The sequence below is a fragment of the Anas acuta genome, chromosome Z, assembly GCF_963932015.1.
Source record: "Anas acuta chromosome Z, bAnaAcu1.1, whole genome shotgun sequence".
Taxonomy (NCBI): domain Eukaryota; kingdom Metazoa; phylum Chordata; class Aves; order Anseriformes; family Anatidae; genus Anas; species Anas acuta.
Genome location: NC_089017.1, coordinates 43,843,817 through 43,915,905, shown reverse-complemented (window position 1 = coordinate 43,915,905; position 72,089 = coordinate 43,843,817). Strand labels below are relative to the sequence as shown.

The following is a 72,089-nucleotide window of genomic DNA, read 5'->3' as shown; positions in this document are numbered from 1 at the left end:
CTTCTCATTTGAGAGATACTGCCATGCACATCATTTGTGTTACTAGCTAAACGTACTCAGGCAGACAAATTCTGCATGTAACCTCTGGGTTATTTTTATGATGATCAATTTTAAAGTAAAAGTTGTTGAGTGATTCCTGTGCTGAGGAAGAGAGCTAGCATTTATATGATGACAAGAAGAAGAGGATAAAATGAAAAAAAGTGGAAATTACATGTCTGGGATTACTGCTGCTCAGGATAAGACTAGAAATGAGGTTCACAAAGGGTTTCAATCATCTACATGGACCAGATCTAATCTTTCTGAAAAAGTTGCCAAAGTGTCAAGATGCCTAATTCATATGTGTGAGTACTATTTTACATCAGCTTATTTTTATATTCAGCTGTAAAGGAGGGAAATGTCAAAGTTATCTGAAAAATAATAATTGGAGAAATAAAGTAGGGTCAGCATCACACTGGGAAGTTTAAAGCAGCTGGGCAATTACAAGGATGGCTTTTGCCTAATGAATTCCTTGCTGGTGCTTTGAAGGACAGAGTTATCTCTGAGTCACCATCTGTTTTTAAAATCCAACAAGTGACTTAAACAGCATGAGATATTACTGCTGTATAACTTTAGATGTATATTGGATGATATACTGTGCTTTCTGTATCAATCAAATCATGTTCTGAAAATAAACTTGCACATTTTTGTACAATTAGAATTATTATTTTTATCTACTAGAATATCTTTATTCATTGGAAAGTTTTTCTGGTGGCCAGTATTAGAAATTTGGACAGACTATTTTTAAGCAATATAAACATTGCCTGAAGAAGTATTTAAAACTTAAAGGTTAAAATGTAGAAATGTAGTGCCCATTTCCCATAAAACAAGCATTTAATTATAGAGAACAACTTTTTACATTGGCAGATAGTGATAAGACAAAGGCAAAAGGCTCCTCTAAAATGGAAGAGATTTAAATTAGGTATTAGGAGGAACTTTTTCACTCAGACGGGGGTTGAAGCACAAGAACAGGTTGCCCAGAGAAGCTGTAGATGCCCCATCCCTGGAAGTGTTCAAGGCCAGGCTGGATGGGGCTTTGAGCAACCTGGTCTGGTGGGAGGTGTCCCTGCCTGTGGCAGGGGGTGTTGGAGCTATAAAATACTTACGGGTCCCTTCCAACCCCAACCATTCTAGGATTCTATGATTTTATGATTAATGACAATAAATTTGCATTATATATAGGATTCTATTAGATAAGCCTTTAAATAGAGTTTTCTGAAATAATGGTTGTTTTAGTTGTTAAAAAAATGCTTCAGTTGCAATTCTAGCAAATATTGAGCTTATTGAGCTTAATTATGAGTCATTAACTCATAATTAGTCCTGGAAAGAGGAAAAAAAAAAAGTAGAATCAAACTGTAGCTAGAGGCAGTAGAGGCAGAGTAACAAAACTTTTCTTCTGAGTTAAGAATTATGGGTAATTTTGTTTTAATTAGCCATGACACTGCCAGCATTGGTATATAACTCAAGATAAACAATAGAATTAATCAGTTTTCCATATAAAACCCTGCTCTGTTACTTGTAAATGTTAGAGTATGTAGCAATTGAAACTCTGGAACAGATGCGGAAATCCCAGGGGATGATCACAGAAAAGGAAGAGAAAGGACTGAGAGATCTGGAGAATATCATAAAGGAGGACAAAGCAAGGAAAGACTTTGCTGTCAGTGTTGTTAGCAATGTTAGCAGGACAACATTCCTGGCAGGATAAAGCAAAGGAAACCCAACTAGAAGACAAAGCAGGGAGATGTGAGGGGAAGAGTGCAGAAAAGGGCAATTCATTCCTACAAGAAGGTCTCATTAGTGACCTTAGTGAGAACTGCTTCAGTTGAACAGGAAAAGCAGAAATCAGGGACAGTTCCACAGAAAGGTCAGATAAAAGACATCATGTTTTAAACAACTAATTTATTCAGATAGTTTGTAGGTTAAACATGAAGAGTCACTGAATAGGGACTGCAGGATATAGATCCGCTCTGCAAAAGAGCTGGGTTACTATTTTGTGTCTTATCTTATGACATGTGAAATGTCATTCCCAGTGTCATGGCCTGTGTTAGGGCAATACTTCCCTTCAGAAGCTAATCTAAGTCCTTTAGTGAATGCTGCTTCTTTTTTAGTTTTCTTTCTACTTTTACTTCCCAGATCTAACATCTGAATTACATTTTTCCCCAAAACTTACCAGAATATTCCTCCCTTGTTTAATAAAATGGCTATGTAATTCATTTGGATTGTAAATAACATTCAGACAGGCACTTTTTCAGCTCCTATATTCAAAATAAAAATTTAAAAAAAAAAAAAAAAAAAAAAAAAAGGAAAAATAGGAAAAACAGGAAAAATGGAAAAATATGGAAAAAAAGGAAAAAGGAAAATTTGGTTCTACACACAAACACACACACAAATACACACACAAATACACACACACACACACAGTGGAGGAGCTTGTTGTAGCCTTAGGATGTCCAGCCTTCGCTACACTAATCAAAACACTAAGCAACTATTCACATGTGGGCAGCAGCATGCTTTAATGCTTTGTACTGTCAATCTGTACCATCACAGCAGTAGCAAATTTGTATAGCACAATATACAAGTGAGCTGGGGACAGATGCAGAAAACAAAAAGCACCAAAAAGAGAAGCACTTATAACTATGGCATGAAACAAGAAAAACATTCTGCTTGCAGTTGGAAGATCAAACAGACTAATAAGGTTTCTATTTTCCCTTCCTAAATAGAGCAAAACCACATCTCTGTTAAAAATTAATAGGTGTTGGAAAAGCAAGGTATCACCCACTGAAAGACACATTGCTGTTATTTTCAGCATACTAGAAACATTCCCTGACCTACAGACTCAGCATCAAGTATCATTAGTCTCCAATGTTTTTTCATTAGACTTTCAGGTTAGACACAAATATGGCTATGAGAACCTCAGTCTCAGAGTCATGGTGCTCCCTTAAGCAGAATGGCTGTCAAGACTTGGAAAGAAAAATACCATCTATTACCTGGGAGAGTATTCAGTACTGCTGTTTAGAGAAGAACACTACAGATGTTTTTCCATCAGCACTGTTTGGAAAAATAAAGCAATAAAGCATTCAAACATCACTGGTTAAAATAAAATAAAACAAAATATGAGAGGGTCTTCCTGGGCAGGGCAGGGCAGGGCAGAGCAGGACAAGGAGAGGAGAGGGGAGAGGAGAAGAGAGGAGAGCAGGGGAGGAAATTTGGAAGAGACCTTCAGAGGCCTTTGTATCTAACTGCCTGACCACTTCATGGCTAAACAAAAATTAGAGTGTTTTAATAAGGGCATTATCCAAATGCCTCTTGAATACTGACAGGCATAGGGCATCAATCTAGGAAGGCTGTTCCAGTGTTTGACCACTCTCATGCTAAATAAATTTTTCCTACTGTTGGAACCTCCCCTGGTACAGCTTTGTGCCATTCTTGTGTGTGCTGACGTCAGTTCCCAAGGAGCAGAGGATAGCACCTCCCCCTGCACTTCCTGTCCTCAGGGAGTTGTAGTGAGGGGACTGAACCTAGAACCACAGAATGACAGAATAGAGTTAGAGGGACATACGAGGATCATAGCGTCCAACTCCTGGCTCCATGGAGAACCACCCTTTCTCAGTCTTAAGCCAAAACAGACAGATATAGGAAAGACTGATGTTCTTCAACAGATTTAGTACTATTGCTAACTGTTGCAGATAGTATGAAAAATTGTTTCAGATTCTTTGGAATGGGTTTATTTCCACATCAACAAAAATAAGCTTCTGCAACAGCAGCAGATTTCTATGCCTGTGGTAAAATAACAATGTTCCAAGAAAAGATTAGAGAGAGTTGTTAAATGTCTAGCAATAACTAAAGAGGACGTTTTAAAAAGATTTCTTTTCTGCTCCATTAAGCTCCTTTTCTCTGCATAGATTAATTTCCGTCAAAAGCTTTAATATATTGTCAGCATGGATGCTTCATGTACCATCCAATGGTCAAAATGACTTTTTCACTCTTACCTCTACCATCCATACACATGACTTTGTTGCGAGGCAGAGCTACTTCATTCATCCACTCCATTGCACTTTCTAAAGCTAGTGGGATGTAACTCTTTAGAATTAAAACTGTGTAATAGAAATGCTTTAAGAAAAGGTTGAACTTTTCCTTTGTTGCAAAGGCTGTTTATAAGCCTAAGGATGTGTTCAAAATACACCTCTGTAATAAAAATTAAGAATATATGTTTTAAAAAATATTATCCTGCAAATGTAGAGTTTTCTTTAAATGCTTTCATTTATCCTAACACTATACATATTCAAAGCTAACAAGTCTCTTCATTGTCTCAACCTGGATTCAACCTAATTACATTAATTTCAATATTCTTATCTTATAGTAGAACATAAAATTCTTCTCTTTAAATTCTGTATTTTGTACCTCTCCAATCTCTCTTCTCCAGAATGTTTTTTGTGCATAGTACCTCACAGATGCTTTAGGTAAGATAACTATTCTTTTGAAATTAATGTCTCATCATCCTTGACAAGAATATTATGAAGCATAAAAGCAATTCATTAATTTAGCAAAAAGAGAGTGTTTACTATAATACTAATTTAATATTCATGTAAGGTTTAAGCGTTATTTGGTTACAGTGTCTACATTCTAGATTTAGTGTCACAGTAACAACAAAATCCTAGATCAAATTTGTATTTAGGCAAAATGTATGTCATAGGTGGTGGCCTTACTCTCATTATTACAGAATTGAGTTGAAAAGTATGCAGAATTTATCATTACATGTGATTTTTATGTGATAAACTTGATTGATTCTATAAAAGTTTTTGTTTGTTTGTTTGTTTTGTTTTGTTTTGTTTTGTTTTGTTTTGGGGGGGAGCAGGGGAGGACAGGAATAGGAAAAAAAAAAGTGGAAATCTAGCTTTTCAGTTACCTTTATTACACATCTAGAGAGAGATAAACTGCCTGCAGGCATCCAAACAAACATTTGCCTCTCTTCTGCGTTGTCCCTGTCCCAAAGAACAACAGAAAAAAGTAACTAACTATAAAATATGATTTCCTTCAAATTGCATATTTGAACCATTGCTCTAACAGAAGCATTATGTCTGAAGCAATTCTGTTTCTTTCTGCTTTATGGTATAGTTTCTGACTTGAACTTTCTCCCATTAGGCGTCTTGCGACAGACTGATAGAAGCACTGTATATGTTCAACACCCTTTCCATATGCAACATGCTCTGACCTGAAGAGAGTTTCACGCTTGAAGGATTTGCAAAATGAGGTTTGTTATTTGTGTATTAAATCCTTCCAACCATATCTAATTTAATTTGTCATTCATCTGACTTATACAAAGGTAACCTTAAAAGTATTTGATGTACACAAATAAATTCAATACAATCAATTAAACATTTAAGATTTGTTGAGTTAAAGCTCTTCTTCAAATATGCTGTTGTATACTGGCTTTTTATATCAAACTTCCCTGCCTTCTTTCACCCTTGTTGCTGCTGCTTTCTTCACTTCCCTCCCAAGAAAACTGTGATTTCTTCATTGAAATATTTGTTTATCTTCTAGCAATGAAGTAACAGTTCTCAACAAAATATCTGCAGTTACCTTACAAAATATCCATTCTATTATATCTTTGAAAGCAGGAATACACTGAAACATTTTATAAATGAAAGCAAATCTATATTCCTTTATGTTTTGGTGGTCTTTTTTTCATTGTTTGTTTAATTTTGTTTTGGTTGGTTGGTTGGTTTGGTTTGGTTTGGTTTGGTTTTGGCAAGATTGGTTTACTTTTCAGCAAGTAGTATCAGTTTTGTCACTCTAGTTTCTGCACTGAAGCACAAAAATAGAGGTGTTATCTTTCTCAGGATCTTTGTTGCTTCCAACAGAGGCTAGAGCTGCTGTTGCCTAGTCTGTATATTGTCCACTATAAAATATAATTTTCAACCATATCCGCTGACCATATCCGTTTCTTCCCAGACCAGCATCCTGTCATAGTAAGCTCTATAAAAATACAAAAATTTACATAATGAAAGCTAATCTGTTTCTCATAATCCATCCCTGTGAAAGCCAAGTAACTGATGCAATTTTTTTATCATAACCACTTGAGCTCTTTCTGCTCCCACAAGAGGAGGTGATCACTGGCTACACAGAGTGATTTTTCTCTGTAAACCTTCTTAAATCTTCACCATGCTTTTGTCTTAGTCATCTCAAATACAGCAGGAATTAAGATTTTTATTGTTTTTTGTTGTTGTTGTTGTTGTTGTTGTTGTTGTTTTCCACGGATGTGACATCTTCCAACCTATCATCTTGCTTTTCTGATCTTCTTCTGGACATAAAGGCCATCTTCTGCAGGCAAAGGATGAGAAGGCTGAGGTACTCAACTACTTTTTGGCCCCAGTCTCCACTGGCAAGAGCTCTAGTCACATAGCCCAAGCCCAGGAAGACAAAGACAGGGACTGGGACAATGAAAAACTACCCGATGTAGGACAAGATCAGGTCTGAGATGAGCTAAGGAACCTAAAGGAATACAAGTCCATAGGACCTGATGAGAGGCATCTGTGTGTCCTGAGGGAACAGGTGTATGCAGTTGCTAAGCCACTGTCTATCATAGTTGAGAAGTCACAGACATGCAGTGAAATTCCCACGGTCTGGAAGAGGGAAAACATAACCCCCTTTTTTAAAAAAGGAAAAAAGGTGGACCAGGTGAACTGCAGGCCAGTCAGTCTCGCCTCTGTGCCTGGCAAGATCATGGAGCAGATCCTCCTGGAAACTAGGCTAATGCACATGGAAAATGAGGAGGTGATTGGTGACAGCCAGCATGGCTTCACCAAGGGCAGATTGTGCCTAAAAAATCTGATAGCCTTCTACAGCGGGATTGCAGCATTGGTAGATAGGGGAAGAGCAACCTTGACTTCTGCAAAGCATTCGTCACTGCCCCCCATGATATCCTTGTCTCTAAACTGGAGAGACTTGGACTTGATGGATAGACCACTCAGTGGGTAAGGAAATGGCTGGCTGGTCACACTGAAAGAGCTGTGGCATTCCTTAGAGGTCACTACTGGGACCAGTCCTGTTTAACACCTTTGTTGGTGACATGGGCAGTGGGATCAAGTACACCCTCAGCACATCTGCTGATGACACCAAGCTGCACTGTGCAGTCGATGGGCTGGAGGGAAGGGATGCCATCTAGAGGGACCTGAACAGTCTGGAGAGGTACTGTGTGAACCTCAGGAGGTTCAACAAGGCTAAGTGCAAGGTCCTGCATCTGGGCCAAGGCAATCCCAAGCACAAATACAGGCTGAGTGGAGAATGGATTGAGCAGCCCTGAGGAGAAGGACCTGGGGGTGTTGGTGGATGAGAAGCTCAACATGAACCAGCAATGTGTGCTTGCAGCCCAGAAAACCAACCATATCCTGGACTGCATCAAAAGCTGCATGGCCAGCAGGGCAAGGGTGTTGATTCTCCCCCTCTTCTCTGCAAGGGGGAGAGACCCCACTCGAGCACTGAGTTCAGCTCTGGGGCCCCCAGCACAAGAAGGCCACTGAAGGATCAGAACAAATCCAGAGGTGGCCAAAAAGTTGATCAAGGGCCTGGAGCACCTCTCCTACGAAGACAGGCTGATGGATTTGGGGTTGTTAAGCCTGTAGAAGAAAAAGCCCTGGGGAGACCTTAGAGCGGCCATCCAGTACCTAAAGGGGACCTACAGAAAAGCAGGAGAGGGACTCTTTATCAGGGAGGACAATGGGTAATGGCTTTAAACTGAAAGAGGGTAGATTTAGATTAGATATAAGGAAGAAATTACTTACTCAAACAGAGAGGCACTGCAACCGGTTGCCCAGAGAAGCTGTGGATGTCCTGTCCCTGGAAGTGATCAAGGCCTGATTGGTTGGTGCTTTGAGCAACATGGTCTAGTGGGAGGTATCCCTGCCCATGGCAGCGGGTTGGAACTAGGTGATCTTTAAGGTCCCTTTCAAGCCAAACTATTCTCTGATTCTCTGATTCTATGATTCCATGATTCTTTGAAATGAAGAAACCACTCTGCAGGTCTTAACCTCATACATAAGTGCTGAACAGAAATAGCTGTGTTTTTCAGCTGAACAATTAGCAGTGAAGTATGCCTTTAATACAAAAAAACAGTGCACTTTTAAACACAGCTGGGAGATGGAACATTCAAAACGTTTGTCACGCATCATCAAAACATGGTTAGATTGTCTAATAGTGATTTTGTTGTACTTAAAATGTCATGGATTTAGATATGTGTCACTCCGATTTCTTTCCATCACAAGAATTTTCACAGGCCAAAAGCAAAAGCAACCCTACATGTACATCCATTCATTATGATTTTTATCACTTACAAGTTGATTTACTGACAAAGATCTATTTTAAATCACTTTGGACTGATTGTGGGGACTATTACAATGCTGCTACATTAGGTCCAGAAATCTTCACCTTTGTAACTGGAACAGTAAAAATCTGTCTTTCTAAAGGCATCCATACACTTCCAATTCTATATTTCCCAGTTCACACTCATCCTATACAGATCAGTGCAGTATTTTATTTCTCTTATAAACAAATTTGTCTTGAATTTCCAGTTTAGAATATTCAGTAGCCCCCTGCTGACTATCAAATCACAAACAGCACATACAAAGTTCAAATATTTTTGAATGAATTGAAGAAATCATGATCTCCTTCTAGACACTTGCTGAGCTGAAGAAAAAATGAATTATTACAGAATTTGTTCATAAAGAGTTATTTATGACATTTACTGGATAAATTGTTTTCTGAGAAGTACTAAGAGTCAGGAAAAAGTTAGCAATCTTTCACAGATTATTTACAAGCTTCTCTGCCTGTGAACCTGAGTCAAAAAGCATCTAAACATATATAAACAAAACAAAAACAGACAATGAGGATAGAAAAACATGGCTATTGGGAAAACAACTACTGTCTACCTAAATCAGTAAAAGAACATAAGGAAGAAAATAGTCAGGAATTTTTTAAAGTCCATTAAAGTAATCACAGAACCACAGAATAGGTTGGAAGGGACAACTGAAGATTATCTGAGCCAACAACCCCACTCAGATCAACTCCAGTTAGGTGGGCTGTGTCCAGTCATGTTCTGGGTATCTCCATGGATGGAGAATCCTTGGGGCTGCCCTTTCAGTACTGATCACTATCATGGGGCAAAATTTCCCAATGTTTAATCAGAATTTCCCTTGTTGCAGTTTGTGTCTATGACCTCTACTCTTACCAATGTGTACCTTCAAGAAGAGTCTCATTCCATCTTCTCTGTATTCTATTACAGTCTTGAAGACTGCAATGAGATTTCCCCATTACACTTCTCTTCTTCAGGCTGAACTAACCCATCTGGCTCTCGTCATACATCAGATGCTCATGTCTCTTAATCATCTAGGTGACCGTTTACGAGATTCACTCTCATTTGTCAATAACTTGATTCCCCTTGTAGTGTGAAGCCTACGCTGGGGGAAGAATTGAACATAGCACTCCAGATATGATCTCACATTTATGATTTGTGCATTGGCCTTATGGTCACATCCCTCTTGTTTTCCAATAGGGCAACTGAAGCTAGTCATATAAGGATTATTAATTTACATAGTACACGCAATCCACATTCTCATGCACACTTGCTGTAAATTGTGAGCCAATAGGTAGCTACATCACAATATTGAATTTGGTTCACCACAGTTTTTCTCAATGTGTTTCTTGTATGCCTAAATAAACATTTACCATCATGTGATCAGTATGGTTATTCTTTTTTTCCAAATAAATTAAATATATATATATAGTATTGGAGCATATCTTCCTTATGTCAATATAAATCATGACTAAAATCTGCCATCTTTTGTGACATTTTGGATTGTTAGTGGATTCCTCTGCAAGATGTATGTGGATTTTGCAATCCCCTATTTTACTGTGGAGAATGTTATACATATGAAAATTAAATTCAGCACCAGTCATATATATACAATCATACCAATACTATTAAATTGTAAAAAACTGTGTACCTCTCTTTCATGGAAATGTTAAATAGGAAAGCAGAGAAATGTAAGGAACCAGGGTCCTTTTGACACTTTACTTCTGTACTCAATATAGATGAAATGAAGAGGGTGATTTTAAGGATGACCTTTTAGCTGTCTTTCACAAGCAAGAGATTTCAGGGCAATATACATCATTAGGCCAGTGCAACATTATTATAAAGAAAAATAATATCTAAATGCATTTCTATTTGTTGTTGCACAGAGTAGATAAAGACCTCCAAAGAAAGGGATAAGCCAATTATCCTACTAGGTTAAAAAATAAGGGAGAAAGAATATTTTTTGTCAGAGCAGTCAGGTTCATCTTGGCCTGTCTTGGGATTACTGCAGACTCAGTTCTGGAACATCTCTTCTGAATAGTGTACCAGGCTTCTCAATCCTCCTAAAATCAAGGACAAACATATTGATGGACAGATTGGTCCTATAAATCCTCAAGCTTTCCCTATATGAGTTGTTCAGTGTGAAGCATTGGTTCTTTTTTAGAACAATAGAATCATCCAGGTTGGAAAAGACCTCCAAGACAACCTAGTCCAACCATTAACCTAGTACTAAAGTCTGACACTAAACCACCTCTATCTACATGTTTCTAGAAGTCCTCCAAGGATGATGACTCTACCACTTTCATGGGTAGCCCATTCCAATGCCACACAACCCTTTCAGCAATGAAATTTCCCCTTGTCTTATCACTTGGCAACTGGGAGAAGAGCCTGATCACCACCTCGCTACAACCTCATTTCACGTAGTTATAAAGTACAATAAAGTCTCCCCTGAACCTTCATTTCTCCAAGCTAAACAACCCCAGCTCTCTCGGCCGCTCCTCATAAGATTTATTTTCCAGACTCTTCACCAGCTTCATAGCCCTTCTTTGAACAGGAGAAAGTGTCCAAAGTACAAAATATTTTAGGTATAAAACTTTTGTGTTCCTATAGGTGAAGCCTGTACATTGTACTAGCACATGTCTTTTGGTGCACAGGAAATGGCTTTTTACTTTTCTGGGTCAAGTCAAGCACCTCTGTCCTTTGTGAGTTATTTCACACCTTTGATTTGTCCTCAAATTTTCCTTTTTTTTTTTTTTTTTATTTTATTGGAAATATACACTGTTTAGAGAAATGAAAGGCAATAGTTACATAGATACATATCTGTATTATTTTAGGAAAATTTTTTTTTTGAAGTTACTGTTTATGCAATTAAAACCACAAAAAGGAACATGACATTTGCAACGCATGCAATTTAAAAGCAATTTCTTATTTTTTAACTCTGTGGTCATGTCTCCAAAAACTTTAGTGTGGCAGGAATGCACATCATTATCATTAGTATCAGTTTTATAAACAGAGCAAGTAAAGCCATATGCATTGCACTATCAAGTCAAATAAAAGAGTACCTAAGGATATTTAACAACCTACAGATTCTTTATCTATTTGACTTTTTGATAGTGTCTGCGTGGTTAGCTTTGGGAATAAATGCAGGCTATATGCCTTAGTACTTTAGAAAGTTCTCTAGGCATTGACCTACTTGATTAAGCAACCAGGAATTTTTGCAATAGCTTTTTTTTTTCTTTTTTTTTTTTTTTTATCCATTAATTAATGCTAGCTAGAATACCAATCCCAGTGACAAGAACCTCAAACCGTGATACAGTTCAGCTAGATCAGATCAATTACATTTCAGTGAACCCAGGACAGCATTTTCAAAAGCCCCACAGTTCCACTTTTGAAGTAATTTGTGGACTTGGAAGTTCAAATCACACTGAAATGTAACGCAACTCCTATTCATTTCAGGAGCCTTTGAAAGTTTTACTTAATAAGCTTCCAAAGCCCAAATCTTCAGAGATACCTAAGTGCCAAAATCTCACAGGTTTCAGCGGGATATTGCTTGGGACTCAAATGCTTTCAAGCAGCATGGTACATATTTCTTTGTTCAAAATGGTATTGAAACTGCTTTGAAAATGTACATAGGTCTCAATAAGAAAGTTCCCCAAAGCAGTGTGTAAAGAAGCAGCAGGAGAAACTAACCACTCTTCTGAAAACAAGTCACTTAGTACTGGCTGCCACGTAGAGAAAACTCATTTGATGTCCTTGCTGTAATATACAATCTTCTGTCCTAGCTGAGCTGCGTCATGATAACTGGACAGACAGCTCTGCATTTAGTTGAGTTCTATGTCCTATAAACAATAAGGCAATGGAAAATATTTTATATCACTAACACCAGCAACTGAAATAACCAAAAGTCCTTTAGTTAAGCAAACAGATGGAATTAGCTTCATATGTTAATTATGTACAGGGTCTGGCTGGGATGGAGTTAATTTTCTTCATAGATGTTCATATGGCGCTATGTGATCACAGATTTGTAACTAAAGCAGTATTGGCAACACACCAATGTTTTAGATATTACTGAACAGCATCTGCACAGCATCAAATGCTTTCTGTTTCTTATACTTTTCCCACCCCATCAAGTACGGTGGCAGTGGGCAAGACTGGCTGGGCATTGGTCAGCTGATTGTAAATGATTGCACGTGCATCACTTGTTTGTTGTTATTGATGTTTGTTTCTTCCCACCCTACCCCCCGGCCTTTATTTATCAAACTGTTTTTATCTCCCATAAGTTTTCTTATTTTTGACCTTCTAATTCTCTCCTTCATCCTACTGGGGGTACATGAGCAGCTGTTTAATGTTTAGCTGCCTACAGAGGGGTTAATCCACGATAAATCATCTCATACTTTTAAGCTCAGAAACCCAATCTTAAAAATAACATTTGGAATCATAGAGTAATAGAATCACAGGATGGTTTGGGTTTGAAGGAACCTTTGAAGATCATCTAGTCCAACCCCCCTTCCATAGGCCAAGACATCTCTCACTAGACCAGGCTCCCCAAAGGCCTATCCAACCTGACTTTGAACAATTCCAGGGATGGGGCACCCACAACTTCTCTGGGAAACCTGTACCAGTGCTTCACTGCCCTCATAGTAAAAAAAAAAAAAAAAAATCTTTCTTATATTTCGTCTAAATATCTCCTCTTTCAGTTTAAAACCCTTATCCTTTGTCCTATCAGTACATGCCCTTTCTCCATCTTTCTTATAAGCCTGCTTTAAATATTGAAGGTATCCAGTAAGGTTTCCCCTGAACCTTCTCTTCACCAGGCTGAATAACCCCAGCTCTCTCAGTCTTTCTTCACAGAAGAGGTGCTTCAGCCCTCTGATCATCTTTTGGGTCCTCCTCTAACACATCCATGTCTCTCTTGTGCTGGGGCACTAGAGCTGAATGCAGTATTCCAGGTGGGGTCTCACACAAGTGGAGTGAGGAGTGCAGGGTGGGAATCACCTCTCTTGACCTCTGGTCATGCTTCTATTGATGCAGCCCAGGATACAACTGACTTTCTGGGCTGCTAGCATGCACTGCCAGCTCATGTCCGATTTTTCATCCACCATTCCCCCAAAGTCCTTCTCTGCAGGGCTTCTCTCAATCCACTCATCACCAAGTCTGTACTAATGTTTGGGATTGCCCCAATCCAGGTGCAGGACCCTGCACTTTGTCTTGTTGAACTTCATGATATTCATGTGGGCCAACTTCTCAAGCTTATCCAGGTCCCTCTGGATGACATCCCTTCCCTTCAGCATGTCAATCACACCACATGTCTTGGTGTCATTGGCAAACCTGCTGAGGGTACATTCATTCCCACTGTCAATGTTATTAATAAAGATATTAAACAGTACTGATCACAGTATAAACCCCTGAGGGTCACCATTTGTCATTGATCTCCATGTGGACATTGAGGCACTGACCGCAATTCTGTGGATGCTGCCATCCAGACGATCGATCCCATATCCACCAAACAGTCCACCCTTCAAATCCATCTCTCTCCATTTTGCAGACAGGGATTTTGTGTGGGACTGTGTAAAAGACCTTACAGAAATCCAGGTGGATAATACATTCATAGAATGATTACTTTTCCTTTGTCCACTGATATAGTCACTCCATCACAGAAGTCCACTAGACTGGTCAAGCCTTTGGTGAAGGCATGCTGGTTGTTTCCAGTCACCTTTCAGTATTCCATATGCCTTAAAACTGTATCCAGGAGGATCTGCTCCGTGATCTTATTACATACAGAGGTGAGGCTCACAAGTCTATATTTCCCAGTGCCTTCCTTTTTACCTTAAAAACTGATTATGATGCATCCTTTTTTCCAGTCACTGAGGACTTCACCTGACTGTCATGACTTTTCAAATATGATGGAAAGTCGTCTGGCAATTTCATTTACCAGGTCCCTCAGGACCCTGGGATGCATGCCATCAGGCCCAATAGGCTTATGTATGTTCGGGTTCACCACGTGGTATTTTGCTTGACCTTCACTCATAGTGGGAGGGATTAGCTCCCTAAGTCCCTGCCTTGAGATTCAAGTACTTGAGAAACGAGAGATGTGGTTAGAGTGATCACCAATGATAATTGAAGAAAAAAGAAAAAAAAAAAAAAAAGATAAAAAAAAAAAAAAGAGTATCAGAATTCTCTATGTTTGTTGTCACCAGTTCTCCCATCTTGTTTATCAGAGGGAGTACACTCTAGTCTTCCTATTCTGGCATTTTAGCATAGCTGCTGCAGCTCACATCCTGACACATCATACTTGCACTATAAAATCACATAACAGAATCAGATAATGGGCAATATGTAGGCACCAGTCTTCAATTTCAAAAAGCTTGAGGGCTAGGAGACGCCTCTAATTTAATTTCTGTATTTCTTTTTATGAAAAACATATATGTACTCTTCCACAAAGCAGTGCTGAAATTTTTCCATTTTCAAATGATTCAATGCAGCAGCTGTGGAGTCTGACTCTCTGCTAAAATGATAGGAAATAAATGAAAGGGACAAAATAAATGCTCTAGTAAAGACTGCTGTTTTGTTTTTGTATGTGTTTTGTTTAGTTTTTAAAGCATAGGTCCTTCTTTTTGCTACAATGCCCAAGTGTTCTCTCACCTTTATCAATATTCCCTGTCCTGTAGAAGTAACTTTGATAGAAGTAACTTTGGAACAGCCCACAGGGTGCGTAACCTGAATAACAAAATCAAGTTACTAAAAAACAGCACATGAAGTGCCTTAAATTGTGTGAAATGAAGCTATTTGAGCAACTGTAGTAATATTTCTCGAGACAGTTCTTGCAGAACCAAAAAGATCTATCAGTTGAGTGTGGGTCTTTTACACATATATATACACTATATAGTGTATATATATATACTTATACAATACTATATATATATACACTATATACATATATATGTATGTACGTATGTATGTATTATATATACTTATCTGTACTATATATATACTGTACTATATATATACTATTATAACTTGTATATATACTATATATATACTATATATATGTGTATATATACATATATCTTTTATCCTTCTTTTTATTAAATCTGTCACTATATCACAGAAGTCTAAGGGCAGAATTCAGAATTTGATCAGCACAGTTGCTCTTCATTCCCATATTCATCACTCACATCTGTGTACACAAAGAGGTGAGAGTACAGTAGCTGGAATGTACTGCAGATATCCGTGAAAGAGTGTTCCAAAAGGAGGAGACGCAGGAGAAATCAGTGCAGCTGCTTATTATTACATAATTCTGTTGAAATCATCTAGTCAACCCACTAGAGATCCTGACTCTTTGCAGCTATGTAGTTATAGCTTTGAAGTGCTTTTTGATTCATGTATTTTTTCCTTTTCCAATTAAAAGTGGAATTGGAAATATCAAAGGTACTGTGAAAAAAAAAAAAAACAACAACAACAACAAAAAAAAAAACTCCTATGATATTTTTGATATGAATAGGAGTGTTTCTCAAATTTCACAACAGATAACTCACATGATGTTTAGGCTTGACTGTGGAGAATCATACAGTCCAGATATGTTCCCTGTTTAGGGAAAAGATAGTTGTCTATTGGTATTTGCACCTAAGACCTTTTGGCTCAGGACTAATCACACTTCAACTACACAGAGACTACAAATCTGTTGTTTTCCACAGATGGGTTATAATATATAACTAGACAAGGTAGGAAGAACCCAACACCTAAAACATAAGCAACAGAGTCTCCATCTACCTTCTCTTAGTTTGATAGCTGATAGGTAGGGGTATAAATGAAATTATTCACCACAGAAGAATCTAATGAAACTACCCACCTGGTCCTCAGAAGGGAGAACTTTAGTGGATACTTGTTAAGGGGGAGAAAGAAATCCTAAATTACTTTTTTTCACTGCACTGTGAGGCGGAACTAATGGGTTAGGCTCAAGAGCTACCTTAATCATTTCCCTGTTGTATAGCCTCTGCCCAATGACCATTTCCTTACCTGAAATGATTTTCCAACAAAGACACAAAATCTTCCTTTTCCTTAATAGACCATGGTTAAATAAATGTGAATTGCCTGCAAGCCTCCACTCCACAACATCAATAGAAAGAAACTATATGATCACTGTTCAAAGGAAGTTCACTGACTAACTATACAAAAGAATATGAAATGATTATGTAGTTTGTGCAAAACGGTCCCTATCTAAGCATGGAGCTCAGCATGTGCCACTACTGGATATATCAACTATTTCAGCAGATGGTGTTTTATTTTTGTATACAATACTTAGAATTTCAGTGCAGAACTAGAAATTGTCACTAGAGTTACTCTTTCTTTCTCCAACAGCTTATTAGTTTACATGGGAGACAGTTCATAAATCTCTTTTTTTTTTTTTTTTCTAAATCTTCTACAGTTGTTTGCAACACTGTTCTGTGTATGTAAATGCAACAACAAAACTATTGTTTATTCATCATGAAGCAACTTCTCTTACCTTGTACCTCAGCTACCATCGAGTTCTATCATTCTATATCAGCACAGTTTTTAAACTTGATCAGAAAAACAGAAGTGGATTTCTGGTTTTAACTTCAGTATTTTTAAAAAGTGCTAGCACTGAGTAAGTGGTAAATCTTTCTTAAAAAGCAACATTTACATTGCATTATATATTCCACGGAAATACTGTTTTTTAGCCCAGTTATGAGGATAGGGCTAAAGCCCTGACAGCATCCAATTTATCTCAGATTTGACAGCCAGATTTGGAGGCTGCCTGAACTGCCAAGAGTCATGCCTACATAGCTTCTAAAAATTGCATAGTTATATATACATACTCAAAGTACAGATCTTCTTCAGCTGGATCCAGTACAGACACAAGATGAATTCAGAAGAGTCTGGACTTAAAAGGCCTTCCTCTTCAACATCTTTAAAGGAATTATTTTATGGGGTGATTTAAAGTGTATAGAGTTCAGCAAAATGTTTGGCTTGTGGAACTGAAGACAAGTTTTTGTAATCTGTGTGTTTTTATCAAGAATTTAGACAACTGCAGTACTTCATTCACACAGCTCTACAATGTGTATAACAATCACAGTATCTATACAAAAAAGCTGTTTGGGAAATTAAATAGTCCAAGGCTTAATGGAATATTCGTAGAATTTTAGTGATCTGAGAAAAAACTTACTGTAATTAAATATTTCAGCTTTTTTTTTTTTTTTTTCCAGTCATACCACATAACAAATTTGGCACTAAAAAAATTTGGCACTATTGTCTCCTTTAAAATTTAAAACAGAATTTAATTTCTCTAACAGGACAGAAAATATGCAGTACTTAGGAACACTCTGTGAATCAGCCAGAGGCTGCTGACTGACCCTAACACATACAAACACCACATGCCTCGCACTGCAGGGAAGTTTACTCAAAAACAACACAAAGGAACAAGCTGATATGCATTGCTGAACCAAAGTACCTAGAGGGATAGCAAAATTCAGGCAAGTGTTGCATTAAAATATTTTCATTCTATCATGGATCTCAGAGGGACGTCCCTCTACAGAGCCCTGTCAATGCCATGATGTGAGAGGTCCCATTTCTCAGAAATAAGCACAGTTTTGAGAAGCCTGTGGTTATGCCATGCCATTCTAGGACACTCCTCAGCCGTAGGTCCTCCAGGCCTCTTCCCTGCAGCTGAGGCCTAGAACCATCCATTCCTGTGCCCTGTTTGCCATGGCAGCCCAGCCAGCCTATGGCACCAACCCACTGAGCCTGCGCTTTGCCTGAGGCATTGTCCACTCCAGGCTGCATCCTCCTTGAATGTCTTTACTGAGACAACTGACACTTGCAGAACTGGAGCAAGGAACCTGAAATTTCCAGTTTGGAGTCACCAGGACTCTTGCTTACTTACATTACTTGCTTACTTACATTAAAGCCACTGAACAGACCAGCTTCTTGCATGTCTGTGCCTCTCTCTCACACACACATTTGCAGGCCAAAGGAGGAAACAATAAGCTGTCTCCACAAAAAGGACAGTTTTTTTTCTTTATTGGTAAACAATGTTTCCAGTTCACAAGTTGAAAATTAGAACCACCTGCAAAAAATCAACGAAACCTTGAGTTTTGCCACAAGCACATCTTTTCCTTCTGTCATCAGTACACTGCAGACAGGCCAACTTGCATCTTAAGCCCTTACTCTATGGAGACTAGCATCCCAAATCACAGATTTGCTGATCCTTCTTGCCAGTCCCTTCCAGGCCCCAAACCCTTAGCTCCTTCTGAAGGAAAGTAGATCTCAGAAAGGACATAACACACACATGGTGTTTCAGGATAAGACCTTGCTGCAAAATGGTAAGTAAACTATGGGACAAATTACAGAGCTCATCTACCTCATAGTTAGACAAATAATTAAAACTTTTCTGTTATTAGTATCAGAGGTCTGTTTTCCAAATATGAGACAACTGGCATTAGAGATACTCAGAAAATGGTAATGCTCTCTGAACACTTCATTCAGTTTCAAGTGAAAACAAAGTCCCCAGAATTTCCTTTTCTAGAGAAAGTAGAGAAGTTTCAAAGGCAGTTTACCATAAATCCCATCAGTTCTCTGATTCCTCATCTAAGGAGATTTTCAAAGTAATTTGTGGAGGAGATAAACTGTAAGAAAGACCAAAAACGGGTAGTCCATTCTATCATGCTCTCACTTGTGACCATTAAACCTTCACAGAAATTAAATTCCCTCTGCTGGATGCTTCATGTTTCAAATTCACTGGTTATGAAAAACAAAGAAGTGGATTAAACCTTTCAACAATCTCCCTTAAGTGAAGCATAAACAACAACATTCTGAACACAGTCCTGTCCAACCAAACCCAGTCAGAGTTTCACCATCAGTTTCACCACAAACACAATAAATAAATTATTTCTTCAGGAGTAGTGGGCCCAACTGACCAGGAATACAATATCATTAACTCCCCAACCCCCTCTCAACAGAATAAAATGTGTGCACAAAACACAAACAATCTATTTGGCTGCTAATCATACCAACAACAAGAAGAGGGAAGAAGGAATTTTAACAATTAAGCCTAATTTTCCAATACTGTTATTTTTTTTACTGTATCAACCATATTATTTCTTTTAGTTATGTCGTGCCTAATGTGAAACAGTGATTTTCATCATGGTTCTTTTTGCCTTTTAAAAGCACATACACCTGGAGAGCCTGACAGATATTCCCAGCAGCAACAGTCCCAACAGGACTGCTGCTTTTCTATTTTGTCTTTAATCCTATATAAAATATTTTAAGGTAATAACTAAAGTGGAAAAAAAAAAAAAAAAAAAAGATCACATCTAAAATGAGGTTTCCTGTTCCAACATTCATTCATCCCATTGTGTCAGTACTGTAGATTTTATAATACTAACTACTACATATGCAGCTACATATAGTGGGAGGAATAAAAGGCAAAAGGTTTAATTCATAATTCTAAAGAACTTAAAAGTTATTGGAGGATTATGTGGATGTTTTTTTTCTAGTCCCAAGGTACTATTTTTCAGAGGCTGAAGGGAAGGGAGAGGAGTAAAAGAGAAGTCAGTTAGAGCTAACACTGCATTTTAGTTAGCTTCCTAGTTTTACGTATAATTACATATAACAATGGCACATCTTGCATTCTGCTAATCTTCGTAGGCTTTATTTCATCACTGAACATCTGTATATCCAAAAGGTTGGGAGAAGCAGGTAGAAATCTGAAAAGAAATGAATCAACACAATCTTCAATCAGTTGCGGATTCGTTGAGCACCTGAGGCCAAGGCATCAGAAGCCACATTACACATATATTACATTGTGTGATGTGTATCTGCTTCAGTGTAATAGATGTCATACTGTACTTAATGTGTTGCAGCAGCTATGATCTACTGTATTCTGTGCACCACATGTTCCCTTGGTGTGTGAGCTTTCTCTTAATAACACATTTAATACAACAGCAGGAGAAAGGTGAGCTAGGAGAGCTTCAAAGTTGCTTGTATTTGCAGACATAGCTACAAAACCCTTTTTGGCAATAAGCTGCTTAGAGACAAAATACAAGTTTTATCTTCCAGTTGATGTAAACAGGCCAAATCCTAAAGCACCGAGTTTGCACTCAAAAACACTAACATAGTAAGGCAATTGAGACTGCCTGTATAAGAGTTATTTGCATTACCCCACTGCATGAAATTTTGATCCTCTCAACTAGATAAGCATTTTTTTTTTTTTTTTTTCCCTGGAAAATATAACATCCCTTTTTCACATATGTGCAAACACCTTACCATAGGTGATATAATTAGCCTGCCTCTTTTGGATGACAGAACCCCTAACCTTACAACATTGGTTACTAACTATCAAAAAAGAAATGAAATGTTTGATCAGCCCACTGCAAGGCAGTTTGCTTCTGTGTGATGTCTGGGTTGGAGTTTGAACTTGTTTTTGTATCGTGGATAATTTCTGGTAATATTTCTGGTAATATATATATATATATATATTTAAACCTGATGTGGAAATGATGGGAAGATCATGAATTACATCTGAAATGTAAACAACATAGCCCATACAAACAAACAACTGTCACCTGCCATGAATTACAGTTACTTTTGCCTGGGTTAATTCCCAATGACCCAGTACATATACTATCTTCTGTTAAAAATAAATAAATAAATAATAAAATAAAATAAAATAAAATAAAATAAAATAAAATAAAATAAAATAAAATAAAATAAAATAAAATAAAATAAAATAAAATAAAATAAAATAAAATAAAATAAACAATAATAATAAATATTTCTTTACATTTTCTTCATATTTTTCCAGCTCAGGGTTCAATTTAAGCAGAAATTTTCATGATATTAAGAGCCATACTCAACTCAGATATGCTACATGCATCTCAGATTAACACTTAGTCCTCACTGAACATCTAGGAAAGTCCCACATAAAAGTCTACTTCTTAAAAAATGTTAATTTGGTTGGCTCAGGCAGCTACAGATTCACAATCATAGAATCATTATGGTTGGAAAAGACCTCCAAGATCATCTGGTCCAACCATCCCCCTACCACCAATATCACCCACTAAACCATGTCCTTAAGCACCACGTCCACCCTTTCCTTAAATACACCCAAGGAGAGCTTTTGCCTTTCTACAGCCAGATTTACATACACTTAGGAGGAAACTGATAGTTTGGTAAACACTGGAATAAATTTGGTCTTTATCTGGAATTCCCTATGGTCAAGCTTTAATACTGTAGCTCTAATTCATTTATAGCTGATACAGCAAATCCACTTAGTACCACCTCTTGTACTGGTGTTGGTGGTGGAAAAATGGGCTTCTCGCCTTTACTACAGCCAATGGACAGCACAAGATAGTAAATCATGTTGTGAGATTTACATGATCATGGCTGGCACCAACACTTGCATTCATCCCACCAAAATTTTTCGTTCCTAGAAAACAGGAACTTGAGCTGAGTGTAGGGAATGTTTTGGGGAAATGTCTGCATCAAAGATGTAGCCTCCTTTCTCTTCAGTACCATTCTGCTTCCCAAAGAGTCCATGTCTGCAGCTGTGGATGCATGGAGAGTATCTCACAGCTGTCCCCAAGGGAAGTGACTAATGATCATAACCTGCAGTGTGCAAGTTTTACCAGTAGCTTTAACATGAAATGGCGTGTTAAAGCTTCAGGTTAACTTCAGGCTCAAGACAGCTTTGCTGCAGTGGTAAATAAGGGCACTCATCTTAAAATTTAATTTCACAAAACATTGCTTAATGTGCTGATAGAAGAGTACCACAAAAAAACAGTAGATAAGTATGCATATACACCAGAGTCAATCATGTCAATGTGATTCCAGATCATTTCAATGTTGCGCACTTTCACTCTGTGTAAAATACTGGAAGGTGCTTCCACAATATCACAAATGCTCTCAGCTTGTCCTAGAAAGCATTACTTAGACAAGACCACCAAGCAAGTGAAAAGACAGACATGATGCCCAGTCATTTGCTTTCTGCACATTCAGTCCCTTCTTTACAGTGTTGTGATGCAGGGACAAGGGAAGAGATAGTTTGTGCTGCTATGATTCTGTGGTACTCCCAGTGGCTACTGCAAAATAAGGTACACACATGGAAATTACAAACACTCCCAGTGCTAGTCTAACAGTAGACAATGGACAAATTGGCCTGAGACAGCCTGCATCAAGACTTGAATGAAGATAAATTATGAAATGCTCCTACACATTGTTTCTTCTTTTTAGATATTCCTAATTTAATTTTATTGCTAACTGGCAAATTTGGGCTTCTCAGACAAAAACTTGTGGAACTAACCCACTTCAATACTTCCTTGTAGTCTTCATTAGAAAGAGAAGACACTGATGGACCAGCATCTTGTCACAGAGTATATTTCCTGCTCAGAGACAAAGGGCAAGGAAATGTTGCACTGTAAATAAAAAGCACAATGTGTCAGAAACAACTACATTGACTGGAAATCTTTCAAGGACTTGCCCAACACTATTGTTCTACCAAAATTCTTCTCTTCAAAGAAGAGGCATTCATAGAGGCATTCATAGAGCTATAAGTGCTCTAGTGCCTCTCCAGATCATGCAAGGATACCCTCCCAACCCTCACAAAGCATCCCCAAACAGTGTCACAATTATAGCATCAATGTGCATCACAAGACTCACATTTATATCCTCACATAAATAATTATTTGAACACAGTGGAACATTTCTGTTGGGAAACTGTTTGCTTGCAGAGTAAATACCACTATCCTTCCCTGCATCAGTGTATTACCCTACTGCCAGGTGTCTCCCACCAGGCTAGAATGGCTTACTCAGATAGACAAAAGGTTAGTTAGCACATTCATTTTGATCTCACACCTCCTGCATATGAACAAGAGCCAATTCAGGCACCTAACTTTCCTTTTTGCAGCTGAATTAAGATGGTAATTGCCTTTTGTAATGGTTGATATTGGTTAGAGGGAAAAATAAACTAAAAAAAAAATAATTAAATTAAATTAAAAAATCTTCCAACAAAGACAAAGGCAAAACAATCTTCTTAATAATCACCAACTAAGACATTTTATCCATTAGATCCATTAATCTTGGTCAGATTTGGATTAGACAAAAATCTCTAAAAGCCAATAATTAACCAACAGATTGCTTTAATTTACCCAAAATGTATTTAAACTAAATAAAATTCCTTCCTGAGGGAAATTTCACTTTTTGAAATCAGCAAATCGATGTCTGACTCTATACCTATGATAAAATAGTTTAGATTTTATTTGGTGAAATCTGTATCTAAATTGCTTCTTATTAATATCTGTGAGATTCTTTTGTCATACATACATACATTCCGCTGAGAGAAATGCTTCCCAAGTCACAAAATACTTTAACTCAGAACATGTTAATAATTGTGTACATTGGACAGAAGAGTAGTTGAACCAGCTAGCAATTCTTATAAGTATGTATTTTGGAAACTTAATGGTACTATTTTGCTTTTTATAATTTATAGGTTACACCAATTAAAATATAATAAGCAACTACAGATGGATATATTTCAGTACATTAAGGATCTTCACATCAGTTCATTTCTATTGGTTCTAAAATATTCTAAATTGCTGTACTACTTTAAAGTAATTTGCAATAGAAAGCAGTAAATAGGTAGCTAAATTCAATTAAATGATTGGTGTCTACTGCATGCAAAAATAAGTAATTTATGCATAATGTTTTGTGTTTTCTCCTCTCTATCTCTGAAGAGCATGTGTGTTGTTCTCCTGAGATATGTAAATTATTGTATCCATCTGGTTTATTACCTTCAGGGACTACTTGAAATTTTAGTTTATTAAAACAGGTATGAATAAAAATAAAACAGTTTACTGCAAAGCCTTTCTGTGAAAGTGTGAGCATCTAGGTAACCCCTCTTTCAGCATCCAGACAGCCATAAATGAATTGATGCAATGCAAACATTGGAAAAACAGCATGGGGATGGAGACACCGCTATAACCTCTTTTTTTAGTGATAAATAATATGGGGGGGGGGGGGGAGAAGGAGGGAGGTAGAAGAAAAATAAAAAAAAAGTGACCTATTGGCAAATACATCAGCCTTTCAAGAAATCTGTTTGAAGCACTGAACACAAAATCTTCTTTATTTTAGGTCAGATAATAGGTTGGGGAAATATTAACTCACTAACTCCTGAGATTCTGAATTTCATACTTTGGTGAAGGGCTAATGGTTTCTACAGTAATTGGTTAACGGCTGCTTGAGTATTGGTTTTAATCCAGTTTAGCTGAGGGCATTTTAAAGAAAAATTCTAGGAACCAGGAGGAGGCTGTGGCAACCTGTGGTCCCAAGCTAGCCTCTTGGGAAGTTCAGTCATTCATTTCTCATTTAATTAGGCAATTTTAAATCCTGCTGGCTAGCCAGTATGGATTAAAAGCTGATATATGAAAACAGAGTTTGTCAAACAGAAAGTCCGATTTCTCAGAGACTTCTCTTCAAAGTTTATGGCTTCGTTTTTCATATGAGTTCCATATGAAAATATTAATTGCCTATATGTTTTGGACATATTTATAGAACAACAGAAATGTTGGTGATTCTCACTTTGGCTTTAAAAAAGTATAGAATATTCAAAATGAAAATGGTATTAGTAAATACACATACCAAAATCATGAAGACTGTGTAGCTGATCAATGACTTTGTTTTTGTTATTGTTTCATTGCTGTTTAAATATTGATTACTCTGACATATAAACAAATTTGACTTTCTGTCTCAGCCTTGGCATGAGCTAGGGAAGTACTAAGGACCTTACAACACAGAAATTAGTGTACTGAAAAGTGATGCATAGTTGTAAACTGAAACTTTGCTACCTATATTAGGTATAGGTATAGATACAGTTGTATACCTCTACAGCTGTTGCTGAAAGACAGTCCTTCTGTACTATGGGAGCTCAGTGATAGACAACAAGATGTAGAAGACAATTAAAGCTGCTCTGGACTACAGAGAAGTTTGCTGTATTGGAGTTGGGACAAAATGCTTATAATATGAATATTTTTGTGGGCTCACTCCAAACTAATAAAATCTGTCTCCTACAAAGAGTATTTATTTATTTAATACACTTGGATCCTATATTACCCTTCTTTTTTATATATTCTGTGCTGTGTCAGATCTTCTTTTCTGAAGGACAGGCAGTGTAAAAATAACCAGGGAACTGAAGCACAGTCTCAGCTATGTCCATGCAAAAGGCAACCTATCTTTTAAGCCAATTCAATCTACAGCAGAAGGGTTCATATTGAAATGGGTGTTTTTGGAACAAAATGAGACATTTTTGTGAAAATTAAGATCATGTAGGAAGTTAAGGCATCTTGGGCCTTTCTCATGCTCTGAATGTGCCTATGGGTCTTGTTTTTCCTGTTTCTTTATAGATGCATCCACAGCCTTGCACATGTAGTTTTTAATCTCTGGCCACGTGGCTTGGAGATGGTCACAGGGCAGGAACACAACTCCCTCCTTGTACACACATCAAGATTTTTTTCCAGGAAAAATAAGAACACACAAGGAGATGTCATGAGCACAAGAAATGGGAAATGAGAGCAGATATTTTCACAAAAGGAAAGCAGAGCTCACATTTAGCTGGACTTGCTTTGAGCAGGATTTAGGATCAAAGTACAGCAGTCCTTATCCACTTAAGCTATCCTGTGGTTCTGTGGCTATTAGACAGTCATCCAATATTGTTACAAAGACGACTGAACATAAATAGAATAATAGTGTTCCTTGCTTGTGCGAAGAATACAAAGAAAAGCAAGCATACATAAGCAGATCCATTAATGTCTGAACTCAAATGGAGTTCAGACATTAGTCACTCCATTCCAAAAGTGGCAATCCAAATAATTCTGTGGCACCTAGCTGCCATAATATTTCCTGCACAATTGTCAAATTCTTCTCTAAGTTATGCAGGTGCTTTGGTGATGTTACTCTGGTACTTTGACATATTAATGCAGCATCACTAATTTATCCCCTTCTGTTGTTGCTGTTGTTGTTTTGTTGTTGTTGTTGAGTTTTGTGTGATTTTGTTGTTGTTGTTTGTTTGTTTGTTTATTTTGATTGGAGTTCCGTACCATCCTGGAGGGACAATGTACTGTTCCTGTTCACAAAAGTCCCTGGAAGGCACTTTGAAATACAGCCATCCTGCAGCATGAAACACCAGGGAGAAACAGGCTATTACAGCCACACAGTTCTGCTGAGCCAAGTGCAAAATAGAGCCCTAAAATCTTTCAGGTAAAGTTTTTAAAAATTTCAAAGCATCTTAAATTGCTGTTTAAATATATTCAATATCAAACCTCTTGCAAAGCAACTATTAACCCTGTAGATATATTAATAAGCTTATAAGCATATTACAAAACAGATAATTGACACAGCACAGCTGGTTTCAAAGAAAAAAGAATACTAATAATAAACAACATAATGACTTTTTATGCTTTGTGGTCAGAAAGACTAGGAAGAGACAACAGTGTTTTTTTGTTGTTGTTGTTGTTTTTATCCAAAATAAGCCAATGTGCAAAATAAGGTATGGTTCAATAAGTGTGTTTATAAAAACATAGTATTAGATCTTTTTTGATATTGTGTAAGGATGAAACTCTGAAACAGATGAACTCTTTGGTCCACCTGTCCTTTCAGAAGGCTTTTCTAGAGCTCCACTCTGGAGCTTCCAGTGGTTGGAAACTCCTCCTCAGTTCATTATAGAAGAGCAGAAGTCTTTTCAAACTATTTTCACAAGCAATCTGCTGCACTGCAGAATAAACCTTCACCTGTGAAGTCTCTTGGTATGTGAGGAATTTCTGTTCAAAGCTCAAATCCACCTGTTCTAAATAAGGGTTATGAACTCATATCTATAGTTCAGCTAGTGAGACAGTGAGAGTGGGAAGTCAGGCAAATATACCTCTGGTCCAATGTCATATACAATGAAAAAGAAAAAAATAAAATCCAGGGTCAGCAATGTGGAATGTTCAGGATCTTGCCTTTAAAGTGGAGAGCAATTGAACCTGGAACTCCATTTCCCAGATGTGTAGGTCCTTCTCATGCCAGCCAGCGGGCATCAGGGTCTTGCAGGGAATTCCACCACTTCACCCTAGAAGGAAGGAAAAAAGGTGGCACTTTGAAGACTTCATGCTGAAAAATTTTCCTATAACTAACTTTAAGGAGGATAGGAACTTCCACAGGCTTTTTATCTCTTCTCTGACTCATTTTTGGCCTTGATATTTCTATGTTCTTGTCTCTCCTTCCTCCAGCTCTAAAATGATAACATTAATCCTTCCTGACTTCTGGTGCCTGCAGTGAGAACTAGGTTCACCTGTTCTAGCCTATAGAGCTTCCCAGGGCAACCAAGACAAGATGCAGTTTTTCTTTTTGTGGCAGCAAGGTTAAGCACAGCCACAGCAGAAGAGAATGAAGTGCATTTATATTACAGGAAGAAAGGCTAGAGGAAGGAGGGAAGGAAAAAAAACATCTTGTGTATCCCACTGAGCCCTGACTGGAAGAAGCTTCTGCTGGTACAGCTCAAATGTGGGCATTTTTTACTCTGACTAGCCCTGACTAAAGAGGATAGACATGGAGAACTTTCTTTCACTGTAGTTTCTTGCCAAATGGACTCTCTTACACTGAAGTTCCAGTTCTTATCATTCGCCACTGCAGTTATTTTTCTGCCTTGTGACAGACACCATCAATGATGTAAATAACAATCACTCTTACACGCTCTATTAAACACAGCATCAGCTGGTGCATGTCTTAAACAACTGTACATTATTTACAAAATATATAAAACACATCTGGAGTGATTTAGCATGGCTGATTGGCTTAACCACATTTACACCATGGTTTTATTGGTTTATTCTTTGAAGATCGTTCTCTGTGGTAGACTTGAGATACCATTCAAAAGAAAGAGACAAAAACACTTTTGGTCTGAATACCATCAACAAGTGCACCTTTGGAACTTTCCAGAAACCCTGCAGTGGGATCTCCCATATACTAATCAGACAAGAGCTAACAAGACCATGGTGTTCACTTCTCTGTCCTCTCACATATAGCAGATACAGTGAGCTTACTTGGGAGCACGCTTATTCAATATTTTGTAGAATACATAACATCTTTTTCAGCAGGCTGTCACCTTAGAAGATGAGGGAATTAACTTTGTTCTGAGTTTATACCAGTCTTTTACTCTATACAAGTCTTCTATTCTCTTTCCCACAGTAACAGAGCTGCCAGTTGCACCTTTACATTACCTTTAGGGACTAGAAAACAAGAGTTATGAGGAACAGCTGAGGGAACTGGGGTTGTTTAGTCTAGAAAAAAGGAGACTGAGGGGAGAACTCATCACTTTCTACAACTTTGTGAAAGGAGGTTTAAGCAAGATGTGTGCTGGTTTCTTTTCTCAGTTGACAAGTGATAGGACATGAGGAAACAACCTCAGGTTGCATCAGGAGAGGTTTAGATTGGGTATCAGACATATTTTATTCATGGAAAGGGGGATTAGATATTGGAACAGGCTGCCCAGAGAAGCGATGGAATCCTCATCCCTGAAGGTATTTAAAAGATGTGTGGATGCAGGGCCCTGGTTTAGTGACGGACTTTGTAGGTTAGGTTGATGGTTGGACTTGATGTTCACAAGGGTCTTTTCAAACTTAAAATGGTCTATATTTCTATGATTTTATTATGCCTCCTTGTCCCATTCATACTGCCTCATTAGTGATGAATACATACACACACACATATATATATATTATTTTTCCTGGAGCAGAAGGGAATTGATTTCAAAAGGAAATATCAAATTAAGGCACAAAAAGTTTGTGTGGTATTGTTTCACATAGGATGTGCCTAGCAATAGTTCATTTCTTCTATTTCTATGTTTTATCTTCCTCAGTACTTTCTTTTTTAGTCAGTCACCACCCCACATATACATACATTTGAGTACACATACATCTTGCTTTACAGCAGAGTTTTCTCTGCTTGTTTGAATCATATCCAGCACGTTTGTCTTTTACCATAATCTATGGGGAAAAATAGCAGCAGTAGTACCTGGATCTTCTGTAGTAATCTAAACCCCTTGCCACCATTCTCCCACACATCATTTGCACATCACCATTTCCGATTACAAACATACAGGTCCTATTCTGCAAAACAGTATATTTCTATCCATTCTTTAGAGAAATGTAAAGAGAAATTCCTCATCCTAACCAATATCTTTCCATAAAAGCATTGCTCCCAAATACCAATATGCCTCAAAATAATCAGATTGCTGAAGCAAAATAACCTGACGTGTATAGGGGCCACAGGTGAGATTCTCTACTTTACTTAATACCACAAAGCCACAAAACACACATTACAAATTCTGCAAGACAGGCCTTCATCTGCAAGGCAGAGATTTTGATTAACTTCCCACAGTCAGAAAATGTTTATTTATTAGTCTGTTCACTTCGGAAGGATCAATATTTTTTACTGGATAACCTAGTTATTGAATCATAAAACCTAAGCTGATCCCCTGATTTCAGGAGTCTGAAGGAACTCAAAGTCTCTTGACTTCTGATTCAGTATCTTCCACAACTGAATGAACCACTAGGTTTATATAATCAGTTGCAGGTAAGAGATACAGTTCTCTCAAGAGTTCTCATTTCTCCAGACAAATCCAGTGTTTTGTTGCCAAAGAAGCAGTGTTTCTACCCAAAGGTTACAAATCAACAGTGTTTAAAGAACAGTGATTGGTTAAAAATATTTTATTTTACTACTTATCTTATCAAATGTTACATTGGGCATTCACAATCAATTATAATTGCAATTAGCAGTCTAAATACAGCAAGGACTGTCCTTACCGTGATGCTTCTTCAAAAATGATAACTGCTAATTTTTTCTGCATTGAAGTGTAGATCCTGAATCTTGAGGCAGATGTGCTTTATTATTCTGCAAACCTAGACAATCATGACTAGGTCAATTTTGGAATCTGTAAAAAAGTCCCTGCTGACAAACAGTGCCTGAAAAGCAGTTTTGATATTCTCTAAACAGTGTATGAACCATTAGATATCCTTTCACTTAGGATCAGCACGTTTTAAAAAATTGAGAGGGACAGATTTATTTGGTCATAGACACATTTCATCCTATGTCTACTGGCTTTTCCTTCAACTGTTCAATCTTCTTTCTTAAATCAATGTTTTGATATTTTATGTACTTTTATGTAACTTGTCCTGTGTCATGTTACGATGCATTTCAAAAGACCTGCAAAATAAAAATTCATGTCTAGCTTAGAAACCATGCAATAAATGTCAACACAACTGCCAGAAAACTCCAGCTTCCATTTAAGCCCATTCTCCGTATTATTTCCTAATAGTTTTCAAACATTTCATAAGTGACTTGGACATTGTCTTTTAATGTCACCTTAACTACAGAACAGCACATGCAAAATTATCAAGTAGGTTAAATCAACGGTCCTTAAGGTAATACTCAGTGCCTTAAAAGTAGGTATTTGCACTTTTACATGGCACCTGAAACTTACAACTACATTTCACTGCCAAGCATTGTTATTTTATTTTATTTTTTTTTGTATGCCAAAATAATAAGAGGAATAATTAAACATTGTAATAAAAATTCTTCTATGCACATGCAATATTTATTAACACTTAAAAATCAGTCTGATGGAGACCAGGATATACCTTCATCACTTCTATTTAAAATTCCTTTTTTCAGCTATAGGCTCCACTGCAGTGTTAAAATACCATGAAGCAAGCCAACTGGACAATAGACAACGTAGAATACGCTACTTTAACTGAAGTGAGAGTTGGCAGAACAAGAAGAAACTGTGAGAGGTTCTACAACTATTTCCCAGTTCAGTTACAACAAACTTAAAGGTCATTATACACAGGTGAAGAAGGAACTGAAACAGCTGAGACATGCCTAATTCCACTAATGTTCCCCAGGAGCCAATGAGAACTCGGTCCCAGTGAGCCCCAGTGTTCATATCCACACTTAGCACAGCACAGCCACTGCTCTGGGACCATGGGACCAGACTGCTCTCCAGGACACAGCTGGGTTTCTTATGAGAAGGATTTGTTCTGCCCTCTGACAGAAATGCAGATTCAAAGTTGCCCCAGCAGGACATCCTGAGAGAAAACTAAAGCTCAGTCTGTTGCAATGATTTATTTTTTATCTATTTATTTTCTTTTTAAAGCTGAAGACAACACGATTCTCCAATTTACACACATTTTGGGTAAATCAACCACCCTTGATTCTTGAGAAGCTGTTCCTAACACAAAGGCGTAAGTAGGAGAGAAGTGGGGTTGATTATCCTAAATCCCTGAGAAAGCCGCTTGCACATTAAGAGTTTGAAAGCTTGAAAGCTTTTCCAGTAGGCTGTCCCTCAGCCTACTATAATGATCAAAAACTTACGAAAAACATTTTAGATAAAATATGTTTGTCAGCAGCTGTAGCCTGTAGCCCATTTTTCTTCCCCCCAACAGACTATAATTAGGTGATTAACTAAAAATACATTTCAGATTCCTTCTGTTTAAAAGAGTTTACCTTTCATCAGAGTTCGAAGCTTCCTGAGTGTAATCCATTGAATTCAAAGTACTGTCATAATGTTAACAGATCCCAAAAAGCCAAACTTCTATGTTATATCAGTAGAAAACAGTCCTAAAGCTTTGCAGCTTTCAACTAGGGATGCCACTGATGAACTTTTTGTTCTGCTTATATTCCCCACTACGCTACTACCCAAGCATCCGTAAAATTCATGTACAAAGTATGAGTAAACAGAATACACAAAACTGTAATTTCATTTAGTAGCATTTTATGTGCCCTTCTCCAGATTGCAGCCCCAGGAACTAAGCAGTAAGCTATCAGCCAAAACTAGAAAAGTTCAAAAGGATTTAGGAGAAAAATCAGAATTCTCACATCCATCTGGTGCCATCCTAGTTCCACAATAGTGTAATTCAAGGCATTGTGTATAGTTCATGTTATGCATTCAGAAGCATTTCTGTCACTGCAGACTCTTCCAGTGCCTGTGGAGCTATAAAGGCAGGCAGACACACTTTTCCTCAATTATTCCTTAAGCAGACAGACTCCCAAGAGACATACATGTGCCAGAGTGGGTGCCATGGAAAAGAAAGAGATGCTAACCTAGAAATGATTAAATCATTTTGCAATTCTAGTCTCAGGCGGAGGTGTAGACAATTCCAGATGTGCTGGACAGTCTTTCTTTTTCCTGGACCGTTAATATTTGAAGAAATCTGAGTTAAAAATGCTTTCCGTTTTGAAACAAAAAAGTCATAATCAATATTAACACTGAGATGTGACATGACAGGCAGAACATTCTGCATATCCCTTAAAGCCACAGATAGCAATCAGGAAAGGGAGTGGTGTCTGCATCATCTCCTCCTTCAGCCTCAGTATGCTTGGGATTTCTGTGACTCGTTGCTGTAAGTGGAAGCATATTATTCCTTTCCCCTGTGGGTCACTTAATGTTCCAAAGGCTTCAGAATTCACATATATTGAGACATATGTCTCTCTTGCAATAAAATTAACTATCAGAATACTGAGGAGCAAATACATCATGAAAATAGTTTTTGGCTGAAGATTTTTTTTTTCCTTTTCAATAGTAACTCAATTTGAAATATCTGTGAAACAGCCAAAGCCCTAAAAGAGAGCTGAAAATCCATTTGAACTTGAAAATAAACTCGTACATAAAACAACTCTTACTGACAGACCAGCAGAAGTGAGCAGCAGCATGTATGTACATGCAGAACAAGAGATTTTGAATGCATAATGACTCAAAATGGAGCTTTTCCTACGTGGCTGCTACCTTATTACCCACTTGGGCACATAATAACTTAGTGAGCCCCACCACATGCCTAGAATATGCTGTTGCCAGTGTTGGTTGTGGCTGTTTTGAGAAGATGGAATTACAAAATTAGGGTCTGTAAAGATATCCAAGTGAGGCAATATATTAACTTTGCCTGCAACAAGTCTATTCCTACTGTTTCATTAACATAAATGGAACAATGCCCTCTCACCCCATGAAGCAAACTTGTTTTCAGGCTGTTCTGTGAAATCCTGAACTGTGAAACACAGCAAAATCTCAGACATCTGCAGTCAACACTGATCACAAGAATGAGGTGGAATGAGGAACCTCATCACAAATACAGTATAGTGCCCTGTTAGTAAGTGAGAAGTCACATAAATCTTGAGATTTATGACTGGTTTTGATTTTCTTTACGACTACATGCATTGCTTAATATTTTGAGCATGCAAAGCTTTAATTCAGTCTAACCTGGAAAGGGCTATCCACAAAATCTGTCCACCCAGCCTTCCTGTTGTGGCTCACACTGTTCTGCAAGATCAAAGCTTAAGCAGTCAGAGAAAGAAGTGTGAATGTCTAGTATTCTTCTAGAACTGAAAGCCTATGGGCAGACTTTTTGTGCTGAATCATACCTTATCCCAAGCAGTAATTCAAATTAATCTAAACTACTAACCATACAGCACTGCATCAAGCCAGAAAATTGGAAGGAGAAACAAAGATATGAATGTTTACAGAGCAGGGATTAAAAGCTACATAGCAGTCCCTACTACTTGCTTCTTCAAAGAGAAAATAAGCAGGTAAATAAACCAGTCAAATATCAGTACCCGAAGGACAGACAACCCATGATGAAGAGAAAAAATTGATAGCCTTAAACATAAGACTCATGCCTGAGTTTCGGATTAGTCTTGATGTTTATTTTAGTGAAGCATTACACAGAATGAGCCTGCTCTTGGTAAATCAGTGCATTTAAAAATATACTCAAAACATCAATACGTTCATATCAAATTAGCACAACTTTGCAAAGACATTTGTACTCTCAAGAAATTTCATCCACTGCTGTCAGTGATACTAGCACACTGATTACTCAGCTAAACACTTGAATCTCTCAGATAGGACTCCTCCAGCTAGATATCCACAGGGATGCTGGACCTTACTGCATGTGGTTCAGGTATCTAGCTGCCTGACCATTGCTGCCAGCACAGGGACAGAAGCAGAAAGGAGTGGAGGCAGCACTTCTGAAGGCAGAATAAGTGCTACAGGGGATCATGTCTCATATCCTGTCTCTGCTCTCAAATCCTGGCTGTGGTCCTAGTTAAATTTGTTCATTTGGAGATTTTTTTTTAAAAACTGAAGAGCCTTCTTCATCCATAATAAAATGCCCAGAGGAAGACTCAGGCCCTTGTATTCCTTACTGAACCAAGTGATAAATGCTATCACTTCTCTAGTGATAGACAACCTTTGACTTCCACGTTCAGGCAGATACACAGTTCAAAATTACATATTATAATTTGTATATATATATAATATATGCTTATATGTTCATATATATTCTATATTAAAAGTATGCCAAGACCCTTTATAGAATGCCATAGTTTAGTGATCTAAGATCTAAGATCCACAGATCAGGTCTTTTAGTCATTCAAAATGATTAAGTGCCAGGAAGCCGTAAAATTGCTTCAGCAGGTAAATAGTTCAAGGGCTGTGGTTATTGCTCCATCAACAGCTTTCCAATTGATCTGTTGTTTTTGTGCTGAGCAGTGTCCTCTAAAGGCCACTACCTTCTGTCTCAATTTAGTGAACACCAATGATTTTCTTGTACTGGCATCTTCATCCTGCTTCATCATAACAATGTCATGTTGCTCACGATGGGGATTTGCATATTTTTTCCCTTTAATTGTCTGCAGCTAACAATGAATCTGCATGGCAGGCAAGAAGTCAACATATCCCAGGTTATGCAAAAAAAGCCCCACCCTCAAATCAAAAGCTATCCACTGAGAATAAAAAATGATGGTTATTAGATTTTTCCATCATTTCCAAGGCTCCCTGCAGTAGAAAAACAGCTGTTAAAGCCAGTTGAGGAACATTCATATCCTATCTAAATGCAGAAAGAGAAGTGATCACTGAAGATCCAGATAAAACTAGAAATAAGTAACTGGCTTATGAGATTTATGCAAAAGACAATAAAATCTAAAGAAAGGGAAACACATATAAAAGCAAGTCCTTGCAAAAGAACAGTGCACAAGAATTCACAGAAAGTATTCTGCCATTTCAGAGGTGTAAAGTGCATTATTTTTCTCCTATTTGTAAATAAAAGGCAGTTTAATGTCACCAATGATCTGCTAGCAGCAAAACTTGCAAGCTGAATCATCACTGTTAATTTCAATGACCTACTTCCACGTGAGACCTTTGTGACGTAAAGAAAAAAAGTTATTTTTTAAAGCCTGAGTAGATAATTTGACAGGAATAACAGGATATAAAGAAACAGAATCTTTTTGTCAGAATGGCATTTAGCTGAGCAGGAGGTTAGAGAATGGTAATTAATTGCTTAATTGTTTTGAAAGGACAAGTACTAGAAAGTATGACCTTTCATTGACACTTTGCTGCAATGGTACATTAATTATAGCTGAATTTCAATGGATCTCCTGTGGGAACACATGACATTCACACTAATACCAGACAAGTTTACTGTGGTCATTGCTTTTATAACAAATGTCTAACGCTAAATTAAAACACCATTTGGCACTTGGTCTGATATGTCCCGAAATCCTTATAATATTTTTCTGTGCTAGCAATGCATTTGCATTTTAAAATGCTTATTTCTGCCAGAACATGTAGCTGACAGCATATAATTTAAGAAACACACTAAAAAAGACAGACTGCAGAACCAAAGTAGACTTGAAGTGTCTTCTTTTAGCTATTGGTGTTTTGATTTGCTTTGTTTTGAAAGTTTTCATGGCAGTAAACAGCAACTTTTGCAATTTTCAGTGCTTTAGTCCAGTGAAGTCAAGGAATCAGGCTCGGACTACAGAAGGAAAAGATCCTATGCACATCAACACACTAATTTAGCCTGAAGGTAATGGTATTGAGGAGTAAAACATGACTATGTGATAAAGCAGATGTGCCCTTTCATGCAGTTGATTAGTCTGATTTTTGCTGGTTTGATCCACCAGTCTTTGTCTTACTCTTTCTTCTTTAAATCAGCAACATCAAACTTGTCAGATTGTCAGAAAGAAGAGGCTGCTCTTTCAAAGAGCTGAGAAAACAAGGCACAACACTCAGAACCTCCTTTGGGAAAATATTTTCAAAACAGAACAAATAAGATTGGGGAAATCTTACCATGAACATATAGCTTTTTGTTTGCCTGCTTGTTTTTAAGAGGGGTCCTAAGACACAATTAGCCAATATCCTGTCCTCTGCAAACGTGAGGCTTGATGTGTTTTTTCATAACATAGCAATGAGGACATTCTCTCCCTCTAAAGAAAATTCTGACTCTAATTAAAAACTCTCATCCTACATCTTCATGAGAAGATGAGACTTTGGTTTGTATCCAAAAAATACCATGAGTTTTGCTCTGGCTGCTTACAGACAATAGCTGTGACAGGGCAAGCAGCCTCTGCAGAGCCAAGGCCGCCAAAAGTGCAATTCCAAGGTCACCAAAACTGCAGTCCCAAGGCAGCAGATCTCTCCAGTGCACTTAGTCTAGGGATTGATTTACAAGTAGATGTTCAACAGGATGACTTTGGACAGGCTGTTCTAGAGAGATTGCTAAATCCCTTTCTCTCCACCTCTTAAGCACAGAAAAGCTGTAAGAGTAACCAGGGTATCTTCTGAACTGAACCAATTATATACTTTGAATTTACATTTCCTGAGCCTTACAAATCTCTTCAGACAACCTGCATCTTTTATCTTGAAAAGCTCGCAGATGCTTTTCTTACAGCACACCATTTTTTTAGCCACCAGAGCCCAACTGCAAAGCCTTATCAAAACAGACACCTCCATAGAGAGCAAAGTCCTCACTGCTGAACCTCTGGTGGGGATTTTAATACGCATTTTTGAAAATCTTCTTTTGAAGTATAAGTAGTATTTCTGTTTGGTAAACACCTGCTTTTCTTCTCCAAGGTTTAGCAACTAAATCTTGAGTTTTTCTTTTAAGCTTGATTCAGAAGCCAAGATGAGTAGCCCATTTTCACAGTCTTCAGGTGTTAACGAATTACGTGTTCTGATGCACTAATGAACAAGCCTTCAGGCTGAGATTCCTTCCTATCATAACCTGAAGGAAAGTTGTGGAGGGTACAGCAGCATCTCTGCAAGCATCTATACCCTTGCTCAGGCTCCTTTGTACTGCAGAGCAGCTGCAGCACAAGGGGAGGTTGGCAGAGATGGCTGGGACACAGTAACGAGGCCTCACAGCAATGAAGCTGTTCTGCTCCTGCTTTTGCAGCCAGCCCACATGTTTCCAGATGGCTGACTTCTCCCTCTTCTGCAAAATATTCGTAAATTCTGTTTTGCTGTAAGCAGAGAACCAATTCTTAATTTACAGTTTAAGGATCTAACTTAGAAATGACAGATCAAGAGTGCCATTCCAACTGCGAAGTGACCAACAATTCCTTACATCTTCTATTTGTATGCAAATAGATTGCAAATCTAAGGGGAAATTATTTCTAATTCTTGCCAGAATTAAAACAATTTGATTTGATCCATGCCTGTTTTCCCACATGTTCTCTTCTGTTACATAAAGGCCTACCAAAAGGTAACAAGACATCTTTTAGTTGGTATGTCATCTGTCATCAGGGATTTGTCTGCCTTTTATTTACAGAGGGAAATTTAGCTCCACAGGTTTTGCAGAAACCCATTCTGTGACTAAGAGATCTCCATTACTCAATGACATGCAGATCACAGAATCACATAAGGCTAGGGATTGAAAGGGACGTTTAAGATCACCTAGTCCAAACCCCCTGCCGGAGCAGGAACACCTAGATCAGATCACACAGGAGAGCATCCAGGCGGATTTTGAATGTTTCCAGAGAAGGCGTCTCTACAATTCGCCTGGGCAGCCTGTTCCAGTGTTCTGTCACCCTCACAGTGAAGAAGTTTCATCTCATATTTAAGCGGAACCTCCTATGTTTCAATTTGCACCCATTTCCCCTTGTCCTATCATTGGGTTTCACTGAGAAGAGCCCGGCTCTATCCTCCTGATACTCATCCATTACATATTTGTAAACATTAATAAGGTCTGCCCTCAGTTTCCTCTTCTCCAAGATAGAGAGACCCAGCTCCTTCTGCTTTTCCTCATAAGGGAGATTATACACTCCCTTAATCATCCTCATGGCTCTTTGCAGGACTCTCTCAAGCAGTTCCTGTCCTTCTGGAACTGAGGGGCCCAGAACTGGATGCAATATTCTAGATGCAGTCTCACCATGGCAGAGTACAGTAGAAAGGAGAACCTTTCTCGACTTTCTTGACCCACTAACCACACTAAATACAGTTAAACCACAGCTGTTTTTAGCACTGACCCATGCTGGTGACCCATGCTGAAACAGTTTGCTCCTGACAGATGGACCCCATGGTATGGAGTCATGTGGGAGCAGTTCTTGAAGAGCTGCTGCCTGTGGGCAGCCCCTGCAGGCCCAGTTCGCATGGCATCCCATGGGAGGGACCCCACGGGGAGCAGGAGCAGAGAGTGACTGAGAAGGAGTGGTGAAGACAGACTGCAGCCCCCATTCCCCATTCCCTTGCACTGCTTGGTGTGAGGAGGTAGAAGAGGGTAGATGGGAGGGAGGGTGTTTTAGTTTATTTTCAGTTCTAACTGCTCTAGTCTCCTAGTGATAGGCAATAAATTATATTAATCTCCCTATGCTGAGTCTGTTTTGCCAGTGTTGATAATGGTTGAGTGATCTTGTCCTTATCTCAACCCTTGAGCCCTTTTTCATTGTATTTGCTACCCCTACTCATTTGAGGAGTGGGAGTGAGAGAATAATGTGGTGGAGTTTAGTTGCTCATGAGGATAAAAACACCGCGTCAGCATATGACAAGAATACTTAACAGCCATTACAAGACAAATATATTGATAGATATCAGGCTTCTTGGAGCCTGCTGTGCTCTGGAAATCCCAACAAAGAAATAGAAAAGGTAAAGAGCAGAATCTATCTAGTCAGTCTTCTTCAATAGGGATATCATAAAGAGATACAGATGCACCCGAACAACACAGCTGGAGGATCAGTGGTGCAGAAATTTTTTCTTCCAAGTCCAGACTGTTTTGGCAATATACATAATGAGGATCTTTGAGCAGCAGCTACTCCATGACATGTGCTATTTTGCCCAGATTCATGATTTATTAGCATTACCTGCAAGTAACACACGTACATTTTATCAATTTCCTTTTAGGTTTATATACCATATGTTCCCCAAACGTATAATTACAATTGAACGAAGGCATCTGTGCAGACCTGGGAAGAGAAGACAGAGGGACTGAAAAGGTTTAGACACTCTCAGCAATGGCTTTGAGAATGATTAGGCCATGAAATACTTCTCTCAGAGAGGATGAATTCAGAAATTTGACTTTGGTGTGTGTATTTTGAGAGGTCCATTACTGAAAGTACTGACTAGATTTAGGCTAAAGATATGGTCAAATTATAAACAGGATAAACATCATCTCCCAGGTATTCAACCATGACTTGAGCTACTGGTTTATAAACAAATTTTGCTAATGTAATCTTCTCATTTTGTACCATGTAAAAATAGTCATTACGATTAATGCTCTTATCACACAGAACACCTTGCCTTTGATGACTCTGCCTGTTCATGGGGTACTCTAACATTTACATTCCAGATCAACACTCAGGATTTTATGTATTTATTTTGCTGTTCTTGAAGGGGAAGCGGTGATAGATTCCTAAACACAAAAGGTACTAGAACTTCAGTTTTGTCTAAATTTATCAAACAGAAAAGTTAAAAGCCATGAACAAGCCTTTCCTGGCTGTCTGGCAACATGAAGCACTAGTGCTTTTATGTCACCCATGAAATCAACATGTGTCTAACATCTGATTACTCCTCACTTTCATACAATCATAGAATTAAGAATCATAGAATATCCTTAGCTGGAAGGGACCCACAAAGATCATCAAGTCCAACTCCTGGATCCACAGAGGACTACCCAAAAATCAGACCACATATCTGAGAGAACTGTCCAAATACTTCTTGAACTCCAGCAGGCTCAGTGCTGTGACCACTGCCCTGAGGAGCCTGTCCCAGTGCCCAAGCACCCTCTCAGTGAAGAACCATGCAGCCTGAACCTTCCCTGTTTTAGCTTTACACTGTTCGCTCGGGTCTTGTCACTGTCATCAAAGAGCAGAGATCAGCACCTGCCTCTGCTCCCCTTGTGAGGGAGCTGCGGGCCGCCATGAGGCCTCCCCTGTCTCCTCTGAGATGAACTAACCAAGTGACTTCAGCCAGTCCTCATGCCCTCTAGACCCCTCACCATCTTTGTAGCTCTCATTTGGATGCTCTGTAATAGTTTTATCTCTGTTTTATATTGGGACACTCAAAGCTGCACACAGTACTTGAGATGAGACCACACCAGAACAGAGTGGGACACTCCTTTTCCTTGACCAGCTAGCAATGTTGTGCTTGATGTACCCCAGAATATTGTTGGCCCTCCTGGCTGCCAAGACACACTGTTGACTCGTATTTGCCTTGCCATCAGCCAAAAGCCCCAGATCCCTTTTTGCTGTGCTGCTTTCCAACATCCCTCAGCCTGTACATACAGCCAGGATTGCCCTGTCCAAGATGCAGAATCCAGCACTTGTTAAATTTTATATGACCGGTGATTGCCTATCCTTCTCATTCGTCAAGATCTCTCTGCAAGGCTTCTCCACCCTCAAGGGAGTCAACATTTCTTCCTAATTTAGTATCATCTGCAGACTTATTTAGTATGCATTCAAATCTCTTGTCCGGATCATTTACAAAAACACTGAAGGGAAGTGGCCCTGGGGAACCTCCTTATTGACTGGCCATCAGCCTGAAGTAACCCCATTTACTATAATCCTTTGAGTGTGATCCACCAGCAAACTGTTCATCCAATGTATTAGGCACTTGTCTAGCTGCATGCTGGAAATTTTGTCCAAAAGATATGTGACTGTATCTAAAACTTTGCTAAAATTCAAAACAAAACAAAACAAACAAACAAACAAAAAAAAAAAACTAAACACCACATCTACTATCTTCCCTTGGTCAACTAGGTGGGCAAACTTATTGCAAAAGGAAGCTGAGTTAAGCAGGGCTTTTCCCTTGTGAACCCATGTTAGCTATGACCAAAGACTGCATTCTCTTTCAAGTATTTTCCAGTTACTCCCAGAATAACATTCTTCATAATTTCTTCCATAGTCTTCTCCACAATAAAACAAAACATTCTTCTAAACAGTCAGTACCTCATCACATTTCACATGACCAGCACACAATGCTGAAATGTCTTGTAGCTTTATCTGAGCAGCACTGCAATATATACCAACATAACATTTTTATTACTGAAATACAGAAGCATTGCCATTTCCCATATTTCTGATATTTTTTAATAGTTTTTACTATTTATTCTTGCAGTTCCAAATACCTAACCAGTGACACTCACTTTCTCTCTCAACTTTAAACCACATCACAGCTCTTATGCTAATCCCCTTCTGCTGGTCCACTAGCAGGCACTTATCAGTGCAAATTATCAGTGCTGTGCAGTAGATTCAGTTTTAAGACTGATACACTTCCGCCATGACTAGGAGACATCTAGGTAAACTTCAAGCATCTTCAGACACAACAGGACTGGACTAAGACTCAGTCCCTGCAGTAACAAGCTTTTCTTTCCATTCAAGTCACAAGAATCATTCTCGTGCTGTTCAAACTGATAATTCTCTTCTAATTCTTGAAAGATTTTATCATTCATTTTTTATTATGTATGTAACTGCAGTTTGCTTATAATAATGTATGGCAGTCAGTGCTATAAAGAATCCCTGTATCACTGAGTATCAAGTTCTAAATTCCCTACTAAAGGGATTGAGGGGAAAGTTTTAATCTGTCCCAGCTAGTAGTCCTGCTGGTTATAATGAGTCAAATATCCAAGACATGAGGAATGCATCCTGCTGATTCAGGTTCTGCAAAAAAGATAGTTCTGAGTCTTTGTTTTCTTCCTCCCTAAATAAACCTGGTAAATTCCCCAAATTAAGGAACTGTTGGAGCAAGGCAGAAAGAAGAATCTCTTAAATAATACTAATTTTATTATGCTTGACTTTTGCATCACTTCTGTTGCAGAGGTATGTTGCGTATCCTTAAAAGGACTAGAGAGACACAAAAATTGGCTTTTGCCCAGCACCCAGAGGAAGTCCAGCCCCAGGCAGTTCTAACATTTCACGTAGTCCTGGCACCATTTAAGTAGGAATATAAATCTTAAAACACTTTGGTTATTAACTGGATGTGCAAGGAACAGAGACAAATTCAGTTTTTAAGGCTTTCTCCACGACAGCATTCAATTTATTATCTTAGGCACAAAGACTGAACTGAACCACACAGACTGCTGTGCAGAGAGAGCTGAAGCTTGGGTGCGGCCCAAGAGCCAGATGAGCCAGAGGCAAATGGCGAGAAGAAAAATGAGGCTGACCCTGCTTCAAAACCTTTACTTTGTTGAAAATACCAAAGTCAGAGATTGGGCTCAGTAATTAATATATTGTTTGCCTGGCTGCTGTCTCTGCAGTGAGGCACTCTTTGTGGGAACTGCAGGAGGGAGGAGTCCTGTCCCAGGACAGGAGTCGTGCCAGGCTGCCCATGAGTCACAGCACACAGACATGCTGTAAGGGAGAGGAAAAAGAAAACAAACAGGCTGGTTTGAATTCTGAGTCCTCTTTCAGTACTTACAAATGACTGGCAGGCCTCTTGGCAAAGACAGTTTTGAGGACTGTTGAGCTCTGAGACTGGCCAAGGTTTAAGACACTGTCAGACAGCCCACACTGACCTGTGAGCAAGTACAAGACAATTTATAAGCAACTTTGTGCAAACTGAGTATTTCTCAATTTTCCCCAAATGTCAGGTAAAAAAAAAAAAAAAAAAGAAAAAAAAGAAAAAGAAAAGAAAAAAAAACACAACAGTATCTTTCTTTGCAATTGTTTTTAGATTTCTGACTCAAGCAATAAAAAGTTTTGTGAAACAAAACTAATGTCTACAGATATTTCTTTTTTTGAAATTGTAACCCATCAAACTCTCCAAAGCTTTTATTTTTTCTCTGTGCAAGTCAGCATACTAGAAACATGTTTCAATTCCCATGAAAGCTAGTGGGAAGACTTTAGAACTTGTATCCACACTGTTTAAAGACAGCAACAGTCCTATAATTTAAAGTGACGATTCCTAGCATTTCATACTTAAGCAACAGCAGTACTGTGCTAAGAGAATAACTAGAAAGCCTTCTTGTTCTGAAAGCTACTGTCCATTTTAAGCTACTGAGAACAACCTTGCAAGGTGGTTAAACCATACCTACCTGGGCTCAAATTTTGCAGGTTGTTTTGATCAAACAAATAAATACTCTATTTACTTTCTCCTTAGCAGATCTTGCTCCTATATATCTGAGAATCATAAAATTTCACCAGAGACAGACAAACAGGGAAGGAACTTTTAAAATACTGGTTTGGAGGTAATTAGTTCAGTAAAAAAATGTTAAGAAAGTATAGAAATTTAGCTGCTTTCAAAACAGGAAGAAGTGTTAAAAAGGTTCTGTACTGCTACACAGAAGATAGTTTTTTTGTAGGGCTAATTTACTTTCTGTCATACAGCACTGTAGCCATAGAACTCTTGAGGAAGTATATTACCACGGACAAAAATAAGTTATACACAACTGTGCTTCAGAAACCCTTAATGACCCTTAGAAGGTCAAAATATGCGTATGTGCACCAAATTCTTACCCAGGTGACAACACTAGCTGTTACAGCCTGAGATCTAGTCTTGCACAATCCTGTTTACTTGAGGGCTTGGCACTAATTAATTCTCACTGCCTCTGTGTGCACATGCCTTGCTAATCATTCTCTCCACAGGCAGAGGAAAGCTATCCTTTTCTGGATAAATCCAGCAAATCCCCTGATGGATGCTTTTTAACACTATTTTAACAGAGTGTCTTTAATGCGACAGATGCAACTTGAAGCTTCTTTCATGTTGGCGTTTTATTTTCCCTTTCCACCGTCTAATAGGGTCTGATGAAATAAGCTGAGAAGCACAAACTGAGTCTTTGAACCCAGAGTGATGAACTGTTTCAAAGCTCCCTCAAAGCACACACCTGGGGTACAAGATTAAGATCTTCTTTTGTAGTTCATTCCTACTTCTGTACATCAGTTCCTCCTAATCATGCTGTGTGTACATGCAGTATAACTTGCTGAGTCCTGTTAAAGCAGATATCAATATCATAAAGAGACTCTGACAAGCAGTGGTGCAGTATTGCCCAAAGGATAGTATGAAAAATACATATAGCACATTGCAGATACACTTATGAATTAATACTGTCATCCTTTTAATTTATCACAACAGGAAAAAAAAAAAAAAAAAAAAAAAAAAAAAAAAAAGCTTTAAGCATTTACAAACATTGGGAAGAATTCTTGAACCAAGGCTCTTCACTGACAGAATACAGTCACAGCAGGCCCACTCCTACATGTATTCAAGCATGAGCAGTCCAACTCTAAAAATAGACCTGCATAAATCATTTCTGCCACTTGACAAAAATTTATTCCTGTTCTGGAAATTGATGCAAAAGTCCAAATAGTTTTCATTTAGTGAGTGGAAAAAAGGATGAGTTTACATTGTCCACCTGCAAAACAAAATTGTGTTCTAAGCTTGTATCAAAGTAGTTGGCTACCTTCAACAACAACAACAACAAAAAAAAAAAAAAAAAAAAAAAAAAAATGCTGGAGGATTCAGTAAGAAATAATCAGGAAGATATAAGAACATTTAAGACTGTCATTTTTAAAAACACATCAAATATATTTAATGACCTTTGCTGCATTCCTGTATGATTAGAAAGACTTCTGGCTGGAGTCTATGAAAATAAAAATGTTTTCTAAGTGAAATATTAAAGATTAAAAAAAAAATGTTCTGAGCAGGTGAAAAGAGTGAAAACTTTGAGATAACACATCTTGGGAAGAATGAGAACATTTTTAGCTTCAGGAACACATCCATGACAAATTTCACAATAGAGATAGCTGCTTTCCAGAATCATGGATAATAGGAGAAAACCAGCTTCAATGCTGGGATGCTAGTGGTAACATAGTGGAAATGAACAAGAATTAATTTTCATAGCTTTTTATTGCAGTAACCCACATATTTTGTAACTGTTTATCCCTGTAATACAATATTGCCATTGTTTTTAACAGGCCATAAGCATTCTACTTAAATTGCAAGTCCTCAGGACTGAAGCTTGTCAGACTTACCCTGTCCAAATTTTTCTTGACTTTTCTGTAGCTTTGATTCACTTGGATTAGTGGAGACAGAATTTATTTTTTTTTTTAGTTTAGTTTATTTTCTTTGCATGGCATAGCGATATACAGACATCTGTAACATGCTGTTATTTTCTGTAGGGTGAGATATTTACAACTCTAGTATAATGATGTACTGTATAGAAAAAGAAATTTAGTACAATCCTGGAAGGGTCAGATTGTAGCATAGAGGAGCACAGTTATGGGTAGTGAAGAGGTGTGGCAGAGCCTTGGCACTAGTACCCTGTTGCTATAAGCCATTGCTGTTAGCTCACCTCAAGAAATACCTGGAGCCAGGAAATAAATATAAAATAAAATAAAATAAAATAAAATAAAATAAAATAAAATAAAATAAAATAAAATAAAATAAAATAAAATAAAATAAAATAAAATAAAATAAAATAAAATAAAATAAAATAAAATAAAATAAAATAAAATAAAATAAAAATGTAGGAATATTAAAGAGAACAGAGAGTTTTGTAATGGACACCTGTAGTGGATTTATGTGGCAAGGTTTTGGTAGTGAGGGAGGGAGGGCACAGGAGTGGCTTCTTCAAGCAGACTCTAGAAGCTGCCCCATCTTACCTACGTGTCCTGCCACTGGCCAGAGCTGAGCCAATAAACCATGTTTGCGCCTCTGTGAGAGCAGATTTAAGAAAGGGGAAGAAAATAAAAAATAAAAATAAAAAATATCTGCTGCAGAACGGCAGCAGGAAAGGACAGCAGTAAGAAGCAGCCCTGCAGCCCCCAGGTGAGTGCCGCAGGAGGGCAGGAGGTGCTGCAGGCAGGCAGCAGCAGTTCCCCTGCGGGCTGTGCAGGGAGAGGCCCCTGGTGGAGCAGGCTGTCCCCCTGCAGCCCATGGGTCCCCCATGGAGCAGATCTCCACGCTGCAGCCCCCCCATGGGTGGAGGAGCCCCCGCTGGAGCAGGTGGATGTGGCCTGGAGGAGGCTGCGGCCCATGGAGAGCCCCCGCAGGAGCAGGCCCCGGGCCGGAGCTGCAGCCCGTGGAGAGGAGCCCCCGCAGGAGCAGGGGGTCTGGGGGGAGCTGCCCCCACCCGTGGGGGACCCGTGCTGGAGCAGTTTGCTCCTGGGGGATGGATGGATGGACCCCATGGGACAGAGCCGCGTGGGAGCAGTGCTTGGCGAGCTGCTGCCTGTGGGCAGCCCCTGCAGGCTCAGTTCGGGCAGGACGGCATCCATGGGAGAGACCCCACGGGGAGCAGGGGCAGGGAGGGACTGAGAGGAGCGGCAGAGATGAAGGGACAGGGACTGACCGCAACCCACATTTCCCTGTTCCCCTGCGCCGCTCAGGGGATGGAGGTGGAAGAGGATGGGGGGAAGGCATTTTTGGTTTCTTTCCTTTGTTTCTCACTTCTCTAGCTTGTTAGTAATAGGCAATAAACCTTACTTGTCTCCCTATTAGAATCTGCTTTGCCTGTCACAATAATTGTTGAGCACTCTCCCTATCCTTATCTCAACCCTTGAGCTCTTTGCTTTGTATTTTCTCTCCCTTTTCCTTTGAGGAAAGAGAGCAGCTCTGGTGGAGCTTGGCTGCCCACCTGAGTAAAACCACCACAGCACCAAAAAATGGTAAAGTCAGATATCAGATAGATTTGCAGATCAATGAAAAAAGAATAAATTTGAAAAAGTATGTCAACAAACATAAAAAAAAACGGCCACAGGTGATTCCTATATGAAAAAAGAAAAAAAAAAAAAAAGGAAAAAAAAAAAAAAAAAAGAACATCTTATTCCTCTCAGTAAAGGACAATCATCTCACCAAGATCAGCAGTATGAAATTACCAGCCTTAGGAGAACAGAAGCAGAGGAAATCTGAACATAATGACAAGAAAGGCAGTAGGAAATGAAGATGTGGGTGTATAGCAAATTTAACTCCATAATTTGTTACTGTTATTATTATTTCCTACAACAACTAAATATAGATTGACAATGATTAGACTCTCACTTATATTAATGATATTTTTATATATATATATAAGGTGTGTTACTTCTTTGTCTGTAAATAATTATTTAAGAATAGGACTTTCAAGTCAAATGCTTGTGTTCATTCAGGCATGTTAAAAGCACATACAGTGGGAAACTCAGTGAAATGTTATGTCTGAAAATTCTGAAAACTGTTATATACAGAATTATGCAAAGCTGAAGACCTCCTGCCAGAGGTAAACTTCTGAAGGCTATAATAATGAAGTGTGCTGCAACGAGATAGAAGAAGGTGAAGTCAGTCCTGGAAAAATAAAGCATATAGCTGTGTAGGACAGAGAACAGCATGACCCCCTTCCTTAATTTTGCCTGTGACAGAATCAGCCATCCTGGTGGTAAGCAGGACTGTTTTCTCTAGGAAAAAAAAAAAAAAAAAGAGAGAGAGGGAGAGAGGATACAGTGCATTTGAACACAGCTAGTGCTCGAAAGGGTGGCTCTACACAGCAGTATCAGTCTTCACTTCCACTTCACATCTCCCTAACAAGAGCAGGAGTATTAAGTGCAAAGCAGGAGAAAAGAAAAGTCTCCAAGGCTCTTCCTTCTTCTCACATAAGAGTTATCCCTGTGCCACTTCCACCTACTCCTCCCCTTCCCAGGGCCGGGACAGAGCTGTATGCACACAACTGACAAAACCCTTCTGTATATGACATTCTTCTTCAGGACACAATACTTTACTGATCTAAAATGGAATCTGCAATAAAATTGGGTAACAACATTTTATTTAACTATTTCCTTAATTTCATTTTCATAGTAATACAATTTATAAATCTGAAGAATAAAGACTGCCTTTGGAAAAAATATGTTGCCATAACAACAGTTTTCCAGATAAATTAATTTAAATAAAGAGGAGAAGTGAGGAGAACAAAGAACAATATTCAGATAATTCCTTTAATTCCAAACCAAACCCACATATTACAGAATTATCATCTCTGTACTGTCCCAAATTTAGTAGCAGTTAATCCACTGCTGTTAAGTTGAATCAGCTTTCATTACTATCATTGTTTACTGCCTTTTATTTAATAATATGCTTGTTTGCTTGCCCAAACACAGCACTACAATATAATTTGGTCAAATTTTTTTTTTGATTTTTTGTACTGTATTTTTCTGTCCAGTATATTCTTTATTTGCTACAGCATTATCATTAATTAAAGCCTCTGTAGGTAACAGCTTCTAAGCTGTACAAACCATTTCACCTTTATTTGAATTGAACGATAACATCTAGAGAGTGGATATGCCCTGCAAATATGCCCTGCTGATAACTTAATGGGTTTATCAAGTAATCATCATGGACCACGGAGACAGAGTGTACATAATAGATATGGAAATGAGTAGAGTAAAAGAAGCAGAAGCTGTGTGTTTTATATGTTCCATTTAAATGATGTCAGACAGCTGATATTTAAATAAAAGCAGGTTTATTGTACAAAGCCCTTAGCAGTTTGCTGTAGATTTGGAAGCCTAGCAGATTCACACAAAATGCACTACTGCAACAAATGATAGCCTGCATGTTCACCCCAGATCCCACGCTGTTAAATTCACACTACCTTCTTTACAGTATGCGCATGACACAAACACTTCGCCTTTTCTCTTTGCTAAGTCAGTTTCGGTATATAACCTGCCTACTCTCCAGGCCAATTATCCTTTGCATGACACAATCAGGCCAAGAACTTGCTAATTATATCTTGTTATAGCGTTCTTTCTCCATTTTGAAGTCTATTTCTTCTCTCTCCTTGATCCTCTTCCTGGTTTTCCTGAACACAATATTCCCAAAATATCAGGCAAGAAACAGAAATCTTAAAGGTCTAAGCAAAGAAAATGAACAAGCTTAGAAGAAGCTGTGGAATACAATAATGACTACATTAAATTTGTCCCTATGCATAGCAGAGTCCACACTAACAGTATCAGCTGAGAAGTGACACACAATGTTTCCTGCTCTGTAGGTCCATGCACATCCCTAACGCCTCACGGCCTTTAAAGCTCCTTTGCTCTTCTCTTCACAGATTCTGATACTGAACAGGTGCAATGAAAGAGCATCCAGAAGCATGATGTAATCCGTGCCCCCATTATTTCATCTTTTTCATTCATTACAGACCAAATAGATGCCAAAGACTACCAGATACATACCTAGAAGGTCCACCCACTATCTGCACAAACTGGAAGTGTTATGAATCAGCAAGATTGCTCTCCTGGGTTTCAGCATATATACAGTCAAGATAGAATGCAACGTGTTTTCTCCTCTGATGGACAGTGCCATGCAAGCATGCACCGGACAACACTTATTTTGCTTGCTACTACCATTTAAATGCTTTGACATTACCTTCCAAAATGACCTTTGTATGTATACATATGTCATGCTCAAAGGGTTGCAGTCAAAGAGTTGTTCAATGTCCAAGTGGAAATCAGTAACGAGTGGTTTTCCTTAGGGGTCACTCTTGGGATGGGTACTGTTTAATACCTCTGTCAGTGACATGGACAGTGAGATTGAGTGCACCGTCACCAAGTTTGCTAATGACATTGAGCTGTGTGGTGCAGTCAACGTGCTGCAGGGAAGGGATGCCATCCAGAGGGATCTGGACAGGCTTGAGAGATGGGGCTGTGCAAACCTCAGGAGGTTCAACAAGGCCAAGTGCAAGGTCCTGCATATGGGCAGAGGAAATACCTAGAACAAATACAGCCTGGGCCAAGAATGGATTGAAAGCAGCCCTGAGGAGAAGGACCTGGGTGTATTGATCAATGAGAAGCTCAACATAAGCCAGCAATGTATACTTGCAGCCTGGAAAACCAACTGTATTCTGGGCTGCATAAAAAGCAGCATGGCCAGCAGGTTGAGGGAAGTGAACCTCCCCCTCTACTCTGCTCTTGTGAAATCCCACCTAGAAGCATTGAGTTCAACTCTGGAGCCCTCAGCACAAGAAGGGTACAGACGTATTAGAACAAGTCCAGAGGACGCCACAAAGATGATTAAGGGTCTTGGGCACTTCTCCTGTGAAGACAGGCTGAGGGAGTTGGGATTGTTCAGCCTGGAAAAGAGAATGGTCTGGTGAGACCTTATAGCAGCAGCCTTCCAATACTTAAAGGGGGCCTATGTGAAAGCAGAATAGGGACTCTTTGTCAGGGAGTGTAGTAACAGGACAAGGAGTAATGGCTTTAAACTAAAAAAGGTTAGCTGTAATCTCTTTACAGGAGTAACGGCTTTAAACTAAAAGATTAACTTAGGCATTAGGAAGAAATTATTTACGCAAAAGTTGGTGAGGCACTGGCACAGGTTGCTCAGAGAAGCTGTGGATGCCCCATCCCTGGAAGTGTTCAAGGCCAGGCTGGATGGAGCTTTGAGCAACCTGGTCTGGTGGGAGGTGTCCGTGCCAGTGGCAGGTGGTGTTGGAGCTATGAGATACTTAAGGGTCCCTTACGACCCCAACCATTCTAGGATTCTATGATTCTAGGATCATATATCAGTCTACTGAAGCAGTGTAGTGAATGTCACTAATGACAAAAATCACCTGTGTTTGCTGCAATCAATAAATATTTTCAGGATTTACTATCAAAATATTTTAACAAAGTTTGACCCATATATCTGGCTATATATCAGGCCATATATTCAGCCTATGGAATTCAAATTAACATGGTAGATAATCTAGTCTTAAAGTTGCCAGACAAAAGTGAGTCCTCCATCGTCTCTGCTAGGCTGCTTAAAGGCTTAATTATCCTGCCAGAGATTTGCATCTTATTTTAATATTGAAATTGTCAATTTTCAGCTTCTATCCACTGAATCTCATTATCCCTTTGTCTTACAGGCTTACTAATACCTCTTTTTTGCCTTAGTACAAGTCATCTCAGCTTCCTCTAAAATGAACTTCTCAGGCCTGTTTTCCAGTCTCTAGGTCATTTTATCAGCCCTTTTTTTAACTCTCTCTGGCACTCCTAGTGTTCTCCAAGCATGTCTTGGAATCATCGGATTCATTTAGTAGAGGTTTTAAAATGCAGCAAAATAATGAGACCACACCCTTTTCTGATCAAGGATTTCACTTTCTTATTATGTTGGGTTTATGTGGCAAGGTTTTGGTATCGGGGGGCTGCAGGGGTGGCCTCAGTGAAAAGAGTCCAGAAGCTACCCCATGTTAGGTAAGGGCCAGTTTCAGATGGCTCCAAAGGGCCTACTGCTGCCCAGACAAATCAATAAGCTATGCTGTTTGTGCCTCTGTGAGAGCAGATTTAAGAAAGAGAAAAAAACTGATGCTCAACAGCATCTGGGAAGAAGAGGAGTAAGAAACAGCCCTGCAGCCCCCAGGTGAGTGCCGCAGGAGGGCAGGAGGTGCTGCAGGCAGGCAGGCAGCAGCAGTTCCCCTGCGGGCTGTGCAGGGAGAGGCCCCTGGTGGAGCAGGCTGTCCCCCTGCAGCCCATGGGTCCCCCATGGAGCAGATCTCCACGCTGCAGCCCCCCCATGGGTGGAGGAGCCCCCGCTGGAGCAGGTGGATGTGGCCTGGAGGAGGCTGCGGCCCATGGAGAGCCCCCGCAGGAGCAGGCCCCGGGCCGGAGCTGCAGCCCATGGAGAGGAGCCCCCGCAGGAGCAGGGGGTCTGGGGGGAGCTGCCCCCACCCGTGGGGGACCCGTGCTGGAGCAGTTTGCTCCTGGGGGATGGATGGATGGACCCCGTGGGACGGAGCCGTGTGGGAGCAGTGCTTGGCGAGCTGCTGCCTGTGGGCAGCCCCCGCAGGCTCAGTTGGGGAAGGACGGCATCCATGGGAGAGACCCCACGGGGAGCAGGGGCAGGGAGGGACTGAGAAGGAGCAGCAGAGACAAAGTGTTAGGGACTGCTCTAGCCTGTTAGTAATATGTAATACATTATATTAATCTCACTATGTTGAGTCTGTTTTGCCTGTGACAATAAGGACAGGAAAGTCACTCAGTAATTATCTCAACCTTTGAGCCCTTTTAATTGTATTTTCTCCCCCTTTTCCTTTAGGGAGAGGGAGTGAGAGAGCGGTTGTGGTGAAGTTCAGCTGCCCAGCTAGGTAAAATTGGCACACTTATACCTACAGTAATTCATTGAAAACAAATATTTTAATTCATCTTTTTGGTCATTCTAACCTTGTCTTTGCTCTCCAGAATCATTTTTCAATCTCAGATTTTTTGTCAAGGACAGATTGTGGAGGCATGGTAGTGAAGAACACCAGGTACAATGAAGGTATTCAGGTGCTCGTTCTCCAGATAATGTGAGGCAGAACTACATCTTCCTCAAAAAAAAAAAAAAAAAAAAAAATTCTTTGCATTTGGCATCATCACATGAAATTGTATTTTGTGACTACTTAATCAAGAAATTTCAGATCTCCAGTAATCTCATAGTGTCTCAACTTGTCTTTGGTAAAGTCCCTGCAGTTCTGTTTGCCTGTGAGTACACAGTTTTGCAATGATCATTGGGCCAAAAACTAACCTATAAGACCCCAATAGTAATATTTCCACTCATTGGTTCAAACTAATAAGGACCCACGATTGAGATCACAGATGGCCTTAATTTTGTTTAACCAAATATTCAAGCCTCTGTAGTGCCAAATTATTACAAGCAATGATGCACTTCTACAGAAAGCTGAATGTTTCACTAGTTTCTCCTCTTAGTTTTCCCTTAAGACTATATAATTTTATGTGAAGTTGTTTGTGTGAATATAATGAGAATCCATAAAGAAAAATACCGCCTGAATTTATATTGCTATTCTTTATGTTGGAAGAAACACAAGTATTCTGCCAATGTAAGAGGATAACCTCAGAATAAAAAGCAGTTAAGTGTTTCTGAGAAGAAAAAGGTGGAGGAAACAAACAGGGCAGAATAAATTCATCTCCTACACACATCTTTAGTGAACTCCAAGGGGAGAAGAGGGGCTGTTGAACTGTGTATAAAAAAGAAGTGTTTGGATGCTTAAGTACAGTCCACAGAGAGCAAAGGCCTTTCCAGTTTCATACGCAAGATAACCTCTGGAAGTGCATGTGCATGTGAATGTTTCATATCCAGAGGTAATGAAAGATAGTAACTTCATTAGCAATTGAATTAACATTCATAGCACAGTAGCAAAAACAAAGTGTAAGAGGTAATAGTAACCAGAAGACATACTGTGAATGCTAAACCTGTCTTTTCAAGCTAAATGATTATTGAGGTAGATCTTAATATAGGAAAACATGAAGAGTTAAACTTGCAGAGTCAATGAGAAATTACCTACCAGCTATACAGAATCAAGAAAAATTGATCACAGTGAGAAAGAAAATGCATGTGGAAAATACTGTCTCTTATGTAACACTGTTTTCTGCCTTAGATTTATTCATTATAGCAAGAGTCCTTACAGCACTGGTTTGCAAGGATCCAGCAGCCTTTGCAGAAATAAGTGTCCAGAACTGGTGTTTGGAAGGACCAGAATGCTTGTCTGAAAGGACAAAGAAAATGCTTATTGATATACCCAAATATATGACTAGTGCTGCAGTAGCTTGCCATACTAAAGTAAACACTCAGTTGATAATGTAATCAACAGAACGTTTTATGCAGAACTTAGAAAAATCAATTTTTTTGTTTGTTTGTTTTTGTTGTTGTTTTTTGTTTTTTGTTTTTTAATTTAACGGTGCTAAAGGCATCCTCACTTTAGTAAAAAATTCGCTATGTTGACACCATTTTACCTAAAACTACTAGACTGGAATTACATATGAAATAGAGATTTGCTGCTAATTTCCAGATCTGTGGAGTATTTTAGGGCATTATTTAATATGTCCATTGAAAAGTGAGTTTAAGATATTTTAATCACTACTTAGTCATAGCAAGACTACATCAAAAAAGCAGAGAATCTAATGCAGGGTCTTTGCAGCATCAATCCACTGATGCACCCTCTGCCTCCTCAGGCACTGCTACCCAAAATTGTGCCCTACCTTGCCCATACCACCCCTTGGGTTCTTATTGCCAGCTCTCTCCCATAGACGCTCACTAAAAATTGGGTTCTGATGCTCAGAAATTGGGAACTGAATGATTAGAAAAGCAAAATATATTTTTGTTCCTGTTACCAACAGATAAACTTATGCTTAACTTACTTATACGGCTCATTCCCCCTGCCTCTATCCCCTGTCCAGAGCAAAAGTGAGTATTTTTTCACTAAACTTAACCTGAATTTTGTCAGCATTTGTTGTATTTACTCCCAGAATCATGGATTTTAGGCAAGTATAAGACATCTCTTAGAGAAAAATAAGAATTTCTTAGTGAGCCTATGGGATTCTTTGCAGTATGTTTGTCAGCACCTCTCAAACCATCTGCACTTGTCTACTGTGAGCAAAATCCCCACCTATGATAGTTACATTCCTTAATGGCTGAATATTTCCAGCCTTGGCCACTCTGTGACATTAAACTTATTTATCTCCTTTAAGGACTGCTCCTCAGCAATCATACACCCCATTCCCTCTGTAAAGATGGTAATTAAAGATACACTTTCTCATGCATAAACTAATTCTGAGCCTAGATGAACTGCACACTTTTCAAATCTTCTTTAACTATTTTATTTGCCAGTGAATATAAGCATTTTCTGAACAACTTTATTCAGTGTGCAAATTGGTGGCCTCTAGTCTTGGACAAACTGTAGTAAAAGATACAGCAGCAACATTTCTCCGAAAAAAACTACTTTGTTTCAGCTGAGTTCTGTGCTTACTGAAGTCCTAGGACAAACTCACCTACCTAGTTAAACTACTAATAATGGAGATAACAAAAATAAGTAAGCCAGAGTAATAAAAGAGTAATAAAAATAAGTAAGCCACATCAGTGAACGTGGCTCATGGCCGACAGATTTCACATAACTGTAAGAATGAAGCTAACTCCATACATTTCAGTCATGAAGATTTGTGAGTTTCACTCAAGGCATGGTAAAATTTCACATAAAGCTGAAAAATACAGTTGATTTGTCCATTGGCTAACCAGAAATCTGCTTTCCCTCCCTGCTGGAGTTTTAACTCTCATTTCAAATTTGGAGCTGATTTGCAGTAGCTCCTGAATGTTTTAAAAACATTTTTTTACATTTTATCAGCAGGCAGAGTTTCCAGATACCACTTCAAAAAAGATCGCCATCACTAAATGGAGGTGAATGGTACATTTTATGTTCATAAGTGATAGTAACAGACAGCAACAAAATCACAGACAAAACTTTCCATGCCAAGTTTTTCAGCCACGGAAGTGTAGCAAAATCCTATACAAAAGATGCTCTTCCAAGTAACAAGAGACAATTTAAAGGAAGCTGGGGAAAGTGCTTTGGCTACACTCATTCAAAAGCATGCTTTCAAAAGAAAGTCCAAAAAAAAACCATTAAATACGTATTATTTTAAATGTTAAAATCCTAGAAACAGCTGTTCCTGAACAAAGCAGTTCAAAAATATAATGAATAACAGCAAAGAGTTGAGTTGGTGTTAAACACTTGCAAACTACAAAAATCAAAAAGCAGCAGTTTCTCAAAAATCTGTATACCAGCTAAACATATTGTACTACAGGGTGTGAATGGTCTATGGAAGTCAAGGCCATCTTATCTTCTTGGGGCTGATAATTCCATAGGAAGATTCATATGTGAAGAATATTAATTTTTGAAGGACTTCATTATTACTTTCATGCAAAGAGAAGGAAAAGGCTTTAAAAATATTTTAAAACACTCCTGAATGTAGTTTCTCCATCATACTTGATTACAAAATCCAAGTTACGGGAAGATCTAGATTAATAGCATTGGCACAAAAGACAACTTTGGTATCATTATATCACCAGCTTCAGCAGCCAGTCTAATCCAGATGGCTCAAATACAAGCTGAATACTAGACAGAATAAAGGGAACATAGCATAAAACTGATGAAAAACAATACAAAACAAAAAACAATCCTTTCTATTGACAATGGAACTAATGGCATTCAAAAGTCACAACAAAGGATGGAGAATTTAAGATAGTGGTCCATTAAAGCGGCCTGTGATTATGTGGAACAGCTGCATGCTATCTAGTTTATCTTTGCTAAGTGTTAATGGTAGAGAAAAAAAAAGAATAGATTCATATGCACGAGCTTTTATCTCATTTTAACATTATAATACTGGGGTACTGTTGTATGGGGGGGAAAGTAATATGATTATGTGTTCCATCCAAGAGATAGGGGTTCAAGTACTGAGTCTGCTTTGTATTTTCCTTGTAAGTGGACAAACAAACATAGGCAAATAACTATTCTAGGTCTAAAATTATCCGATAGTACTTAAAGAGCCTCTAATACTTTATTACTCCACTTCTTAATTTAGATAGTGATTCTGTGTGATTCTGTGTAGTAGGTACTGACTTTTACTGTGTGAACGTCTAGCAAAATGGGATTCAGATCTTCACTATAGAATATATATTTAATTAGGCACTAATCTGCAAGTTTTAGTGAGATCTGAGACTTTTTTTTTTTTTAAGTATTTTTGGCTCGAATTCAAAGGCACATAGTTGCAGAGAACTCTTTCTTCTTTATCCTCCTTTATTTCATAACTGCTTGCTCTTCTCTTACTGTACCATAGCATTTCTTGTATTAGATGTTACTTTTTAGTGTCATAAAAAATGTGAGGAGACCTGATGGATATGAAGAAGGTGACTTGCTCTGCTCTAACACAATATTCTGTCCTTGATAGGACTCACACGATGCAGTTGGCCATGGAAAGAATGTGGATAAGGGAACAGAGAACATTAAATTCTGCTTTTGGGTGTTCGTTTCTAGAACCAATGCTGGCTTTGTAGGAAAGATTCGATCATTTGCCTAGCAACATGGCTTCACACTCCTTCTTCTAAGTAGAAGCAAAACTCTATCCATCTTCAAAGTGGATGCAAAATCTATCCAGAAAGTGCCCTAAATAAGCAATGGAGAGATCAAACACTCACTTTCCAGGTGTTACTCATTTAGAAAGGAGCACAAGCTACATAACACAAGATGACTAGAAAGATGGTACAGCAGCAGTAGGATTATATGATCCACTGGCTGTGGTGTTTTCTTTAAGGAAAAATTTTGATGCATTTCAGCATCAAAGAATATTAACACATTTTCCTGTGAGCAATGGGTGTAGACAAATTGAGAAAAGTACTAAAGGAGCAGTCCTGAGATCAGCAACCAGGTCACAGTCTTTTTCAGAGAAGGGCTATATTCATAAGATTGTATCCAGTTCCACCTATTTTCACATGCTCTGGTGGTGCAAATGTGAACTTGCAGTCTGAGTCAGCCAGGCATACATCTCCTGTTTCTTATATGAGTGTTCTAGCCACTATAGTGTCATAAAAGAGGGGTGAAAGCATCACTATCTTTTCCAGATTTTAAAGGGTAGTGACTGCTTTTTTAAAGGGGAGAGAGAGAGAGAAACTAAAAAGACCTAACCTGAAAACTGAAGGTTTTGTAACGTTCTAAGAACACAAGCAGAGCAGAGAGCAGAACAGTAGAGTTACTAGACATGTCACAGAACAAATTCCTTGACTTTCACTCTTTCAATGTGTATACATGTGCAATATTTTACTCTGTAAACAATAAAAAAAACTCCTCCAAAATTTATGGGAAACAACCAGAAATTTGGAAATTAAGTTTTCAGCTTGATTTTTTTTTTTTTTGTCCATGTGGATTTAAGCTATATGTAGGTACGAGATAGGTATAGCAAATTAGATCCTCCATTGACCTTAATCAATACAAATGTTAAGTGAGTTTGATTTATATCAGCTCAGTAACTAAGTCAGTACTTAAAATGTAATTCAATTTGTAAAGCAGTCACTATAATTATTATGCATTTTTTACTCAAACTATTCAATTGAAATCTTTTAATCCAGTCCTATACCACACTAGTTATATAAATGAAAGAAATGAATACTCAGTTACAGAAGAAGATTCTCTTCAATTTAGTGAGCACCAGAAGTTTATTTTATATTGCTGTCTCACAGAAAGATCATTGAAATTGTGTGCTCCAAATGTAAAGAGCCGCTCATCTGGTTTAGCCACCACATGTGAGGCCTTAAGCCATCATGTTGCAAGCCCTTACACACATGAATACAGAGGAAAGTATTTGCACCCTCTGATGTAAGACATACATTTTTCAAGGCACCATAATACCCTGCAGAGGCACTTTCTTAGATGCAGTTGTGAAAGGCCTGAAGCTTACATACTCTGAAGCCAGATTTCTGAAATAGGTTCTGAATATTTCCTATTAAAGCCAGTACTGCCATTGATACATGTCAAGTTAAATACCATGGTGTTAATGTAGCTATGAAGCAACATACCATATGTAAAATATGGGGGATACAGGGCTGTAACACAGGGGACGCAGGGTGGGGGGTGGAGGGGACACTGTGAGAGCTTAGAGGCTGAGTGACCATTTTAGAACAAACCTACTATATACTTGAGATATATTCTTTCACATCATCCCATAAAAAGCAAATTCTTAAGTGGGAGGCAATGTGAAAGAGCTGATGTACTGTACCAAGAATTATTAAAATATTCATTTCTATAACTAGTGTTGGCTAGATAACTGTGAGCTCACCATTTATTCTTCACATAAGAAGAAATGTCACCATATTGTCTCCTTACATCTAGTAAAATTGGGTTTTTAAAGCAGTGATATCCTGGCACCTTCCTAGCAAGATTACAGGCCAACCAACCTCGGCACTGAAGTTACAAGAAGCATCAAATTCCAAAGCAGACGGGCCTCTTACTGACTTATTTTCCACATTTTCCAGTGGCACCCTCAGATAAAACATCTTCAAATTCCCATGTTGGAAGTAAACAAGAAGCACACAGAAGGAAACACCATTTTTTAATGCCTCTGATCCCTGGTTTACTGCCAGTCAGCACATTAACTCCTCTCACTGGAGGGACAGGGAGGTGGACACGTTAGAAATGAGGTCCAAGCCAGGAGTGTTGAGGAATGTGGCTCAAGTAAATTTCCTGAAACAAGTAAAATGTTCAGCTGAGTCTTGCTTCAAAATGAAGGCAAATTAGGCAGATTTTGTTGACTGTTTAATTTAGCTTTCAAGAAAAATGAGCTTTTCACTTAGCATGTCAAGGTAACGCCAATTTTTACCTCCCACAAGACAGAAAAACAGTACTTTAGAGGGATGTTAGGCAAGCAAAATACAACACTCATTCCTGAAATATACTCAGAAACTATAAGGAGGCCAGAGGCATGTGTCCCAAAGAAAGTGCTCCAACTGTCACTGCTTAATACCCAGCCTGCCCCAGGCTTTCATCTCATCCTCAGTTAAGCAGCCTCACCAGAAAGTTTTTGCATAAATGAATAGTGATGAACCCATCTGCAGATTGATTCCTAAAAAACCAGCACAGCATGGGTTGACATTAAACATATCAAAATAAATAAACATCTAAATCCTCATCCAGCTGAACACTGCAAAGGAAGATCAGAAGTCAGCTGTTTTCTTTTATCCATTCTTTTGCAGAAACAATAGGAATTGTAAAAATGAATGGAGTTTTGCTTTAATAGCAGCAACCTATGTACCAAATACTATAACCTGATTAAATGTAATTGCCATGGATCCTTGTTTGTTTATTTCATCTCCAGAGTTACTTAGACACCTAGAAAAAAATATCATATTTTATTCAGCTCAAGTTAAAAAAGATGTATGACTACATACATGTTTCAATATTTTGGAAAGTAAAAATTTTAATCTTCAAAAGTCATAACATTTTAATATATTTAAAAACTTAAATATTTGCTAATGTTTTATTCTTCTGAATGGCAGTATTTAAGGTGTCACTAGTAATTGTAGTTTCCTTTTGTAAAACATAATACCCCATATGACTTAAAATACAAATAATAATTTTATCTTGAGCCCTTTTATTACAAAAACCTTTTGTTCATTGTTTCCAAGAGAGTGTCTTCTACAAAACATAGCAAAGTACTGACTTTGGTACTCTGGACTGGTCAATATAATGAGTAGTCATGGCACAAAGACAACTTACCTCACATTCTCTGCAAATATTGTTAGTATTTAGATGTTTCAGTGATACGAGGAATATGGTGTGTTGTACAATAGAAGTTAGTAGGCAACTCAAGCTGACCTGAACTCAAATTTAGGTCACCTATGTATTTAGGTGATGTGCCTAAACAGATCTTTGACTCTTAGAAAAATAGGTTACTGAACCAACCAAAAGAACTGTTTTTTGTTTTGTTTTGCTTTGGTTTTGATTGTTGTTTTTGTTTTGTTTTATATGCAATTTACAGAGCTTGACAATTCTTATCACAAAAGTTCAGTAACCTGGTTGGCAGCATTTTGATAGTGGTACTCACAGGCCTGAAGCCATTTCTACTCTGCACTTTGCTGTCTGCTCAATATTTTGGAGGGCTTCGTTATATTCTATCAGTCTTTGAGGAGGAGTGGACACTTGAAGCTGCAACCTGTGAAACTCTAGTCTTCTAGTGCTACCACTCATGGCATCTCTAGCAGTTTTACAATAGCATATTTGGGGAAGAGCATCATCTCTGTTCCTACTTCATGCTCCACTTAAAAATTTAACTCAGTCTACTCATAGAGCATGCCTTATAGGTGTACTACAACTACCTGTGAACATATAAATAACACAGTTTTTAACAATACAATACAGTTTTTAACTTTTTTTATTTTTATTTTTTTAAATTACTGTTAACAAGCAATACAGTTTTTAATTGGGCTATTTTTAAATGGTAAAAATTGAGCAGAAGGCAATTTCTGAGAGCTAACACCTCAGCTTAAGCCTCTCCATACACATGAGCAGGTCCAAATGATTCAGTACGCAGTATCACTATCCAAATTCAAGAACTTTAATGGTAATCAAAAAGGGCACACATGAACAGATAACTGTGTGTTGTGTTTTTTTTGTTTGTTTCTTTGTTTTTGTTGTTTTAATTTTGTGTGTGTGTGTGTGTTGGTGGTGGTTTTTTAAGTTTAGTTTCATTATATCCTTTCTTTGGTAGGGCCAGGAGTTTGGGGCCTGACGGCAAAGCTTGAGAACAACCACTGAAATCCCCAGGAAGGATTTCAGCCCCTTTGCCTAGAGCTCCAGGGCTAATGCCTGAGCATCCTGTGTGACTGAGAGTGGGACAGTGTCATTGCTCCCACTTTTTGTTTGCCAAGCCCAGAGACACTTCTCAGCCTCTCTCACACTTCTTTAAAACAAGGAGTCAAGCACCAATTTTTCTAGCTAATGTCTCAGTTTAGACATTTAACTCAGCAGGGAAGACTTGATAGCAGCTGTCAATCAGCCATAAACATCAGCAAGTCTGGGCCTGCTTCTTCACTACACTGAAAGTGGTAAAGATGCAACACTAGAGTAAAATTACTCTTGGAAAAAATTGTTGGAAGGAGGACCTGGCCTGCCAGTTCTCAGCAGCAATATGATAGTCTTTTGGCTCACTGATTTGTCTCTGCTATACCAGAAGAAACTCGAGTAAAGAGATGCTGCAGCAACACAATATAACAGTATAATGGAGCTGTGGCAATTAGCCAGAGGGCCTATGAGAGAGGCCATAAGAAAAGTTTAGATTTCCTTCTCCTTTTGTGCCAATCTTCTTTATGGAGCCAGAGGAAACACTTCCACCCTTCTTTCTTGTGCCCAGCTGCCTGCATAGCATGTAGCCACACATGCTGACTCCTTTTTCCACATCCAATTATCCTCCCATATTGCTGTCAATGACATTTCAGTTTTTAATCAAAAGCTCAGCTCAGCAGAAGCCCTTAATCTCAATGCTTATCACTAGATTGAGATGACTGAAGAAATACATTACGTGATATTAGAGAGAGCTATTGTGAGCAAAACATGATTAGAACCACAACTAACGTTCATTAATATGATCCAATGTAACAGGATAGTTCTTCTCTGCAACAAACAAGGGGTAACTTCCCCTTCCTACAACTCTCAGAAAGAAGAATTAAACAACACATTTCTGCACTACATGGTGCAGTAGGAAATGCCAATGACACTTCATTAAGTTATGGCGGAAACAGACTTCCAAGAATTCACCCAGAATAGCTGTAAGATCCCCACTCTTCCCAGTCTCTTTGCCGTAATGATCTTGCTAATGTCTGAATCTCTGAATTCCTGACTGAGAGGGGAAGAGGTAGACTGTCTGCTCCTCACCTGTTGTAAAACTGAATTACATATGGGCACTCTTGACAGCCTCTGGAGCCAGGAAGGGTATAGGTGAAGGAGGGAGACAACTAATCATTTTGTAATTGCTCCTCAGTGCAAGCAAAATTCATCTATCCCATTATAGCAGAAATCGACAAGAGATCCAGGATAGGTCTAGGTAATGAAACTACTGCACTTCCATGGGGAATGTCCCAAGTTCACTTCAGCCAAAGGCAGAAGCTCTTAATAAAGACCATGTACTTGGATGATGATCCAGAGAAAGAGCTCAAAAATACTTACTTCAGTTCCAACTTTTTTTGACACACTGAAGGAAGACAGATAGCTTAAGCTATTAGTTGAAATGAAGACAGAATCCAAGAGAAGAGAGCTGCAGAAATGTGACTGCCACACAAATGACTTAAAGAAAGGTAGGAAAGATGAATGGGCTACAAGCTAACTGAGAGAATGCAGCACTAATAAAATTTCACCCACAAGACCTGTCTTTGTCTCACAGCTTAATTTCAGCAAAGAACAACAACAATAAAATCTGCAACGAAGTGCTGTATATTTAAGACTCTGAAAATCCTTTAAAAATCCCAAGGTCTCCTGTGCCTTCACATCCTGACCTGAAGCTTAGGCAAGCCTACAGGAGCTTTCTATTTCCATCAAAACACAGGCAGGCCCCTGAGTGGGAAAAAATGAAGCACACAGCCTTCTTGCATCTGCACTCCCCTAGGAGCTTGGTGCCCAGCTGAGTCAGGTGCAGTTTCTCCATCCGGAGGTGAGTGGTGAGCCCTCCCTTACAAATGAGAGGGGGTGAGAAGAAGTGGTGGATGCCAGGAAGAAGAGAAATGACAACCATGCATCCACATAAGTCAGCGCATTGGAGACCAGCTTGTCAGTGCTGACAGTGGGAGCACACAGCCCTCAGGCTGCAAGGCTTGAGCTGTGGCCTCTGCCAGCAGCTGCCCACCAGGACAAGTTTACCCTGGGAGCCACAATATACTGCACCTTCTATCAAGTTCCTGCTTACACAGAGGGATGGTAACACCACTCAGGGGCGTTCACACTAAGGTCTGACAGACATATATCAAAAATGAATAGAAAATATATATATATATATTTTTTTTTTTTTCACCATGCCATGTTCCTCCTTTTGCAGGCTCTCATGGTTTGCCATCAGAGGCTTTGCTTTATTACCATGGACTGAGGCCAGGCCACAGCAAGGATTCCAGTCTGATCCCATTGGAAGAGGCAGGGAGAGGCGAGAGAGCTTTCTCAGTTTCTTATTCTTTTTCCTTTCTAAATTTAGGGACCCATAGCCCTGGGAAATAAAAGGCAAACGAAGCCAACAAAGCACAGGAAACAAGGACAAGTCTCTTCCTTGATTTGAGTGTATTTTCATGCACTCAAGAGTGCTTTGAAAGGCAATTGCTAAGCAGAGAAATGAAAACCCACGGCAAGGGCTGAACCAGACCTGACAGCTTAAGCTTTTACAGGTTAGCAGATGTCTCTATAAAAGGTTTAGCATGTTCATCTCTATTACCAGAGGAAGCCTGTCACAGAAGGGTTCACATAGTTCTTATAATACTTTTATAAAACTTAACTTTTGCTTTCCCTTTGTTCTGAATAGTACTGACCACTCCCAAGGCTCTTCAACTGTGCTCAATTATTACTAGTGAGCCAAATCTTGAAGTTTTAACTCAGGGCCGACCTATCTCTCTGATTTACTTTAAGGCATTAAGCTATGCCAATAGCTTAGAGCAGCCAACTCTCTTTATATTCGTTAGAGAATACTCCTGTTTCTGTGCAGTAAACCTGGGCCAACTAACGTCAGCATGGGTAGAGCCAGGAGACATTTTTATAGCACAGGGAAAAAGGACACCTATTGCATTGCCATGCAGGGATATAAGCACTGACAGACAATGAGTGAATGTTGTTCCCTTCCGTCTTTGGGTGGGAGAGAGAGCTACAGAGGAAGGATTTCTCAAATTTCACATCAAGAAGTAATAAAGATAGGAATTTCTTAAGAAGGTTTTGTAAGCATCAGAGATATTACTTTTTGCTGTCTGCAGGGAACTGTATCTTTACGCGCTTCTTGGAGCAGCTAGCTGGAACAGGCTCCTGTGCTGACTGAGCATTTGGATAGGAAAAAAATGAGAAAAGAAGCAAACCAATGTCAGACTCTGCCTCCAAGTTTCTTTGAGTAGGACATGGCATGAGGCAAAACTAATTAAGCTGATGGAAGAATAGCATCACCAGAAGCATACTCTGGAGAAGACAGCAGCATTTCATGAAGGCTCCAAGCCATGTCTGGCAATGGCAACAGAAAATGACCTGATGTCAAAACACCCCAAAAGAAGGCTGTCAATACAGGAGAAGAAAAAGATTAATAAAAATAATTTTATATATATGTATATATATATACATATATATATATTATACATATGTCCCTTCCAACCCAGGATATTCTATGATTCTATGATATATATATATATATATACACGTATATATATACACACACACACACACACATATATATATATATAAATTTTTCTTTCAGCTGGGCGGGACAAAGAAGAAAGTCAAAGTCCAGGAGAGCCTGTACTGAATGACCCAAGATTGAAGTGGTAAGTTAGAGTTACAGGTGCAAACTGGGTACATAATGTAAGCCCAGTTTGGACGGGGAGGAGAAGGGACTGGGAAGAATTCAGTAGACAGAGGTTCCTGAAAGTAAACCAGTCTTTAAGAAAGTAGAGAGTTTTGCTAACAATAGAAATTGCCCAGTCCAGACAGAAGACATCACTTCCTGAATTACTGGCTTAAAGAACAAAGCTGGCATGAGAAGTTTCCACTCCTTTTCTCTCAAGACTTGGACACAACTTCATTGAACTGTACCTTGACATGTTTCTCACAGAAGCCAGTTTGAATTGGTTGTGCTGGGCTGAGGAGCCCAGCAGAAACAGCCCAGCCTCAGAAAAAAAGGATGAAAAAAAATGGTCTCAAAGTGTAGGCTCTGAGGTATTTCTGACCAGGAAAAACATATTAAAAACATTGTAAGCAGAAGAAGGTTGTGCACTAGGACTGGATCATTGAAGCAATTCAGGTAAAAAATAACCCCTTTCTTTTTTGGAACATCCAGCCGTTCATATAGCAAAACTCTAAATTGACTTTAGAAGCCTACTGAGGCTTGTATGCTACAAAACTGCCAAAAATGTAAGGGGGGAGAATTGATAAAGTTCTGATGTCATAAATTAGGATTCTTTTTTAATGATGTCCATTAAAAAGAAAAAAAAAAAAAAAAGAGAGAAAGAAAAAATAATAATAAAAAAGAACCTTCAGGCAGAAAAGAAGGTGGAGAGGCCAGTGTTGGAGCTCACAAAAAATATACACGTATCATGTGGGGCTACACATGCTGTGGCAAACAGCATGGGCCAAGAAAATGCCCAACATTTGGAAAGCAATACAACTATAATGGATTACAGTACTTTGTAAGAGTATGCAACACCACCACATGGACAAAGATGATGGCAACAATATCCACCATGAAGTCAGAGGAACTTTTCTAGCAGCCTGCAGGCAAATAAAAATTCATTCATTTCCACTTGACTGGAGGGTATGCACAGGTGTAGTGCCAGAAACACTGATATTGGTACCAAAGAAGAGCTACAGAAATAACAGATTCAGTGAAAAAACAGAGACAACTATTATGAAATTAAGTACATGAATTTAAAAAAAAATTAAATGCAATCTGTTCCTGCACCCTCTGGACACCCACTGGTAGTTAGTAAGCTGTTCAGATGCTTTTCAAACAGCTCATAATATTAATGATCATTTCTGTTATTAGTTTGCTGGCAAAGGAGTAGGCAGGGAGCTGCCCCTTTCAGAAGGCACCACAAGAACCAGATGGCACCAGGCTCAATGCTGAGCATGGGGGCTGTGTTACACAGAGGCATCCAGCTGAAACTCATCTGCTGAAGGAAATCCCTTCTGGCTCAGGTGGCTCACCTCAGTCACAGCATCTACATGTGTGAAGAGCCTGGGATTAAAGAAATATTAAAAAACCTCTCTCTAGAAAAAAGGGGTGATTTTTCCCAGATGAGGAAGGAAACAGAGGCTACATCCTTAGGGATGGACCTAGATTTCCAAGGAGATTAGACATTCTCCACAGAACCCTCCAGTTCTCACAACAGTATTTACATTGCAACTCTGGTTTTCCACATAGACAGCAGAAGTTGCCTTTGGAGTAGTAAACTCAGGTTCACAACTCAGATGTTCTCATGGTACTCCTTGGTTTAAGGACTGGAAACACGAGTATGGCAAAGTAGTACTTCTTTTACCTGGCAGAGAGGTAAAAAAAAAAAAAATCTGACAGACTATCTTGCTTTGAGCGTTAATAGCTGTAAATGTTTCTAGGTTTACTACTTTAAAAAATAAAAATAAAAATCATTAAGAAAGCTGTCAATGAGATAAAACTACCCATCTGGCATTGTTCCCTATTCAAACAGATTCCTGATAATTAGGTAGGAATAACATTTTGTTCTTCCCTTAATGAGGTGCTAATTTTCTGGAAGTACTTTATGCTTTAGTGTCTTCTGATTGCCCCTGGCTTCGCTGTTGTTCAACAACCATTTTAACCCACAGAGGAATTGTCACTCCCACTTCCCCCTGTCCCAAATAGTAGCAAGTTCCCATTTTCCACTTAGAAATGTTTTAAAGTAGCATTCATAAGAGAAACAAGAGCTAGAGCCTTTTAAACTTTAATTTCCAGCTAATGTATTCCCCTGAGTAATTCTAGTCTGTGATTTTGGCATAGCAGAGATTAATTACTGGACAGATGACTCATGGGAACAGTTGGCTGCAATGTGTTGGATTTTGTAATGGGAAGGGAGACCAAGACACAACATGAACTATTTTCCTTTTTGCAGTATACAGTAACCTTCACTCCACAAAGTTTCATGCATGGGTGTTGTCTTTAAATGGGAGAACTATACCGTGTGCTGAGTGCACAGGCACATTGTCAGAGCTCATGACATGAACCTAAAAATGAACAATTTGCTTTAAAATAACTTGTGCAAGAAAGACTGATTTTATAGCAGAAGAGCTAAGTTTCCTGTGTATCTATAGATCTGTACACACACACACAGACACACACAAACTGTTTACTCCTTCACCTCCTACACAGAGAACCCTGGGAGGTGCTAGATTGCAAGCAAAGCTCGTACTCTTCACACCATGCAGATGCTCCATGCTCTCCCTCTCAGTGGTGGCCAGTTTTCTGTGCTGGTGAGACAAGGAGCCTTGTTGTTTCCTGTCCTTTCCATTCTCATTGCGATCATTTGTACATGCACAGGCACAAAGCTGCACATACAGTTGCATTTAGCCTTTGCACTAGGACATGATTTCATTTTTGCCTGCATTTTTATAGGCCTTCTACAGTGCTGAGCAGGTGAAAAACACCACAGTTCAGGTAGAAGCCTATACCTGCCTTACAGTGAAATAAAAAACTACCTGGCAGTCTAGTTATAGTAAAGCACAGAACAATGCTGCACACTCTGCCTTCCAGTGTCACTTTTATTTGCTAAGGGCAAAGAGAAGTGTATTCCTGCAGTATTTTTTAAGGTTCCTTTATATATAGTAAATTGAAGCAGCCCTCAAGAGAATTTTCATTTTCTGTTTTACCTGCCTAAAAAAATTAAAAAATGCTACTTCAACACCAGTATTTTTCTGGAGAAGGAATGAACAACTCAGATAGCTACCGTTTTCAGAATCCAGAACAGGTAAGGATGGTTTGGTCATTAGTTCAATCAGGAAATTCAATGAAACAGAATATGGAGGGCTGTCTTCCACTCCACCAATATCCTCTTAATGTGCATATTTGCATAAATCTTCTTTATTCAGGGCTTTCCAAGTTTTACAATTGTATTTTCATCAGTCTGAAGGCTAATATTTTCTTTCTGCATATAACATTCACCACCAGAACCACATAAAGATTATGGATTAAAATCCATGGCTCATGCAATAATGCATACAATCTACTTCCATGCAAAGACTCCTGATGGAGCATTTCTCTGTTAGAAGCAAATAAGAGTACAACAGTGGAGCTGTACACATTTGTCTGCTTACCTGTTGCTGCAAAGGACATCAGAGAACTTGAAGACTATTTGTTACTTTTTTTTTAAGTAGCATTGAGGCTGAGAATTAGGGAGTCAGCCTTCTTTTCCGATACAACTACTTAAGAATTTTTCAATAAAACTGAGGTTTGGGAGGGTTTTTCGAAAAAAAAATAAGATTGAATGAGACATTTTTTATTACTTCTGCTAGTGCCTACCTCTACTAGTGCTTAGCAGAAGAGTTATTTCACACACTAGATATTCAAGAACTACTTCAATCTATAAGTGCCTGTCCAAATCACTTATTTTTGCTACGATGTAAAGCTGCTGTACTTGAAAGTCGAGGTTTACTGTTGCTTGTCAACCCATGCATTCCCTGGCATACACAGGGTGGCAAGTGGGTCTGGCATGCAAACCAAGCAGCAGGCTGCATGAATAGGGCTAGCAGCTATGGGATCATGGAATCATCTGCATTGGAACAGTTCTTCAAGATCATCAAGTCCAGTCACCAAGCTGAACTACTGAGTCACATTATTAAACCACATCTCTTGGTGCCACATCAGTAAGAACTCAGTCCAAAATGCCCCTTATCTTTAACTTCAACCCAGGATGAATCCTAAAATGCCCCTCAAACTTGGCACAGAGTAGAAAGCTGATGAGCGTTCCTACAAAGCACATTCCTTCCTATGCTGATGTCCCTGAGTCAGGGCATATGACATTCTCATTGTGGGCTGAGAACTGCTGAAAAAATGGAAAGATGAGGGGTTCCTACCTGAATCATCTCAGGGAAACAGCAGCCTCTGAAGCTCCAAATCTTTCCAAAGCTACTGCAGCACTGGGCATCACTGAGTGACTGTGCCTCCACAAATACATACTGCTGAAAAGCACATAGAAATTCATCAAACCCAAGTAATACAATGGCTGAGTAAAAATCTTTCATAGAGGCATAAGCTCAAGTGTCTTGCCTTGCAACTACAAGATGTCAGGTACAAGAACTACACAGAAAAAAAAAAAAAAAAAAGGTCTTTACCTTCAACTCCCAGCACCTCTGCTAACCTGCTTCACCTGGTGCAGCAAGACATAGAGCTGCATTGACACAAAAACCCTGAAAAAGGAGATCCTGCTCCTTTTAAAGGCTTGCAGCCCTGGGAGATCTTAGGGTATACCCTGAATAATTAACTGGGCCTTCAAGATATATCCTTAGTGAATACATATGCCCTTCAAGATGCATCCTTAGTGAATACATATGCTTTAAGATACATATTACTAGTTAATACAAGATTAGAGACATGCCTGTCTTTTTACTCTACTCTACCAGAATAAAACTGGCTTGTGAGAGCATGTCATCACCACACACACCTCCTAGTGTTTGGTAATTTTGAAAGAATGACCTCAAGGCAAATGTTTTAAGTGAGTGCGTCCAGAACACACATGGTAGGCAGTGCAGAAGGTACATATGGAAGAGCAGTGCAGTGCTCACGTAGAAATAGCTGAAGATACCTTCATGAGAACACAGGTTCTCATTACAAAATATGCTTGGGAAGTTAGTCACTCCTTGTGTATAATTGATATTACATGATCTGTATTCACACAGAGCTTTCTGACAGATCAATACCTGAGCCCAAAATTTCTCAAACTTCCAGCTTTTCTCTGTGGGCCCTGTTTTACTATTCCTTAACAATTAATTAACTGTTTCTGCAATGTGTAACAGTCTGAAGAGTTAGATTTCTAAACAGATGTTATTATATTTTACAGCAGGCCCACTGAGTGGCCTGGAATACTGTTGTTCTCAAATGTACGTCACTGTGATCATCCATTATATCTGAACTTACATAAAACCTTAGAGATCAGCTAGTACATTGGATAAACATTCAGTAATAACTCAACTTATGATGAAATTCAAGTGACTTAGAAGCTTGACTCTATGTTCTCACTCTTATAATGTCAATGTCTGTGTTACCCTTTTTGGTTTTGTTTTTGTTTGTTTGTTTGTTTTAATGGCACATATGAGATCTAACTCTTTCCTTTTAGGAATCTATGCTGAAAACTTTTGCTTGCACCCCAGAAAGAGATGTTTTGGCCAAATAAGTAAAAGAAAATTAAAGTAAAATATTAATTATATTATTTTGTCAAAAATCTAGCCATCTGAGATGACACAGGCCAAATCTAGGTTTGAACAAGACAAGAAGCTACCGTAGCACATCAAACTACTCAGAAGCACCAAATGGACCACCATCTATATTGCTAGTGTCAGTAGCCTGGAAATGCAAACAGACTGCTGATAGATGAGCTGCCAATTGTGAAGAAGAGTGGTTAGTCCTGGTGCGGGAAGAATGTCTCCGTCTCCTGAGAAGAGGAGACCCAGTTTACAGATCTTTTTCTCTGCTTGTCAATCCCAGCACCTCTGTGGTGGGTGGCTGCAGAGGCATAGTTAGACCCTGGTGGGTTCCCAGCTCCTCCTGCAATCCAAGAAAACCTTGATCCTGTTCAGAGCAGGATGCACAGTCCAGCTGCTTCAACTAGAAATTAGAAATAAAAGCACACAGCTTGTTTCATTATAACAATTCCTCAGTGCCAGCACACACTGAAGTGCAAAATAGATTGAAAGTTATTAGACTCATCATCCTACCCTAAGCAAATCTTAAGTGTCACCTAACACCAACTGCTTGGAAGCCCAGGACTGAACAGGGATGCCTAGTTAATTTATTTACAGAATTCTATATACATAGTGTGCCTGATCCTATTCTAACAGAATTCAGTTTGTATTTTTCCATTAAGTTTAGCAGGCACAAGAAAGGGTCACTGAAGAGGAAACAGCTTGAGATATGCAATGTTGGTTTAGCAAAGTTGTAAATAGCTCCTTTTGTGTGAAGGCGTTACTGTTTGTTTTAAGTGCATTTGGCTGTTGTTTGGATTTCTATACAGGGATGTACTGTTAAATATGCATTTCTTTTATCTTGGAGGATTTTCCTGGAGAGGAGAGGAGAGGAGAGGAGAGGAGAGGAGAGGAGAGGAGAGGAGAGGAGAGGAGAGGAGAGGAGAGGAGAGGAGAGGAGAGGAGAGGAGAGGAGAGGAGAGGAGAGGAGAGGAGAGGAGAGGAGAGGAGAGGAGAGGAGAGGAGAGGAGAGGAGAGGAGAGGAGAGGAGAGGAGAGGAGAGGAGAGGAGAGGAGAGGAGAGGAGAG

The 72,089-nt window shown here is 38.8% G+C and overlaps 1 long non-coding RNA gene across 1 annotated transcript; it reads right to left on the bottom strand.

The window, feature by feature from the left end:
• Positions 1-26,751: 26,751 nt before the first annotated feature.
• On the bottom strand, positions 26,752-70,054 carry LOC137848595 (uncharacterized). Its single transcript, XR_011091440.1, has 3 exons — positions 69,937-70,054; positions 69,679-69,783; positions 26,752-27,497 (listed from the first exon to the last, which is right to left on the bottom strand). It is a non-coding gene; the product is annotated as an uncharacterized lncRNA (long non-coding RNA).
• Between the last annotated feature and the right edge of the window lie 2,035 nt (positions 70,055-72,089).